We start from the raw sequence: 70475 nt of genomic DNA on the forward strand, positions 1-70475 counted from the left end.
GTAAGAGTCAAAATTGCTTTGTTTCTGGGCTGTTTTCAAAAACTTAGAACTCATGTATCAAAAAACTTTTTTTTTGTTTTTTTTGTTTTTTTAGTTTTGTCTTTTAAAATTTCTTAAATGGTAACTGTACCATTGTGAAACAAAATTTCAGTTCCCAGAAGTTTACCCTTTTACTAACTAAAATAAATGGATAATTACCAAGTGTTCAGCTGTAGCCATCACTAGAAAAGGATTTGGAACTAGACCGCATACGCAGGCCTTGGCAGGGCCGACCCACGGTGTCACGCCAGTGACACGCTGGTGTTGATACAGAAGAGGAGAGCTGCCCTCCCCGACCCTCCCCAGCCGCCCCCTGCGTGTGGACAGTGCCGGTTGAGAATGGCTGTGACGCTGCTCTGTCTCCTGCAGCTTGCTGCACCACTCTGCAGTTACTCCGTAACTGTACGGTTCTATCTGTTCTGGTTAAACACTCCCTGATGATGATGATGATATTCGTATATCTATATTATACACCTCAGAATATGTAGAGGGATTTCCCTTTACCTTAATTTTGTGGGCTTTCCAAAATTCAATATGACATTAACTTCATGGTGCTTTGGTGTAAGTTCACTATTTTTATAATGAACCCAAATCCAAAGACTTTTGTAGTGTATTTTAAAAGGGGAAACTTACCCAAATGTTTTGTTTCTACACCATTGTGTATATGTATGTGTGTGTATAAGCCAGTTAGTTTTTATGTCTATGTATATTTTATACATATAACACTTTATTTTTACATACAATTATGCTTTTATTATACAGATAATAAAGATGGGGGAAGGTTTCTGTTTTTTTCTTAATAGGTGAAGAAATCTTGAAGACCAGAAATTGGATCTTATTGAATTTTGGTGTGCTTTCTCTTTTTTCTTTTTTTTTTTTTCTTTTTCCTTTTTAAATTACATTGTTCGGCTACAGAAGATGGATTTTTAAAAATATATATATATTTAAATTTTAATCTCAAGTTCATCCTTAAATGAACTCTTTTTTTGTTTGTTTTTGTTTTTGTTTTTGAGGAGATAACTAACCCTAGTGTCTCCAGTCTGACAAAGGCTGTTTGAATGGACTTAATCTCCCAGTAGTTGGGAGATGTTTTAAAAACACATCCTGTGTTTCATTTGTGGAGGAGAGGTTTCCTTGGCAATGTGAGGAGGAAAATTCTTTGCCTCATTGTTATTAATTCATGGATTGAGTGTTGGTTCGACCTACAGGAGTAATAGATTGGAACTCAGTGAAGACACAGACGTGCCTGTTGAGAGCAACCAGCTAATGTAAGTGGGATCCTTTATCATTAAAAGAGTGGCTTGATTTTTGTTTTTTAATTTTTTTTCTTTTTTTTTTTTGGTGATTAGATGCATAATTTTCCTGGATCAGTAAAAAATTTAGAGGTGTTATCCATTTTTTTTTCTTGTGATTGTTTACAGGATTTTAGATTTTTCTCCTTCCTTTTAGGATTATATATGCATACTATTAAAAAGAGAACAGTATACCCAAGGTGCAGCCTCCCTGTAATTATGCCTCCAGTGAGACCCACACTGTCCAGCCGCCTGGCTCTGCCTCATCTCTGAGTGAAGACACATGTTCCGTTGTATTACAGATGTAGCAGAACTAAACCCAGCCTTGGGTGCTACTCAGTTTGTCACATTGCAGGCAGAAGGAGTTCCCTCTGCACTAACAACCTTCAGCACACATCTGTGTTGAACTCTGCTACCTCAGAACTAGTTCTTGGGTGTTAATTTGTATCTCTGTTATGTATTAAGCTATAAAAAGGTTGTACCATTTTTACTGAACATCTAGTGAGGTCTCTGGAATTGTGGAAGCTCTTGATGTGCCCCGTAAGTGAACAGTTGCCTTGGACCCTGTTGCTTATACATGTTTTGCTGTGTCAGTGTTTTTCATCTTACATATCCATCACTTTATTTCTGTGGTTATTTTGAGCATTGTTAGGATGGGAAAGATCTTCACTCTGTGCTCATGCGCTTTCTCCCAGTGCTTGGGTAATTGGAGACATGGCGTGTTCCTCTTCCTCCCACGGGCAGGGAGACTTGTCAGTGGGCTTTTGCCTTTCCCCTGAGTACAGTTGTGACTTTTGAGTCTGCCTTGTGAGTGAACCATTCTTTACAAGCCCTGCTTTTATTCCGCTTGAATCCTACTGATCTGTGTATTTCCCTGAAACTGGTTTTTGTGTTTGTGTGTGTGTGTTTCTGTACTTTTTAAAAAAATTTTTTTATTATACTTTTGACAATCTTTACATAGTTAATTAGGGTAAAAAGGTTCAAGGGCTATAGGGAAGTGGGTAAGACTATTATTTCCATATTGTTTCCTTCATGTATCTGAGGTAAAGAGGGGGATATTGAGGGAAAAGCCCCACCCAATTTTCCACCCACCCCAATTCCCGGATGTGGGGCATGCTCTGAGATACTTGCTCAAGTGGTTTTGATACTTCACCAGTTATGAATCGCTGCCAGTCTCGCCACTCCAAGCACAATGAGGTCATTGAAGAATCCACTGATTGACATAGTCCATCATAGAGTCTCCATGTGCCCCGTATTTCGCTGCCAACATATAGCTGAGGTGGTTGATTGACTTGTTCTGTCTTCTGTCCTTTCTTGGTTAGGGTTCTGAGTCCAGCATTTCGATTGGGGAGATCCCCCAAAAAACTTTGAGGTATTCCCCCTGAAACTGCTTTAATACTCTGATTTGTTTTTGTATCTGTCATCCAGGTCTTCCGTGCCTTAAGAACTTCGTGGGGTTTTTTTTGCTTTTGTTTCTAAATGTGTCTCTTAAATACTTTGTTTTCTTCCTGTGTTTTCTAGTTTTATTTTGAATGAGACTTATCATTTGAATGATGGCTATTGGTATAGTGGGTACTTACTGCTTTTTGTATATCTGTGTTTTTTTAGTTTAATTTTAATATTTATTACAAAGGTGGGAGGGTAAGAGACCCATGTGGGCCTCTAGTTCTGATTAGGATGTAGAGGTTGCATATGGGGAAGGTGAGTGAGATCAGTGCTGCTTCCTTTGTCCAGGGAGGAGAGGAGGCAAGGGAGGGGGGATGGGCTGCTTCTTGCTGTCACACTGTGCCCAGGGACGGATATAGCTGCTTGAGGATACAGTGGCCCACATTCCTACCTTTCCCTGGTTCTCCAGCTCCTAGCGGTGCACACCCTCCCCTGTGCGCTCATGGTGGCAGCAATGGCAATGGGGTGTGTATATACTTTAAAGCTTGCTAAAGTATATGAACATGTTAAAAGAATTTGTTCTGGGACCGATATTGTGGCTCAGCAAGTTAATCCAACCCTTTATTTATTTATCATATTCATTTAAGATTTATTTATTTATTGGAAAGTCAGATATACAGAGAGAAGGAGAGACAGAGAGGAAGATCTTCTGTCCGATGATTCACTCCCCAAGTGAGTGCAACGGCTGATGCTGTGCCAATCCCCGAAGCTAGGATCCAGCAACTTCTTCTGGGTCTCCCACACGGGTGCAGGGTCCCAAAGCTTTGGGCTGTCCTTGACTGCTTTCCCAGGCCACAAGCAGGGAGCTGGAAGGGAAGGGAAGTGGAGCTGTCGGGATTAGAACCTGCGCCTATATGGGATCCCGGGCGTGCAAGGCGAGGACCTAAGCCACTAGGCCACACCACTGGGCCCAAGTTAATCCAACCCTTGTGTGCTGGCATCCAACTTGCAGTACTAGGTGGTTAGTTCCTGAGTCCTATGCTTCCCATCCAGCTACCTGCTACTGTGCCTGAGAAAGCTATCTAAGGGAGACTGGATGAAAATTTTCGACTTTGGCCTGGCCCTTGGGCCATTGAAGAGTTGAACTAGTGGGTAGATGTCATTCTCTCTTTGTCATTCTGCATTTCAAATAGATAAGTCTTTAAATTTTTCCCCCCATTTTCTTAGTACTTTGATCGAATAAATGCAGTTACTCACCTTGGCTCCCTTGCTCTTTTCTTTTTTCCTTTCCCTTCTCCCTTTCTTCTTAATATTTATTTTTATTGTAAACGTAGATTTACAGAGAGAGGGAGAGACAGACAGATCCTCTGTCTAGTGGTTCACTCAAGTGGCCACAACGGCCAGAGCTGAGCACATGCAAAGCCAAGAGACAGGAACCTCTTCTGGGTCTCCCACACGGGTGCAGGGTCCCAAGGCTTTGGGCCGTCCTCGACTGCTTTCCCAGGCCACAAGCAGGGAGCTGGAAGGGAAGTGGAGCAGCTGGGACATTAACTGGCGCCCATATGGGATCTTGGTGCTTGTAAGAAGAGGATTTAACCGTTGAGCCATTCATTACACTGCACCCAGCCTCCTACTTTCAAATAACCGTTTTTGTTTAATAACATTTTTTTTCCTAGTGAAAGTTACAAAAACTCAATGTGTAAATTAATTCTATAAAGGAGCTTTTCTGTGGAGACATTAGTGAAAGGGTGCCCATCGTTATCTGCCTCACTCTGAGAAGGCTCTGCAAACTTCAGTTTGTGAATGAGTGTCCAGGTGGTGATGTCGCTCCCAGTGCAATGCCAGCATCCTGTATGAGTGTTGATTCAAATCCCAGCTGCTCTGTTTCCAATCCAGCTTCTTGCTAATGTGCCTCGGAGAGCAGTGAGGGTGGCTTAAGTACTTGGGACACTTGCCATCCCTGTGGAAGGCCTCAGAGGACTTCCTTGTTCCTGGTTTACCTGGCCCAGTGCTGGCATTCATGGCCTTTCAGGGAGTGAGCAAGTGGATGGAAGATCTCTTGTCTCCTGCTGTCTAACTCTGCCTTTTAAGTAAATCTTAAGGGGTCTGCATGGTGGTATATTGGACAAATCCTTTGTAGCAGCACCGTGCCATATGGGTGCTGGTCCCAGCTGTTCCACTTTTGATCCAACTCCAAGCTTAGGACCTGGGAAAGCAACAGAGGATGGCTGAAGTCCTTGGGCCCCTGCAACCTTGGGAGGAAGTGAGGGGCTGAAACAAGCTTCAGCTGTTGCAGCCATCTGCGAAATGAACCACAGTTGGAAAATCTCTTTGTAAATCTTTCTTTTAAATAAAAGTGTTCAAAAACCAATCTTGGAAAAAGAAAATAGTTGCTAAAGAATTGGTATTTGGTTGCCATTTCATAGCTACCTATCTATGTGGTTATCTTGTTGAAGGTCTTCCTGGAGCCAGTAGCAGTCTCATGTGTTTTTGGGATGTTGTTTTCAGGAGTGAGAGTCATCTCTAAGGCTTTTATTCCCTCTCATTCTCAGATTAATGCTTTTCCGTTTTGTGTATATGCCATGGTAATTATCTAGATATCCCTTAGAGACAGAATCATATGAATTGGTTTTTTGCATTGCCTTTTGGCATCCATTAGAATGAAGACTGCATTCCCTCAGTTCAAGGTCAAGGGAGCCTTATTTGTAGATCAGTGTGAGATGCATCCATGTCCCATGCTTAGCACCATGGCAGTAACCTTTGCTAACATTTTGGTGTATATTCTAGGTGTCTTCCCCTTGTTCTGCGAGCATTTACTGTTGTTGTGAACTTGAGCATTTCTTTTTTCTTTTTTTTTTTTTTTAAGATTTATTTATTTATTGGAAAGTCAGGTATACAGAGAGGGGGAGAGAGGAAGATCTTCTGTCCAATGATTCACTCCCCAAGTGAGCGACAACGGCTGATGCTATGCTGGTCCGAAGCCAGGATCCAGGAACTTTTTCTGGGTATCCCACACAGGTGCAGGGTCCCAAGGCCTTGGGCCATCCTCGACTGCTTTCCCAGGCCACAAGCAGGGAGCTGGATGGAAAGTGGAGCAGCTGGGATTAGAACCGGCACCCGTATGGGATCCCGGTGCGTTCAAGGCTAGGCCACACCTCCAGGCCCAACTTTAGCATTTCTAAAAGGAATGTGCAGCTCCTAATAAGATGAAATTGGGCATCTTTTCATGGGTGTTTTGTTTTCTTGTTGAGTTTTCAGGGTTCTTTGTATATTTTGCAGACTAATCCTTACCAAGCAAGTATTTTGTGAACACTTGTTCCCCTAGCCTGTGATTGGCTCCTATTCACGCTCGCGGTTGTGCTTTCACGGAGTTGGCATTTGCTGCCTCAGGGAAGTCCAACTCCCTGAGCACCAGTTTTTTTCAAGGATTTTGTTTTCAGTGTTGATTCTAAAAAGTCATCACCAATCCCGGGTCCCACCTAATCTCTTGTGTCAGAAGAATTTTACGGTTTTGCTTTTTTATTTAGATCTGTGACCCATTTTAACATTTGTGAAAAGCATAAAAAAAAAACCTTCTGAAAAACCTAGAAGCCTTTGTTTAGATTTATGGTTTTTGCTCTGCATGTGCAGTTATTCCAATACCATTTGTTGAATTTCTTTTCTCCTTTGTCAAAGATTACTTGATCATCTTTGTAATATGTTTAATTTCCTAGAGTTCCTATAGCATAGAATCATTTACTGGGTAGCTTAGGACAACAGAAATTTGTCATGTCACAGTTCTGGAAATCACCTTTCTGAAAATGCCAGAAGGGTCATGTTCCCTCTAAAACGTGGCAGGGGAAGTATCCTTTCTTGATTCTTCTAGTTTCTGGTGTTTGCTGGCAATTCCTAGACTTGCAGAAGTCCTGCTCCACGTACGTGGCTGTCTTACTGTGTGTCTTCAGACGTTGTCTTCCCTCTGGACACATCTGTCCCTTTCCATCCAAGTTTGAAGCATTTTCTCCTCTAATTTTAAAGACAGAGCGAGAGAGACAAAAACCTTTAATGTGCTGATTCACTTGCTAGATCCCTGTACCAGTCAGGGCTGGAACCCAGCAAAGCCAGGACTGCTAGAGTGGTGACAGGGACCCAAGAACTTGATCTGTCATCCGTGTCCTCGGGGGTGTGTTGGCAGGAAGTTGGAGTTGGTGGCAGAGGAGCCAGGACTTAAGCCACACAGTCCAGTGTAGAATGCAGGCGCTTCCAAAGGGATGCTCACAGTGTCACCCGGCTGGCTGTCATGTTTGCTAGGATGGTTGATTGGATCTGCAGCCACACATCTGACCTCTTCAGCAAGGCTGTTCTGGTCACATCCTTGGGATTCTCTATAGAATCTGCTTTTTCAGGTTTTTCTGAAGACGGAAAAGCTGAGAATTTTGCCAGTTTTCCACGTTGTGTCTCATTTTTGCTTAATAGTTCTTTCTTTAATGTGTCTCTTTCCTCTGGCATTTTTTTCTTGGAAGCAGGCTCTACCCATGACTCAGTTCCAAAGCTACTGTACATTTCTTGGGTTTTTTTCCCCCTAAAGCATTCACTTTTGGTACCCAATCCTGCTAAGCAGTCTCCAGTTTTTGAGGATGTTCTTTCGTTGCTACAGGCAAGAGCATAGTGAACTTAAATATTCGTAAGATTTGTATGGTAGGGTCAGTTTTAGAGATGGAATTGTGTTGAAACCATGAGTACGGGTTGAGGGGCAGGCTCTTTGTGCCTAGTGCAGGCTGACAGCTGGAGGCTGGTTCTCATCCTAGCATTCTCTTCTTCGGTGAGGAATTGCTAGTGAGAAGATGATGGATTTGCCGTGATCTCAGCTTATAGATCAGTGTTTCTGAAAGATAATCTTTTGGTGTATAAGTTTGTAGAATCCCATTCTGATTTCTGTCTGTGTTCTTGCTACTGTTTTTGCTTTTGTAGAAGGTTTTTTAGATAATTTTGAAGTGTGGGGACCAAGATATGGCAAGGACTAGACAGTTTTGGTTGTTTTGCTAAATTCCTGTTTCATGGAAGAAAACAGGAGACTGATCCTGCTTCTTGTTTGGGATTGGCATGCAGCTTTTGAGCCATCTTCATCTAAACGTGCTCGCTTTACAGATACTTCCAAAAGTACTTTATGAGTGGTCTATCCAGATAAGGACTTCTCACCTCATTATAAGGTCATACTTTTCAAAAAGCAGAAATGCTTATCTGAAAGCTTTTGAATTTTTTCATTTAGATTTTAAAAATCAGAAATGTAGATTGAGCATGTAGCTTGAATGAACAAATCTGTCTCAATAATGTAATGTGAGGTGAAGGTTGCTTGTTTCATTAGCAGTGTGTATTTTATGCTTAAGCAGTGATCACAAGCACCAGAGAACAGAAAAGAAAGGAAGACATGACATGACTTAACAAAAATGCTACCTTGTCAGGTGTGCTTACAAGACTGTTTATGGCAGAAAAACATTCGTGTAATTAAAATTTGATTCGGATGGGGAGGTTGGAAGATTTTTCTGCAATAATTTAATTCATTGTCTTCTCATTTTAGGATTTCATTTTACAGACGGTTTCTGTGAGTGACTTTTCATTCGGAAGAATAACCCCATTGTACGAGGACTTGGAGCTGGTCCTTGTTTGAGGAAGCCGTGGCTTGTTCAAGAAGCTGCTCGGGGTCTGAGGACTTACCCAGCATGCCCAATCAAGGAGAAGATTGCTATTTTTTTTTCTATTCTACATGTACCAAAGTAAGATTTGGCAACTGTGAATCAGTTTGTTTTTCCTACAGCTTCCTTAATAGAAAGGAATAAGATTTTGTTCTTTTTTTTTTTTTTCTTACTTCCTCGTATTCTATAAAAGTGAAAACATGGCATATAGTCAGCATGGGTGCCTTGCTTCCTATAGTTCACCTGTTTAAGCACTTAGGAAATTGGGGCACTTTCATCTCTCTTGCTAATTTTAATTTAATATAATTTTATTGAATTGGGTGAGTAGAGTAGTTAATGCATTGAATCTGGCCCCTCTGTTCCCCCAGATCTTTTCTTGCCAAGCGTATAAAGCCATCTTTCTGAATATGCTGTTGCGTCTTTTTTGCTTTTGTCTGCATCAGAGTTTCCCATTTGTCTACCTCTCTATTTAGACACATCTACTGTTTTTTGTTGTTGTTACACCTTTCTATTCTGTGGTTATTTTATAAAAATATCTTAAATCATCTTTCTGTGTCAGTTTTGATCAAAACTCTGATGCAATTTCATTTATCAGCACTTTGCACAACAGCATTTTGTTTCACGTATTGACGTGTAGGGTATTTAAGAGAGTGTAATTATTGTATGCTAATTATGCTTGTATTCTTATATAACTTATATTCATCTACTTGTTTAGTTTTTTTTCAAATGGCTACAGGAGCTGGGGCCAGACCAGTCTTGAGGCCTGGAGCCAAGGCACGCTATCCGGGTGTCTCCCTGTGGTGACAGGGATCCAAATCTGGGAGACATTACTAGGTTTCTGCGGGTGCGTTAGTGGCAAGCTGGCTAGGTGGCAGAGCATTGGGACCTGAACTGACACTCAGAGTGGGATGCCAGCCTTGCAGGCAGCGAGTCAGCAGCTTGACTTGCTTTTCTACAACACCCCCCCCCCCTCCGCCCTTCAGGTGTTCTTTAAAAATACATTTTATGAGTTTGCACCATTAGGGGAGTAAACCAGCAGAAAGGCGATTTCTTTCTGTCTCTTTCTTTCTCTCTGAGTAAGTAAAATAAATCTTTAAAAGAAGATAATTCCTGACACAGCTGCTAGTCTCACTCTTGCCTGTCTGTGGCATTGACGTTGTGTGAGCAGAGAGCTCTGACAAGAGGACGACGACTGTCGGAATGTGTCCCCATCAGCCTTCTCCCCTGTTGCCTGCCTTGCTCCTCACTAATTCAAGCTTTTCTAGATTCCAGGAAACCTGGGGACCTTTTCTGTTTCAGGACTGTATAGTTCTTTCTGACCTGAATGCACACTTTGTTTACAGGGTGATAGCTGCCCATTCCGTCACTGTGAGGCCGCGCTAGGAAATGAAACTGTTTGCACCTTATGGCAAGAAGGGCGCTGTTTTCGACAAGTATGCAGGTTTCGGCACATGGAGATTGATGTAGGTTTCATCTTGTGTCATAATGTAATATGATGAGTAGCCTGGGGTTATGGATGGCCAAGAAGAAGATGTAGGGCAAAAGTGATGCTTTGTTTTGTTATAGCATGTAAGTTGATTTTTTTTTAATGATACAGAGAAATTTCCTGTGTTATTAATGTGTAAGTTTAGGGAGCTTGAATTGTTAGCTTTTTTTTTTCTGGAAATTTTGGTGATATAGCTAAGGTTGAAAATGTTATATGTGAATGTGGGGGAATTTGCTTATTAAAAACTAAGCTCAAAAGTTGTAAACAGTGTAAAGTTTCTGAGTCACTAGGAAATAAATTATTGCCATTCTCTAACACCTCCAAACACTTCGAGAATTTCCTACAAATGAAGACTATACACAGTCATAAGACACCATCAAAATTAGGAAATGGTGGGTTTCCACCACCTCCGCATGACTGATACCGCCCTACCCTATGACAAAAGGAGCAAACTCAACAATAAGCAAAAATGATAAGAATATTAGAAATGAACACCGATACATTACCTCCATATAATCATCAGATCCCATTTAAGTTGGCAGGTTGACCCAGTCGTAGTAGACTGGGCTGTGAAAGCAGCAGGTCTGGATTGCAGTGCTGTGTCAGCTGGTCGTCGGATGCTCCAGGAGCCTTCAGCCGAGCACAGTTGCTCAGTCTGGCTGCCAATGGCCTTGGAATTTTTCTGGTAGTTACAGACCAGTTATTTTACCTGCTGAGACAACCACAGAGGGACTTAAAATTCAGTGAATGCATAGAGGGCTCATTTTGAAGTTAATGAAGTGAAAACTTGGGCAAAGATCAGTGCAGGACCAAGGAAAGTTGAAAGGAATGTTTGACAAGTTGTTCTTTCCACCTAGAAAACAACAGTAGCTATTCTGCCTATCTTTTGAATGTGATGCGGTATCTTTCATACTTTTAAAAAATGATATTAAGTATAGCAATACTTGATTCTCATTACTGAAGAATGTTCTGTTGTGTGAATGCAATTCAGTGTATTTATGTACTCTAGTGCTGATGTATGCTTGAATTGCTGTTAGAATTTTGGAACTATTTCTTGAAAACAGTATGCTCTTCTCTTTTACAGAAAAAACGTAGTGAAATTCCTTGTTATTGGGAAAACCAGCCATTGGGATGTCAGAAACTAAACTGTGCTTTCCATCACACCCGAGGACGTTATGTTGACGGCCTTTTCCTACCTCCAAGCAAAAGTGAGATTCGTTTGGAACTTTAGAAGAATGATGAGTGTTCACTGAAAACCTCTTGCTGTGCTTTGTACAGTCTTTTATACATATTGTTGTCTTTCTGTTCAGTGAGAGTAGTGTTAACTGCACTTCAGGGGTGGACTAGATCCCGTGAAGGTTAAGGGCTAGGATGTGGCCGTATATGCAAGGTTGTTTTTTTTGAAAGATTGACAGAAAGATCTTCCATCTGGTGGTTCACTCCCCAAGTGGCCACAATGGCCTGAGCTGAGCCAATGCGGAGCCAGGAGCTTCCTTCAGGTCTCCCACATGGATACTGGGTCCCAAGGCTTTTGGCCATCCTCCACTACTTTTCGAGGCCACAAGAGGAAAGTGGAGCAGCTGTGATACAAACCTGCCATATGATATCCCAGCGCATGCAAGGCAAGGACATTAGCCACAAGGCTACTCTGCCTGGCCCCAATGGTTTCTTAGATGGTGCTTCATTTAGATCACCACAGCTTAACTTCATTTCCCATTTTCCTGTGAGACCCTTAGGAGATTTTCAAGAGAAACTGTTTCTACAACCCAGAAGTTGGCAAATCCAGTCTTCTTCCTGTTTCACAAAAAAGATTTATTGGAATGCTCTGTTGCTTATTCATCTGTTTTTTGTTATTTTTGTTTTTGTTTTAGGGATGTTAGGGAAATTAAAAAAAAAAAATTGACAGATTTATGGAGAGAAGGAGAGAAGGAGAGAAAGGTCTTTCCACCTGCTGGTTCATTCCCCAGATGACTGCAACAGCCATTCCTAAGATACTGATGCTGATCTGGAACCAGGAGCTTCTTCCTGGTCTCCAGTGTGGGTTCAGGGTCCCAAGGACTTGGATCATCCTCTGCTGCTTTCCCAGGCCACAAGCAGGGAGCTGGAAGGGAACTGGAACAGCTAGGACATGAACCACCGTCCATATGGGATCCTGTTGCATGCAAGGCAAGGACTTTAGCCACTAGGGTATCGGGCCCAGCCCATCTGTGCTTTTTTTTAAGATTGATTTTGTTTGAAAGACAGAGTGATCATCAGAGAGATACAGAGACAGCACCCTTTCATCTACTGGCTCACTCCCCAGAGAGCTGCAAGAGCCACAGCTGGCCATGCCAAAGCCAGGAGACTAAAACTGTCAGAAGTCTCCCCGTGAGGGGCTGGGCCCAGATACCTGGGCGTTGTCCTGTGTTTTCTCAGGTGTGCTTATGAGAAGCTGGGTCAAAGGTGGAAAAGCTAGGACTCCAGCACTATGCTAAGGGATGCTGGTGTCACAGCAATGGCTTACTCCACTGTGCTGCAACACTGCTATCAACTGCCATCTTTTAAAAGCTATGTCTTTGCTAAGCATAAAACCTAAGATGAAATGTTTTGATTATGCAAATATATACTAAACATCTGGCCTGTGTTCATTCTGTTTTGAATGCTCACTTGGAGTCTCTCTGCACCATGAAGAGTGGTTAAAAGCACATTTCTAGGGCAGTATTGTGCAAGCCACGGCTGTGTCTGTGACACCAGCTTGCCATGTGAGCACCAAGTCGGTTTGAGTGAGTGCTGCACTCTGATCCAGCTCCTTGCTGATGGCGCCTAGAAAGCGATGGAGCCAACATCACCCACACGCTTCAGCTTCTGACTTGCCCAGCGCCCTCTTTTGGAGCCATTTGGGAAGTGAACCATTTGGGGTAGATTTCTCTGTCATTCTGCTTTTCATATAAATATGTCTTTTAAGGAAACCACGTGTTTTCCCTTTCCGAGAGCTTGAAACTGATAGCACGACACAGATGCCTTAGGGAAATGCAGGCCAGGGCTTTCTGAGTTGGGACTATAGTTTCTGTTGTTAACAGTGCTGGTTTTGTATGTTTAGCTGTTTTGCCCACTGTGCCTGAGTCTCCAGAAGAGGAAGTGAAGACTAGCCAGCTCACATCTCAGCAGAGCAAACTGCCCGTCCAGTCCAACCCATGCCCTCAGCTGCGGAGTGTTATGAAAGTAGAAAGTTCCGAAAACGTTCCTAGCCCCACACATCCCCCAGTTGTAATCAATGCTGCAGATGATGACGAAGATGATGATGGTAAGTGATAGTTGTTACTGCTCTAAGATTTGTATTTATTTGAAAAGCAGGGTTATAAGAGGAGAAGGACATTCCCGTCTGCTGGTTCACTCCCTAAATGGCTGCCACAGCTGTTCTGGACCAGTCCAAAGCTGGAAGCTGGGAGCTTCTTTCAGGTCTTCCACATAGGTGCCAGGGCCCAGACTTGGGCCACTTTTGCTGCGTTCACAGGCCTTAGCAGGGAGCTGAATCAGAAACCGGGCAGCCAGAACTTCACTTGGGGTCTGTATGGAATGCTGGCACCACAGACTGAGACGACGTGTGTTGTGCCATGGTGCCAACCAAAACTGATTTTTTTTTTAAGATTTATTTATTTATCTTTATTGGGAAGCCAGATTTACAGAGAAAATAAAGAGATCCTCCATTTGCTTTTTCATTATTTCCCAGTTGGCTGCAGTGACTGAATCAGAGCCGATTCAAAGTCAGTAACTTCTTCCGGGTCTCCCATGTGGGTGCAGGGTCTCAAGGCTTTGGGCCGTCTTCCCCTACCTTCCAGGCCCCAAGCTGGTAGCTGGAAGAAGAGTGGAGCAGCTGGGATATGAACCAGCACCCATATGAGATCCCGGCATGTTCAAGGCGAGGACTTTAGCCACCAGGCTACCATGCCAGGCCCCAAGTGATGTTTTTTTATAGCAAATGGATAGTCAGCTTTGCTGAATAGAATATTGAATTTCAGCTCTACACCCATGTTTAATTGCTGGTTTGTCTTAAATGTTGACCCAACAGATCAATATTCTGAGGAGGGTGAAGAAACCAAGACCCCCACCCTGCAGCCAATTCCTGAAGTCCACAATGGATTACGGGTGGCTTCTACCCGGAAACCCGGGGCCAGTTTAAAGCAAGGTAAGCAGGGGACTGTGCGCGTGCTGAATGTTTATATATACTTGAAAGTGTCCAAATTGTTTGAAGCTTAGTTCACAGTCACTAACAATTCCCTTCTCTCCCCCTGTGCTGCCTGCATTCGTAATTTGTTTTAGTTATTTATTGCAAACATACTTGAATGTCTGGTATATTCAGATAAAATGCTGTTGTTCTTTATTTAATTTTTATTTGGGCTTCTTAGGTGAATGTTTGAATTTTGGCATAAAAACTCTTGAGGAAATTAAATCAAAGAAAATGAAAGAGAAATCCAAGAAGCAAGGAGGTAAGTCTGCCTGAATTATGGCCAGGCCGATTGGTGCTGGGGAAGGTAGTGGGGGCTTTGGGAAACAGCAGCCAAGGAGAGCCCATGGGCCTCTGCGGAAAGCTCTCAGAAGTCTATCTTCTGAAGAGAACATTTGAAAGTTATTTTGCACTAAAATAAATTTACTTCTTAATTCAGATTCCCACAGAAGTTAGGAAGTCCTTGCATAGATTTTACTTTTTGAGGCTTGTTTGAAGTAAAGCTTGGCTTCCATGAAATCGTGGTTGATTTTTAAATTCTTTTTTTTTTTTTTTTTTTTAAAGATTTATTTTTATTATTTTTTATTGGAAAGGCGGATATACAGAGAGGAGAGACAGAGAGGAAGATCTTCCATCCGATGATTCACTCCCCAAGTGAGCCGCAACGGGCCGATACTATGCCGATCCGAAGCCAGGAGCCTCTTCCGGGTCTCCCACGCGGGTGCAGGGTCCCAAAGCTTTGGGCCGTCCTCAACTGCTTTCCCAGGCCACAGGCAGGGAGCTGGAAGGGAAGCGGGGCTGCCGGGATTAGAACCGGCGCCCATATGGGATCCCGGGCGTGCAAGGCGAGGACTTAACCACTTGCGCCACCGCGCTGGGCCCGATTTTTAAATTCTTTGCAGCCATGTTGCAGTTCCTACTTTGTCCTGGTTGAGCACATACGATAAGGGATCCGACAGAGGGCCTGTGAAGAACGCCTTCTAAAAGCCAGGATAAAGAGAGACTTTTTATCTTGTAATAGCAGAGTTCTTCTTCCAGTACTTTAAGGAAGCCTTATGGACCTTACCTCAACCTGGTTGATTTACATTTTCAGTCCTAAAAATTGTAAGAATGGCGTGAAATATGGGCTAGAAAAGGAAGCCAGCGATTGCTACTGAGACCCCTCTTGTTAAAGCTTGTTGGCCGGGACCTGGAGGAGGAAAGGCTTTCAGATGTGTCTGATAGCTAGTAAAGTGAGCCCATGAATCCTCAAAACAGGTTTACATTTTGTTCTTGAATCATACTCCTGGCTTCTGCAAGAACTGCTCCATTTCTGGTAGCCAGAGATAATACAGAAAGGCTGGTGGGCCTTTAATCATTAGTCTGTGTTGGATTTAAGTGGTCCCAGAAACAGATTCTGCATAAATTTTTCACTCTTTGGCTTATTTTATTCAGAAGGTTCTTCTGGAGTTTCCAGTGTTTTACTCCAACCTCAGCCCATTCCAGGTCCTGAAAAAGAGAATGTCCGGACCGTGGTGAGGACAGTGACTCTCTCCAGCAAACAAGGTAAGGGGTGGCTGGGTTAGGCTTTTGTATAACTGGGGAAAAAAATCTTTCTATGTGTGTGTGATGGATTTACAGAAAAACTAGCATGTTAAGTTTTAAGAATGAAAAGAATAATGAGTGTGTCTGACTTCACTGGTTTCAAGGATTGAGTTCCTTAGGCCAGCAGCCCTGTTTATGTGTATTTATTTACTATTTTTGCATGCCTATTGAGAATATTTTGACTTGCCATTAAGCATAAGGAACTGCAAGAAACCTTTTGTTAAAAATACGGAAATCTTTTCACTAATTTTAAATTAATCAGGAATTGCTACACAAGTAATTTTAACATGATCACATTTAAGTATTTATCCCATTGAAACAACAAAGAATCAGAAGAGGTTGCTTGTTAATGGGATGATAAAGAAAGTTACTGAGGGGATGGGTCTCAGGACATGGCATCTCATGCCTGGATCCCAGATGCCAGCCACCATGTGCACGTGGTGAGCTGTCCCCGGGCCTGCCTGGGCTCCAGGGGACACCCCTTTGGGGTGAGTACACCGAAGAGGGAGGTCTCTGTGACTGGGCAGGTCCAGGGCCCACCCACCCCCCATCATTGGGCGGTGAATGGGATTAGGGAGGGGTGCGACCTTGGGCCTGGGAGTTTAAACCTCCAGCAGTCTCCTGACTGCTGGGTCTCAGGACTGGGCGTCTCATACCTGGATCCCAGATGCCAGCCACCACATGCACGTGGTGAGCTGTCCCCAGGTGACCGGTGCACCATTTGGTACCATGCTCCACCTGCTGGCCGCCCGGCCGGAACCTCTGGAATTTTAGTTCTTTGAATCGCTGGTTAAGTTGCTCCAGATCAAACCCACTGTGTTTCTAGGACGTGAATCAATCCTAAAGATTCCCAATGACAGTAACTCTTCCTTTGAAGAGCTTGTAATCACTGAATAATGCTGACCACCAAATACCAGTCCATGCAAAAGCTGTGGCTCGGGTCTTGTCCAGCAGAATCATATCTTGCTACCTGACATGATGATGGATCAGGAGAAGGGTCACATTAAGCAGGGCCATTACATTAACTAGCTCTCAAGAACCATATCCGGGGGTAAATTCTATGGGGGATGTGTGGGCCCAGCCCTGTGGAAATTCTAAACCCACTGGTTAGCTCAAGAGTTGGGGACTAAGCTAGGTGTGACCAAGGAGCCTGCCATCAATCACAGGTAAAGGAACCCGCAACAGTCTGAACTGGTCAAGGCAGCAGCACCCAAATGTGCATCCTGAATAGGGTGTGGTGTGGGCCAGGCTGCAACGTTCACCAACTCATACAAGGCCAAATGGAAGGCCAGACTTCGCTGGAACCTGGCCTTAAAACCCAATGGCATGTATGAGAACTGGGTCTGGGAGTGGATTAAGTGGAGGAACCTGGGAAACTCCCTTGGTGAGTCATAGCTCCCGCTGGTGAACATGTGGTCCAGACCTGGGAGTCAGACAAGCTGGGAAAAGTAGCTCCAACAACTGCCTAATGTGTCAGTTGGTAATGGAACAGGGTGGACCAGGCAGGACTGAGCAAACCTTATCCCACAAGCGAAACTAGAGACCAGGATGGAGCACAGGTCATGCCGAGCTAGGCTGTTGCACCTACTGGTCTGCGTGAGCCAGGACCGCTAAGCCACAGTGTCTAAGGCAGAGGTCGGGACAGGTGAGGGGCTGAGCCAAGCTGAGTCAGAGCACCACTGGCGTGCGTGATCTATGGCTGGGAACAGGCCCGGTTGGGGAGCTAAGGGGACGACCTTAATTGGGTTGAGGCTCCCACCAAGGGGCGCATGAGCTGGAATTGGGGCTGCGTTCTAATCAGGAAACAGTTGTATCCCTTGGCACAAGTGTGGACTGGGATTGGATGCACTGAGCCAGGCCAGACTCGAACACCCTCTGGTGTTCTGGAGGACCAGGGTAGATGTGGGGTGGACTAGGCAAGGTCTCAACCCCTGCTGAACCATGTGTGAGCCATATGTGGGTATGGACAAGCCATGGCTGGGCTGAAACAACCAACAGCAAGAACCAGTTTGGGTTGAAGGCCATCAGGAAAAGCCACTGTTCCTGCTAGGACAGGAGGTGAACTGAGTAGGGCTGGCTCATGGACCCCCTGGTATGTGCAAAATCTGGCACTGGGAGAGGTTCTGATGGAGGAGCCTGGGCAACTCCTCTGGCAGGACATGGGCCCGACAGGTATGCACAAGAAACATGAAACAGCCCAGAACAGGCCATGGAAAGTTACCCACTGGCATACATTTGGCATGAGTCGGGAGCAGACCAGGCTGAATCAGTTCACGTCATCCACTGGCAAATCCGAGCACCAAAACAGTATGGGTCGAGCCAAGTTTGGTCGCAACAAAAACTAGTGCACATTACAGAATGCCAAGGTGAGGTTGCCTGTATCAGATGTGACCGCAGCACCCAACCAGCAAGCGTGAGAACCAGGAAGGGAGGGGGCGGAGCCAGCAGGGGGAATATAGGGGGTTTCCCTTTCTGGACGGCTACTCCCATTGGAAAGCTAGAGCTGGGATGGGGACAGACCAGACTAAGCAGGGCTACAACTCCTGGGCACCTCATGTGGACTAGATCAGGGAAAAGCCAGGCTGGGCTGATTGTTCCTACTGGTGCAGACTAAAATTAGAGTGGGTGAGGGTTCTTTGGGCTTAGCCACAGCATCAGCTGGCAGAAACTGGCACTGGGGGCTAGTTCTGTCAAGTCAAACCACAGAACCACTGGAGAGTGTATAATCCAGGAGTGGGAGAGGCCTGGGAGGGAAGTAGTGGGCTCCCTCTTGGGTTATCACTTCCACGGGAGAGCACGAAAAGTAGGACAGGAGCTGGGGTGTCTAGACAGACACCCAACAACATCCATGAGGGCTGCATAGTGGAGCTGGTTAGATGGAACAAAGCTTTAAGACTCATTGACATGTATGAGAGCTGAATGGGGTGTGGGACAGATTGGACTAGTCTGCTACACATACTGGCTAACAAGGGTAGGGGGCAGGCCTGGAGGGGGTTATTATGGGTCACTCCAACTAGGCTGCAGCTCCCACTGGTTTATGCAAGGGCCGAGTATGTGCTGGGCAGAACCAGGCTGGACTGCAACACCCATTGGTTCCAGTGGAAGTCGGGGCTGAAAACAGAACCAACCCAGCGATTGGAACCACCAGCTGATTGGGGCGATAGACTGTGCCGGGCCCTGTACTTGCTAGTACATACCAGAATCTGGTCTAAGAACACCTCAGACAAAGTTTCTTTGGAGATCTTCCCAATCAAAATACTGGACTCGAAACCCTAACCAAGAAAAGACAGAAGACAGAACAAGTCAATCAATCATCTGAGCTATTTGTTGGCAGCGAAATACGGGGCACATGGAGGCTCTATGATGGACTATGTCAATCAGTGGATTCTTCAAAGACCTCATAGTGCTTGGAGTGGCAAGATTGGCAGCAATTCATAACTGTTGAACTATCAAAACGACTTGAGCAAGAACCTCGGAGCATGCCCTACATCCAAGACCTGGGGAGGGTGGAAAATTGGGTGGGCCTTCTCCCTTAATACCCCCCTTTAAACATGAAGGAAACAATATGGAAATAATACTCTCACCCACTTTCCTACAGCCCTTGAACCTTTTTACCCTAATTAACTATGTAAAGATTGTCAAAAATATAATAAAAAAAAATTTTTTTTAAAGTTACTGGGGGAACTGGCGCAGTAGCTTAGCAGCGGAAGACCTCACCTTGCATGCGCCGGGCCTGCTTCCCATCCAGCTCCCTGCTTGTGACTTGGGAAAGCAGTCGAGGACGGCCCAAAGCCTTAGGACCCTGCACCCATGTGGGAGACGCAGAAGAGGCTCCTGGCTCCTGGATTCAGAATGGCTCAGCTCCAGCCATTGCGGCTGCTTGGGGAGTGAATCATCGGATGGGAAATCTTCCTCTCTGTACTGCGTTCGAGTAGTTTCATTAAAAGCCCAATTATGTGAAGGAAGTGTAACTGAGGATCTTGCCATTGGTTGGCTTAAAGTTTTGTTTTCTTGGGCTCAGTGTAGTAATGTAGTGGTTAAGGTCCTCGCCCTGAGCGTGCCAGGATCCCATATGGGCGTTGGTTCTAATCCTGGCGGCCCCACTTCCCATCCAGCTCTGCCTGGTAAATCATTGGACTGGAGATCTTTCTCTCTGTCTCCCTTCTCTCTGTATAAATTTTTTTTAAAAAAAAGTTTTGTCTTGCAATTGGCAACTGTGTTGCTTTTGTTGGCACCATGTTTAATGGTTCTTCACTGTGAGTCCTTGTTAAGACTGAGACCTAATTTTCTTTTCTTTTTTTTTTTTTTTTAAATAATCTTAGTTTATTAGGGTACAAAGGGTCAAGGGCTACAGGGTGAAAGTGGGCAATATCATTGTTTCCACACTAATATAATCATTTTGCCCTGTATCTGGGGTTAGGGGAGTAACAAAGGGAAAAGCCCCACCCTACCTCCCACCCATCCCCAATCCCCAACATGAGGCGCTCTCCAAGGGTCCTGCTCAGTTTTGATAGTTCATCAGTTCTGGATTGCTGCCAGTCTCACCATGCCAACCGCAATGGAACCTATTCAGAGTCCACTGGCTGACAGTCTCTTGATGGTTGGGGTTCCAAGATCAGCAGTTCAGTTGGAGAGATATCCAAAGAAGCTTCATCTGAGTTGATCCCAGATCTGATTCTTGCGTGAGTTTGCTAGTACAGACTCCAACACTGCTCGTCACACCAATCAGCTTACGCATATGCTGGTCGTTGTGATTGCTGGGTCCGTTCGGTTTCCAGCCCCGTCTTCCTTGTGAACCAACGGGTGTTGTAGTCCAGCTCGATTCTACCCACTTCATACTCGGTCTTCATGCAAACCAGTTGGAGCTGCAGCCTAGTTGGGGCGACTCCCCTAAACCCCTACCAGTTCTGCCCCCTACCCTGGTTCCCATGCTTGCCAGTATGCACCGCAGGCTTGTCCCAAGACTGAGACCTAATTTTCCATAGACTTCCTGTTGGGTTTATATTAAAATTAGAACATATTTTATATCTATATTAGTTGCTAAATGCAGGGAAATTAGTTAATGCTAGAGAAATTCTGTTTTTTTTTTTTATTTCAGGAGAAGAACCATTGGTCAGACTGAGTCTTACGGAGAGACTAGGGAAACGCAAATTCTCAGCAGGTGAGCTGGTTTGTGTCTTTGTGTTTTCTGCTGTTGTACATTAACGTGGTTCTGTCTATTCATACTGATCTGTCCTGCACACCTGGCTGAAAGCACGTACCAAATTTCCTGATTTTCTGTGTACATGATACTTTTTGTGAAGTTGTAGACAATTTTTAAGATTTGAAAGGCAGAGGTACAGACAGGGACAAAGATCTTCCATCTGTTGGTTCATTCTAAATGGTTGCAACAGTTGGGACTAGGTCAGGCCAAAGCCAGCAGCCAGGAACTCAGCCCAGTGTCCCCGGGGGGTGAAAGTGGAGCAGCTGGGTTCAAACCAGCACATGTCAGGTACTGGGGTCACAGGTGGCTGTTAGCCTGCTCAGTAAGAACACCAGCTCCGGGGAGCTTTAGAAATTTAAACTGTTTTAGTTAAATTTGATTATCATCATAGCCTTGTCCTTTTAGAAGGTACTAGATTTGGACCCAGCATATTAGCTAGAGGCTAAATCCTCACCTTGCAAGCTTGGGATCCCATATGAGTGCTGGTTTGTATCCTGGCTGCTCCACTTTCCGTCCTGCTCCTTGCTTGTGACCTGAAAAAGCAGTCAAGGACGGCCCAAATCTTTGGAATTTTGCACCCATGTGGGAGACCTGGAAGAAGCTCCTGGTTTCAGATCGGCTCAGCTCTGATTGATGCAGTCACTTGGGGAGTGAACCAGCAGATGGAAAATCTCTCTCTCTGTAAATCTGGCTTTCCAACAAAAGAAAATAAATAAATCCTTAAAAAGAAAATATACTAGGTTTAGGGGCCAGTGTTATGACGGAATAGTAAAGCCAGCATGCGCTAATTTGAGTCCTGGCTGCTTTGATTTGGATCTAGCTCCCAGCTAATGACCTGGGATAGCAGTGGATCATGTCCCAAATACTTGGGTCCCTGTCACCCTCATGGGAAACCCAGAAAAGCTCCTGGCTCCTAACTGACCAGGCCCAGTGCTGGCTATTGCAGCCTTCTGGGAGGTGAGCAAGTATAAGAAAGATTAATTTCTCCCTTTCTGTCCCTCCCTCCCCTCCTATTTCCCTCCCTCCCTCTTCCCTCTCTCCCTCCTCTCTTTCTTTCCCTTTCCCTTTCTCTAAGTGGGTTTTTTTTTTAAGTGTTTTAAAATACATTTTTTAAAGACACTGGGTTAGGGCCCGGCGGCATGGCCTAGCGGCTAAAGTCCTCATCTTGAACGTGCCAGGATCCTATATGGCGCCGGTTCTAATCCTGGCAGCTTCACTTCCCATCCAGCTCCCTGCCTGTGGCCTGGGAAAGCATTCAAGGACAGCCCAATGCTTTGGGACCCTGCACCCGTGTGGGAGACCCGGAAGAAGTTCCTGGATCCTGGTTTTGGGCCAGCATAGCATCGGCCGTTGCGCTCACTTGGGGAGTGAATCATTGGACGAAAGATTTTCCTCTCTGTCTCCTCTCTGTATATCTGACTTTCCAATAAATAAATAAATAAATTTTTTTTTAAAAGACACTAGGTTTAACAAGAATATCTCCTCTCTTTAGATAAGTATAAATATAAGCATTGGTTTCTTAGAAGCATAATGTTGCTTTATAAGTCTGTCTCAGAAAGGTTATTTTGGAAATCTTTTCTCACTTGCTAGATGCCTTCATAAATACTGTTTTAAATGTACTTAAATGATACCTGATTTCCATTTGTTTTCTTGACATTGTACTCAGTGCTCTAACTATAAAGCAGTTCTGACTGGTAACATTTCAACTTTTTGGATAGTTGCGAAATGTGAATGTATCATTGAATTGGTTATGCAGTTATTGTTGCAAAAAGATTTAAAACAACCCCCCCCCCAAAATCCATCAGAAACCTTTACTGATGAAGTTATACCTGCACGCGTGACATGGTACACTCCTGGTTGTGTGTTAGAGTGCTTTATTGCATTTTCACCAGACCTCAAAGCTGTAAGGGAGCGTGCGTATTAAGCTCAAATTCATTTGGGGTTTGAATAACTCTTCTAAGACTTACTAAGTTATCTTCAATTAGATGTGTTATTGATTGGATAGTCACTTCCAGAAAGAGAGCTTAGAGAGGCAGAAATGATGCTGTCTCACGTTTCTTTCCTAGGAAAATGCCACCTCCAATTTTTTTTTTTTAAAGATTCATTTATTTTTATTGCAAAGTCGGATATACAGAGAGGAGGAGAGACAGGAAGATCTTCTGTCCAGTGATTTCACTCCTCTAATGACCGCAGTGCAGTGGCTGGAGTTCAACTGATCTGAAGTCAAGAGCCAGGAGCTTCTTACGGGTCTCCCACGTGGTGCAGGGTCCCAAAGCATTGGGCCATCCTCGACTGCTTTCCCAGGCCACAAGCAGGGAGCTGGATAGGAAGTGGAGCAGACAGAATGTGGACTGGGATATGGGATATGGGATCCTGGCATGAGTAAGGCAAGGACTTTAGCCACTTGGCTACCGTGCTGGGCTCGCCACCTCCAATTTTAAGAGCAGCGTTTGATTATATCAGCGTGTGTTTGGAACACAAACTACCCAGGGCTCCAAAACTGAAAATTTTCAGTTTTAGTAAAACTGATTTTAAAGTTTTAAGCTTTAAAAAAAAAAAGGTCAACTATTTTAATGCTGTCATGTATGTATGTAAAGTATAAGTGAAGGTGGAAAATCATATCCTCTGAAGAATCTTTTCAAATGTTTAGCAAGACCCTGCAGATACTGTTGCAGTCAAGCCGCCCAAAACATGTTTTTTAAAACTGGCTTGTAAGTTGTGTTAAACTGTGTAACAACAGCATTAATACATGCTGGTCAGGAATCTTGATTTGTGTCTTGGTGGCTCATAAGAAGCAGAATCTTTGAGCACAGGAAAGAGTCTGTGTCCTTCAGAGTTTTAATATCACAGGGAAACTTGCAGTCTTGCACATTTTTTCTGTAGTCCCTATCACCCCAGTACATTTAATATGAATTGAGCAATTAACTGGGTCAGGTTTTAGGGACGTCCTTTGCTTACTGGTTGGTAACGGGGTGAGATTTGACAAGACCTAGTGGTATGTGAAAAACTGCACATTTCCAGTTGTGAGGTTCAGCCTCAACCTGTATTTATGATGTTTCAGCTCAGTCAGTTATTTAGCAAATTCTTATTTGTGTATTCTAGTTTTTCACCCCTTCCTGTGATTCCTCTTTTTAGAACATTTTTATTTCTTTTGGTGAACCAGCACTCCAGTGTCCTTGTACAGTGTCTGATTTGCTGGTGTTTCTTGGCCTTGTCCAAGTGGACTTGAAATCTTAAAACTAACTTCCTCCTATTTGTAGGTGGTGACAGTGGCCCTCCCTTAAAGCGTAGCCTTGCTCAGAGGCTGGGAAAGAGAATTGACGCTCCAGAAACAAATGCTGACAAAGCACCAAAGAGAGGTGGGTACTGCTCTCACAAAGTTTGTGAGAGTGTCCTGGACACTGTGTCTTGGAATGCTACCAGCTTGTCATTATTTTGTTCAAGTAAATTAGGTTATTCTGATATTTTTAAAATTCAGTAACACTTGAGTTGTTTTATTGAACGAGTTAAACAGTGTCACACTTCTCAGTAGCTTGTCGTATAATGGTAAGTGGGACTAGTCATAGAGACTAGCACCTCTAATGCGTGATGCTTAAGGAAGGACACCTAATGCTGGGGACAGGTTCATAGAGGAAGTGATGTTCGAACACTGAGACTTGTAATCTGAGTTAGAAATTAGCCCAGTGAGGTAGGAGGGGGGCGGAGAGAACGACCCCCATACAGGGACAGAGCTGAGAGGGCATGCTGCGCCCGGGGGTGGTGGGGACAGAATAGAGGCAAGATGGAAAGTGTGATCGGAGGAGGCACTGCCTCCAGCAGAGCTGCCAAGGCCTCACTGGAACGTGGGCTCACTTTATAGTGGTGACAAGGCTCAGGTTCGCACTTTGGAGCCGTTGGAGGGACAGAGGTTAGAAGGGGACAGCGTACTGGCCAGGATATGGATTATAGGCTGTAAAAATTACCCAGATTAAAAGTAGTGGCATAGATTTTTTTTTTATTGTTATTATTATTATTTTTGTTGTTGGAAAGGCAGATATACAGAGAGGAGGAAACACAGAGAGGAAGATCTTCCGTCCGATGATTCACTCCCTAAGTGAGCGCAATGGCCGATGCTATGCCGATCTGAAGCCAGGAGCCTCTTCCGGGTCTCCCATGTGGGTGCAGGGTCCCAAAGCTTTGGGCCGTCCTCGACTGCTTTCCCGGGCCACAGGCAGGGAGCTGGAAGGGAAGCGGGGCTGCCGGGATTAGAACCGGCGCCCATATGGGATCCCGGGCGTGCAAGGCGAGGACCTTAACCACTTGCGCCACCGCACCGGGCCCCATAGATTTTTTTTTTAAGATGTATTTATTTTTATTGGAAAGGCAGATTTAGAGAGAAGGAGAAACAGAAAGATCTGTTCCCGGGTTCACTCCTCAAGTGGCTGAAACACCAGAGCTGAAGCAATCCAAAGCCAGGGGCTGGAAGCTTCTTCCCAGTTTCCTACATGAGTGCAGGGCCAAGTATTTAGGCTCTCCCAGGCCCCAAGCAGGGAGCTGGATTGGAAGTGGGGTAGTTGGGTGTCAAAACAGTGATCATATGGGATCCTTGCACATGCAAGGTGAGGATTTAGCCACTGAGCCATCGCATCAGTCCCATGGTGTAAATTTTTGTATTAAAATTGATGTGGAAATATGCTGACGCTGTGCATGATTTCTAGTGGAAGGAACGGAGTCCAGGGTTGGCTGCCCGCCTCAACACCCAACAATGAGAAATTTTGCACTTTGCCTTTACCCTTGAGGGCTTTATTGTTTGCTAAATCCCCCCTGCCAATTATATTGACAGTTCTTAAAACTAAAGAGTGTTATTTCACATAGAGTTAGGGGAATAGAAACTTTGCCAGCAGCATTGTAGTAAATGGCTCCAGGAACTCTGTTGCCTCTGGCTTGTGTGAGCCTCTTCTGCGAGGAAGGCAAGGGTAAGGGCTTAGGGGCTCTTTTGATGTTACCACTGAGAGAGAAGTATAGTCTAATTTGTGAACTTTGAAAAGAGGTGGTTTATGTATTAAAAAAAAAATTTTTTTCAGTTTGTTTGTAAGAAATAGCTAGGCAGAGACAGAGACCTGCCCTCACAGCAGCTGGAGCCTGTGGGTCTCCCTGGGGACTACACACACCCTGCTCTAAGTGAAAGGCAACGGCAAGAGGGACAGAGAGAGCTTCCATCTGCTGCGTTGTGCTTTGTTGCATTCCACTGCCTTCCCAGGCGTACTAGCCAGAGTCTGAATAGGAAGCGAAGCAGCTGGACTCCAGCCAGCACCCTGATACAAGACGCCTTGTTATAAGCTGCGGCTTAGCATGCTGTGCCACAGCTCCTGTCTCAGCTTTTGGTTTCTTGAAATTCTTTCCACAGTACAAGTACCCAAGTCTCTCAAGGAGCGGTTAGGCACATTGGCTGGTCCAGACACTGAGGATGTGGCCGGTAAGTCCGAAGGCTTTCCTGAGAGGACTTCTCTCAACCCCCTGCACCCAGCGTTCACCCATCTGGGAGGGTTTTGTTGATTCTGCCCAGTGTTCAGTGAACTCAGAATTGAAAGACTTGCCTGCTTTCGATCTAGAAAACATGCCTTTCATTTCTTTAAGTGTATCCTGCTTACCTTTGCTTTTATTCTCTTAGAAATTCTTGAGGTGGGGCCCGGCGCGGTGGCGCAAGTGGTTAAAGGTCCTCGCCTTGCACGCCCGGGATCCCATATGGGCGCCGGTTCTAATCCCGGCAGCCCCGCTTCCCTTCCAGCTCCCTGCCTGTGGCCCGGGAAAGCAGTCGAGGACGGACCAAAGCTTTGGGAACCTGCACCCGCGTGGGAGACCCGGAAGAGGCTCCTGGCTTCGGATCGGCATAGTATCGGCCCGTTGCGCTCACTTGGGGAGTGAATCATCGGACGGAAGATCTTCCTCTCTGTCTCTCCTCTCTGTATATCCGCCTTTCCAATGAAAAAATAATAAAAATAAATCTTTAAAAAAAAGAAATTCTTGAGGTGTACACACCACGTCTTTATACTCATGCCTTTGTTGTTGGCCTCCACTCCAGAGAGCTTTGTTCTCTAGATGAGGAATGGACAGGTTATTTTTCAGTGGAGGATCAGGTATCTGCTGTCCACAGTGTCTGCTGCAGCTCCTCCTCTGCCGGGACAGCAGCCGTGAGCAGTTCAGAAATGAGTGAGGGTGGCTCTGTTTCTGCCAGCATTCACTTATAGGAAGGAGCAGCGGGGTCCGGATTTGCCCTATAGGCTGCAGTTGGCTTGTCCAGCCTTGTAGTTTTAGTGTTGAGTCCTTCATATGAGTTTATTTTTGATACTTCTATTTTCTAAGTACTGTTTGTTGCTTTTTGATTTCTCCTGTTTTCACAGACTGGTTTCAGACCTTTCTGCCGTCTCTAATTTTAGTCTTCCTTTTTTTTTTTTTTAAGATTTATTTTTATTATTTTTTTATTGGAAAGGTGGATATACAGAGAGGAGAGACAGAGAGGAAGAACTTCCGTCCGATGATTCACTCCCTAAGTGAGCACAACGGCCGATGCTATGCCGATCCGAAGCCAGGAACCTCTTCCGGGTTTCCCACGCGGGTGCAGGGTCCCAAAGCTTTGGTCCGTCCTCGACTGCTTTCCCGGGCCACAGGCAGGGAGCTGGAAGGGAAGTGGGGCTGCCAGGATTAGAACCGGCGCCCATATGGGATCCCGGGCATGCAAGGCGAGGACCTTAACCACTTGCGCCACCGCACTGGGCCCCAGTCTTCCTTTTAATGTTTTATTTTTATATATGATCTTTACTACTTAGTCTTTTTTTTTTTTTTTTTTGAGACTTTACTTACTTGAAAGGCAGAATTATAGAGCAAGAGGGAAAGATAAAGAGATCTTTCTTTTGCTGGTTCATTGCCAAAATAGCTGTATCAGTTGGTGGTGGACTGGGCCAAATCTAGGAGGCTGAACTTCATCTGGGTCTCCCCTGTAGGTGCAGGATCCCTGAGACTTGAGCCAGGTTCTGGTGCTTTCCCAGGCATATTAGCAGGGAAGTGGATTGCAAATGTAGTAGCTGGTACTTGAGCTGCTTTCCATATGGGGTGCCAGTGTCACAGGCAGCCATTTAACTTGAACTGCCTCTGTTTTGGCTATTTTTTAATGTTGTTTTTTTTTTTAATTGTAGTTTTAAGTACTTTCCATGGGTTTCCTCTGTGGTTTGGAAGACAGTTTCTCAAATAGATGCTCCCTGATGGGAGACATGATTTATTTCTGGACTGGTGCTGAGTGTGTGCTGAGAGTTGCTTGTGTGGATGACAGGCTGGGACACACACAGCTTGCCTTCAGAATAGAACCAACCGTTTTCCTCTTTTTGCTTAACTTTGGCTGGTCCCCATCTTTCTCTTCTGCTTGACATTTAGGCTCTTCTTGCCAGCATCTTCATGATGTGCTCTTTTGGGATGGCTTCTCTTCTTCTTAGGGAGTCCTCAGGAAAAGCTTCTGACCAGCTGGCTGGTCATCCAAGCACCCACTACTGACCCAGTTTGGCAATTTTTCTTGACCCTATTGGCAAGAGCAGTTCTCATCCCTACAGTTTTTTATTTTTTTGGGGGGGGGGGAGTCTATAAATTTAGGTATCTGCTTTTTGTTTTGTGTAGTTTGTTATTTGAAAAGCAGAGTGTGATGAGAGCTCTTCTACCTGCTGGATCACTCCCCTAGTTGCCTGCACAGCCAGGACTGAGCCTGGAACTCCATCCGGGTGTCCCTGTGTGTGCTGAGGAGCAGCCAGCACCACCCATCTGGCCCCAACTTGTGGGGTTTCTTTTTAATACTTATTATTAAGATGAAGTTGCACATCCATGTGGGCCTCTGATCAGGATGGACAGGGTTGGTTAGGAGGGGACGTGGGTGAGATAAATGTTTATTTTCCCTCCTGTGTGTGTTGGCGGGGGAGCACCACTCCCTCCTGTCATACTACATAAGTGCCCAGGGATGGAGATGGTCATCCAGTATTACCTTGAGGCCCCGACAGAGGGAAGAATGTTCTGAGGGTATTACTGGAGTGGTCCAGTTTGTGGTATTTTAATGTTTTATATGTCAGTTTGATGGAATTTTAGTAGGGGAAGAGAAACAAGGTCTCCATGCTGCTTATCATATTCATTTTGTGATTTTTAAGATTTATTTATTTTTTATTTTTATTACAAAGTCAGAGCTATAGAGAGGAGGAGAGACAGGAAGATCTTCCATACGATGATTCACTCCCCAAGTGAGTGCAATGGCCAGAGCTGCGCCGATCCAGAGCCAGGAGCTTCCTCCAGGTCTCCCATGTGGGTGCAGGATCCCAAAGCATTGGGCCGTCCTTGACTGCTTTCCCAGGCCACAAGCAGGGAGCTGGATGGGAAGTGGAGCTGTTGGGATTAGAACTGACACCCATATGGGATCCTGGCGCGATCAAGGCAAGAACCTTAGCTGCTAGGCCACTGTGCTGGGCCCTAACACCTTTTATTTAAAAACCTTCAAAAGTTAAAAAGTTACTGGCTGGAGCAAGCATGAGAGAACAGTGGGTTAAGGCACTGTTTGGGGTGTGTGCATCCCGCATCAGAGTACCTGGGCTCAGGTCCTTGTGTCCTGCCTGTGTGTGCTCTGGCTACCTTCAGTACTTTGTCCCCTGCCACCCACCTGGGAGACCTCCTGGCTTCCACCTGGCCCAGGCTCATCTGTTGGGCTGTTTGAGGAGTGAACTACTGGATGGAAGATCTTTTTCCCTCTACTTCCCACAGTTTTTAAAAAGAAAATTGCAAAAAGCAACAAAAAAAAATTTTTTTAACATCTAGGTAGTCAAACAGATCAGCACTTTTTTTTTCCCTCTTGAGAGTTTTTCTGGGGCCTGGCAGTGTGGCCTAGTGGCTTAGGTCCTCACCTTAAACTCGCTGGTTCTAATCCCGGCAGCTCCACTTCCCATCCAGCTCCCTGCTTGTGGCCTGGGAAAGCAGTAGAGGACGGCCCAATGCTTTAGGACCCTTCACCTGTGTGGGAGACCTGGAGGAAGAAGTTCCTGGCTCCTGGCTTCAGATCAGCGCAGCTCTGGCCGTTGTCCTCACTTGGGGAGTGAATCATCGGATGGGAGATCTTCCTCTCTGTCTCTCCGCCTCTCTGTACATCTGACTTTGTAATAAAAATAAATAAATCTTAAAAAAAAATTTCCTGTAGTTGCCATGACCAGAAACATGCAGTGATCTAAAATTGAGATCCAAATTCATTCTTCAGTTTGTCATTTTAATAGCCTATTTACATGATTCATTTATGGAGTGATGTGACCCAAGAATAGGAAAATGATAAGAGATGAGTTTCAAGTCAGATGACATGGTTTTCTCCTGTGAAAACAGAAAGAGTTAATAAAGTTGGTGAAATCCACGTGAAGACATTAGAAGAAATTCTTCTTGAAAGAGCCAATCAGAAACGCGGAGAATTGCAAACCAAACTCAAGTCGGAAGGATCGTGCAGAGCTGATGATTCTGCTTCAGGAGCAAGGAGCTCCTCCACTATTCGGATTAAAACCTTCTCAGAGGTCCTGGCGGAAAAAAAACACCGGCAGCAGGAGACAGACAAACAGAAAAGCAGAAAGGATACCGCTTGCATCAAGTTGAAGACTGATACTGAAAGTAAAAAAGCCGTGGTTCTGCCTCCCGGAGTGGCCAGCAGAGAACCGGCGGAGGAGCCTGCAGGTAGAGCCAAGTCGATGCAGGAGGTGCACATTAAGACGCTGGAGGAGATTAAGCTGGAGAAGGCCCTGAGGGTGCAGCAGAGTACCAAGAGCAGTGCCAGCACCCAGCCACAACCCGAGGCCACCCCGGGAACCCGGCGGCTGCTGCGGATCGCCAAGAGGACAGGTGAGGAGAGCTGCCCAGATAGAGTGCAGCTCGCCACGTGCGCTTTGTAGGAGTTCTTGAAGCTAATTTGCAAACCAGTGGACTGAGTGTGGTTAAGCTGCTTTATTGTAACACCATCCTTTGAGCCTTTGGTGTTCTTCTGTGCATTTTGCAACTCTGTGAGGATCAACATGTATCCAGTTCTCTTTGTCTTATATAATTGTTTTCATTAAGAAAAGTTTTGTTGAACTTCTTTGTCATGATGTTGTAGCCTAAAGGAAATGACAGCTGATGATGTATTCAATGTAAATACAGGTACGAAGGAAGAGAGGAAACTTCAGGAAGGAAGTGAAGTTGCTTCCCAAAGGAATATTAATAGAACAGAGCCTAAGGAGGTGAGTTTGGTTAACTGTATGCTGTTGTTTCTGGCGACCAGAGGCCAGGTGGAGAATGAACAGACGCCTCCATTGTGTTGTGCAACTCTGATGTAACCACCATTGGCTGGGGTGTTATTTCGCTTCAGAGTTCTGAGTTCAGCCCTCCACTCCAGCTCCTGACTCCAGCTTCTGCTGAAGCAAACCTCGGGAGGCAGCAGTGAGGGCACTGGCCGCTGCAGGGCAGACCTGGCTTCAGCCCCCTGATGTCGTGAGCAATGGGAGAGGTAGCAATGGGAGCAGGTGTGATCACCGGGCTTGCCATCTCTCTCTCTGTGTCCCTTTCAAGTAATTAGAGTGGAAAACAATTATTATTTCTACCTTCCACACAACATCCTGTTATATGAATATATATTTTTCTGGACATTAAGGTTGTGTTTGGGGTTTTTTGAGGGTGGTTGTTCACTTTTTGGTCTCATTTTATTTGAAAACAAAGATAAATGGAGAGGAATTTTCATTTACTGGTTCACTATCCAAAAGTCTATTACAGCCAGGGCTGACCCAGGCTGAAGCCAGAAACCTAGAACTTGGTTTTTGGTCTCCATGTAAGTGTCTTAAATAATTATGCCATCACTGCTGCCTCTTGGATTGCATGTCAGCAGGAGACTGGCTCGGAAGCAGAGCAGCTTGGACTTGAACCAGACATTGTAATATGGGATGTGCATGTCATAAGTGATAGCCTGGTTGCTATACACACACACACACATAAACACACACCCTTGGGCATTAAAGTTTTATAAAAATTTATGCAATGAGAAATATCTTAGTGTAAATTTGTGTCTAAATTTTTAGGAGTTATTACTATTTGTGTTAGAGTTGTGGTTGTCTAGCCTGTCAAACCTGTCCTAGTATTGGTCCACACAGATTTAATTCTAGTCGTTAATGTTAGTATAATTTCCATTAACATTAAATAACAGTCCCCTTAGATTCTGGGTCATGTCTGACTTTTCGGGCCAGCTTGGGCTTGATGACTGTAGTCGTTGGGGGTGGGCCTGTGGTAGTGGTTGCATTACTGCTTGGGGTGGTCACATCTATATCAGAGGCCCTGGGTGCAAGTGCTAGCTACTTTAGTAACATTCCAACTTCCTGCTGCTGTACTCCTTGGAAAGTAGCAGATGATGGCTTAAGGAGTTGGGTTCCTTCCACCCCACGGGCTGCTGTTGCGTTGGCAGTGAACCAGCATGTGGAGTATCTGTATACAGCTGTTTCTCCTTCTCTTTGTCCCTCCATTGATAAAATAAAATGAAAGGAAATAGGCTGTTTGCTGTAGGAAAATTTTTAATTTTGTCCTGTGAAATTTGCCCACAGGCTTCAGATGAAGCCATAGGAGTTGACAGCACTACAATTCAAGACAAGAGATGTGAACGCAACAAAGAAAAGCATGCACAGGAGCAGCAGGAGAAGGGAGCGTCCCAGAGGGAGAAGTCTGTCTTGACGCAGATTCAGGGAGTGGCCTCCGGCAACACACCAGGAGTGGAGCCACCGGAGCTCCCTTCTGTACCAGGTGATCCTCAGCACCTGACCAAGCGACTTCCCACGAAAGTCCAGAAGATGGAGGTGGAAGCCTTAGGGACCGGGGACTCAATCCTGAATGTGAAATGTGCAGCACAGACCTTGGAAAAAAGGGGGAAAGGTGGGTATTCGTGTGTGTTTCTCCTTGCTATAAGATATAAAAATTGCCAAGTTTATACAAAAGCAGAACTTAGATGGGTTCCTTTCTTGATTTAGAATTGCAGCTCTAAAAGTTTTAAGACTTTCTGTGACAAATCTCCCCTGTGGGTTAGAGGTAGAAAATACCAGAGAGAAGAAACCCAGTAACAATGAATGAAGAGCCACTGGGAACGTGTGTGTACCCACTCCTGTCATCGGGTTATCTGCGGATTGTTTTCAGTCTATGTGATTCTGTTCTGTTTTCATTTTGTTTGTAGTATTTCTGATGGGATTTTAATATCTTGAGTGACTTTCTGTGTAAAAGAGAGTATTATAACTAATGTTTTCTGTCCTTTGTAGTTAAACCCAAGGTGAACGTGAAGCCGTCTGTGGTTAAAATTGCTTCTCCCTCCAAGTTGGCTCCAAAACGCAAGGCCTCGGAGATGTACCCTGCTGTGGTGGCTGTGAAGCCCCTCAGCTCCAGCAGCGGCCTGGAGGAGAGCCCAGCCAAGAAAGCAGCAGTGGTAAGGAGAGGCCCCACGGCAGGCCCGACTCTGTTTTCAGACTCACTTTTATTAATTAATTTGAAAGGCAGAGTTACAGAGACCTTCCATCTACTGGTTCACTCTCAAATTCCGCAGCAGCCTGGGGCCAGTCTAGGCCGCAGTCAGCAGCCAGAAACACCCATCTCTGTCTCCCACTCATGTGGCAAGGGCCAGATATTGGGGCCATCACCCATGGGCTTCCCAGGCGCGTCAGCAGCCAGGACTTGAACTGGCACTCCAGTATGGAATGTTAGCATCAAAAGCGATGATTTTAAGTCACTGTGCCGCAGCCCAGCCTCTCAACCTTTTATTATTGATTCTCAGAGTTCCAGGCTGAAAGAATAATATCCAGAGTGGGCATTGCCGTGTCCTGGGAACAACAGGTGATTGACAGCTTGAACTGGGTCCTGACCACTCACTTGGGTGTTAACCTGGATGGAGTTCCTGGTTCCTAGGTTTGATCTGGTCCAGCCCCAACTATGAGCATTTGGGGAGTTAACCAGCTTGTAAAAGATACCTCTTTCTCTGGCTCTACCTTTCAAATAAAAAATAAACTTTAAGAACAAACAGCCATGATTTTAAGAAAACAATGTGTTGAAATGAAAAAGTTGACCTCACTAAATTCACTTCACACTTCTTTCTGCAGGCTGTCGTCCCACTCCTCTCGGAGGAAAAGTCAGTCGCTGTGCCTGAGACAGAAAAGCCTGGAGACAGGTAACACACTGTACTTCTTACCCAGACTGTCTAGAGAGTAATGCCAACGAACAGCTTTTGAATGTGTGCGGTTGCACTGTAACTAAATCTGCTGGACTTCCAAATGATTGCCAGAATGCAGAGCATTAAGGTCTTAGATTTCTTTTCTTATGTTATTGTGCATGTTTTGCCTGTGTTATCTAAAAGGTGCTTGAATTCTATTTTATTTTGTGAAAACACTTGGTTCCGGATCAGCCGAAGGACTTTGTGCATGTGTCCTCAGAAGCAGCCACATACTCCCTCCTGTGTGTCGCTGAGGCCGGGGCTTCACTCATCCGCAGAAAAGGAGATGTTTTCTCAGAATCTGTGTCCTTTTCCTTACAGTCTTGCGCTGCCTCCAGCTCAGGCCTCCTCAGAGCCCCCACCCCCAGAAGGATCTGGTCCCTCCTCGTCCCAAGGGGCCACAAAAACTCGCCGGCTCAGCTCTGCCTCAGCAGGGAAGCCCCCGCTGTCTGTGGAGGATGATTTTGAGAAACTAATATGGGAGATTTCCGGAGGCAAATTGGAGGCAGAGATCGACCTGGACCCGGGGAAGGATGAAGATGACCTTCTTCTTGAGCTGTCAGAAATGATCGACAGCTGAAAGCGGCAGAGAACACTTTGCAAAAACTCACCAATCAACTGGACTTCACCTTATCTATTACAACATTTACCAGAAATGATTATTTCTTTAGTCTAGAATTTGCCCCAAATCAGAAGTATACCTCTGAATTACCTGTATGTGTCCTGGATTCCTTGGGGTCAGATTTTTAAAAGTCCCTCAATAACTGTTTTGTCCACTTGATGCCATTGTCAGGCATCTTTGAGAACAAGTTCTGCCCTACGCTACGCTCCGCAGCAGGAGACTGAGTGGGAGATCCATGCAGAAGGGTGCAGAGAAACCTAGAGACTCCTTGAGGTGTTCATCAGCTCCGGCTGTTTGGCCCTTTGTTGTATCCTTTCTTTGTGTATCATCGTGATGTACTTGATGTTACCTGATTTTGACATGGATGAGGACAGCTGCTACTTTTAAGGACCAAATCACATGCCACCACTAAACAAACCCACACAGTCTGTGTTAAAGTGTGTCTTTTTAAAGGTGTTTGGAGATTCCAGCAAGCTTTAAAGAGGGTGGAGCAACTCCAGACGCCCTGTGACAGAGACACAGCTCTGTGGGCCTGGTGCCGCCGCTGCCCTACGCCTCTGAAGAGCAATAGCTAACCTATTATTATTATTATTATTACTATTATTATTATTACTGTAATTTTTTAAGGCTTAAAAGTGCCTCGGGGGTCCCCTGAAACTAATTTTCTATTTCTGGGGTGCCCTGGATTCTTTGTAAGGGACGGTGATGTGTTAGAGGAACTATTAGTGTGGACACTGTCCCTTCCCTTTAATACTTGCCTCTTCCTGGCACTGAATTGTCACAGGGACAACAATTGGTTAACTTTTTTTTTTATTTCTAACTTTCCCAGCAAACTCTTCTTGCCCAGTATTTATTTGGTGCCCTTTAACCAGCTGAGAGAAAGAAAGCAGTGAGCGTCCCCAAGCTGCCCGTACTTGTGGATCGTGGCGGTGCGCGGGGCTGTGCTCCAGCAGGGATGACGAGACGCTCCGCGGGTGTATTGGATGCCTGCCAGTTCCTTCGTGTCTGGAGTGGATTTTCTTTTCTTGCTGTTCGTCTCCTTCATTTCACCTCAAGGTTTAGACTTGTGAATGAACATGTGTGATGGGAATAATAGTCTGGAAGGAAACATATTGTATATAATTGGAAGGAGGAGGAAGAGGACGTGTCCATTTTGCTGTTTTGCTCTAGGTGGCCAGTTTGGTTTCTCAGAGGGAAATCTGACCCACCTGTCGTGTTGGCTCCTAAGGAACTGCTGTTGTAAGCGGCTCATCGAGAGTTGAACTTCCTATGGCCATGTTGGAAATTTGGTAAAGGAAGAAAGCCACAGGACTGCCCATTCAGTCTTGGGCAGAGCTGGATGATTCGGCACAAGGAAAAGTGACTTGAAACTTGTGTATAGAAACACCTCTGCCAGTCCATCCTCAGCTTACTGAATGTTGTATGATAGCCCTTCTCCAAAGCAGAGGTGGAATGTTCTGGTTTCACCGCCACTTGTTTGCTCATTTGATTTTGGAATCAGCTTATAGATTCCATGTTCTTTTTTTTTTTTTTTGTATATAACCTCTTTACATTAAAAAAATAATTTTGTTTCATATTTAAAGTCCTTGTATTCATCAACAATTCATGTTATGCATTATTTGAACTATTTGCCATTACAGATCCTATGTGTTTTGAATAAAACTGGTGTAGGAAAGTCTTGGTGTTGTGTGTCACTGTAGCCTTGGGTCCACATTGACAAGAGCCCGGTCAGACTGTTGTTGGCCTGCTGCTGAGTGACATCATTTGGCTTTAGCAACCTTTCACAAGAATGTATTGCCAGTCTTAGCCAGAAGTATGGTCAGTTAAAGGCTGCTATTTGCATATTACATGTGACACTGAGACTTAGTCATTAATTATTGTAGCTGAAGTATTGCCATAGATTAAGGGGAAGCGGGGGGCCAGCAGCATGGTGTAGCAGGTAACATGCATCACTGGCATCTGCTAAAGACACTGGTTCAACTCTGGCTGCTCCACTTCCCATCTGACTCCCTGCTAATGCACCCAGGAAAGCAGTAGACGAAGACCTAAGTGTGTTGGAAACCCAAAAGAGACTCCTAGCTCCTGCCTTTAGACTGACCCAGCTCTGGCCATTGAGGCCATTTGGGGAGTGAACCAGCAGATAGAAGATCTAACTCCGACTTCTGAATTTTTTAAAAAATGAACCTTTTAAACAAAGGATATGAACATGATCTTAGGGACAACATGGTAGCACAATAGGTTGAGCTGCACTTGAGATCTGCATCCATGCCATAGTGCCAGTTCAAGTCCCAACTCCTTCACACTTAAAAATCCAGCTTCCTGCCACCCGTGTAGGTGACCTGGAGGAATTACCCCCACGTTTGCCTGGTTGAGCCTGACTATTGTTGGCATTTCACAACTAAATCATCAATTCCCATTCTGTGTTTTTTTCCAGAGTTTTTATTTTGTTTTTTAATTATTTATTTGAATGTCACCATTACAGTTGGGAGAAACAAGATCTTGTATCCGCTGGTGTATTCCACAAGAACTGGGGTGGGGCCAGTGTGGAACCTGGAACCATGAATGCCGTCGGGTTTCCCATAGATGTGGCAGGGTCCCAAGTAGTTGTGGCATCATCTTCTGCCCTGCTAAGCAAATGAACAGGGAGTTGGAACAGAGGCAATTAGCCAGGATCTGAACGTGTTCCATGCGGGATACCAGCATGACAGTGGATAGTTTAACTTTCTATACCACAATGCCAGTCCCAGAAGTGATCTTAGATTCAGCAGATGAGTTTTTAAGCATAAAACTGCAGAGGGGCAGGATTTTTTTCAGTATTTATTAGTTACCAAAGAGCATTTTTCCTATTGGTATGAAATTAGCCCCAACAAATTGACTGTTTCACAAAAAGCTAAACAAAACATATATATGTTTTGATAATGGTTTTAAATTTCTTTATAATGGTTTTACATTTTAACTGCAAGAAAGGGGACAAATGTTGCAATTTGGTTAAAGCAAGAAACATGAAGATGGCTTTGCAGTTGATGTGTTTGTCCCCGTTCTGACATGGACCGTAACTCCAGCTCCCCAGTGGTCATCGTGTCCCATCATGTAGTGAGTTTCCACCTTAGCCTATCTGGAACTAGAGGTGAGACTGGTATGTAATTCTAGTTCTAAGGTTGGATTTAAGTTCTGTACACCTTGTCTGTTTGCCAAGATAATTCTGTTGCCCAGATAATTCTGTTGTTGAAAACTACTTGATTGTAAGGACAGCTTTATGGAATAGCCAGTGCGAGCTGCCACCACCAGCATCCCTCAGTGTCACAGCTGCTCTGTCAAGTAGGCTTCCTGCCACTGGCCTGAAAACAGCAGTGGAAGACACGCAGTGGAGGATGCTTGGCTCCAACAACACACATAGCAAACCTGGAAGATGCTCCAGGCTCCTGGCTTCAGTGTGTCGCAGCCCTAGCTGTTGGGGCCGTTTGGGTAGTGAACCAGCAGATAAAAGATTCTCCTTCCCCACCACCTTTCCCTTTTCTTTCTTCCTTCCTCTTTTCCTTTCTGTCCCCTCTTCCCCTTTCTCTGAGTAAGTCACCTTTTAAATAAATAAATCTTTAGGGCCTGGTGTAGTAGCTCAGTTGGCTAATCCTCCCTTCAAGCACCAGGATCCCATGAGCTCCAGTTCATGTCTTGGCTGCTCCGCTTCCCATCCAGCTCCCTGCCTGTGGCCTGGGAAAGCAGTGGAGGACGGCCCAAAGCCTTGGGACCCTGCACCCGTGTGGGAGACCCGGAAGAAGCTCCTGGCTTTGGATTGGCTCAGCTCTGGTGTTGTAGCCACTTAGGGTGTGAAGCAGTGGATGGAAAGTCTTTCTGTCTCCTCTTGTAAAGCTGGCTTTCCAAAAAGAAATACAAATACATCTTTCAAAAAATAAATTAAAATTTTTTAATAGATTGCAGTATTTTTTGGCAGTTAAGAATCAAGAAATGCATGATAACACTAATTTTTTTCTTGATTGTTTCTATTTGAGTGAGACATCCATCTACTGTTCACTCCCCGGTACCTACAATAGCCAGGGCTGGAACGAGCCAAAGCCGTGAGCCTTGAATTAAACCTGAGTCACATGTGGGTGAGAGACCCAAGTACCTTAGCCATCACCTGATCCCTCCCAGGGTGTGCATTCAGGAAGCTAGAATGGGAAGCAGAGCAGAGCTGGGACTAACCCCGGCACTCCGATAAGGAACTGGGATGTCCTGAGCAGAATCTTAAACCTATGCTAAGCTCCACCTCTAACTATTTAAATATTTAATTTATACAAAGAGAAATCTCCCATCTGCTGACTTCCTCCTCAGGAACCCTAGTTATTGCAACCATCACATGGTGTCTCCCAGGACATACTTAGCAGGAAGTCAGAATCAGAAGCGAAGTATGGGTTCAAAAACAGCTGCCCACAGGGGCTGCAGGCATCGTAAGGGGCAGCTTCATTAGCACAGTGTGCCCCACCCAAAGTAACTTTTAAACTGCTAACAAACGTTACTGAGTATTTACAATGTATCTCTTACTTTTGTTTCCAAATTTTCTTATTCTTCTTCCTGGGGGTAAGGTGGGGGTGGGTGGCCAAGCGAATAAAGGAAGAAGCTGCACCCTGCCTCCCAACCGCCTCCATACCCTGGGGAAGGGGAACAGCCACCTGACTGTCATTCCAAGGTCCCTGATGTGGAGTATGCTGCGAGGGTTCTGCCCAAGTGGTTTTGCTAATTCTGAAATGCTGTCAGTCTCATCCATCCAAGGATAAGGAAATCCAAGGTCCGTTGGCTGACATAATCCACCTCCATTCACTCAGACACTTACTGTCAATGTTTGGCTGGGGTAGTTAACCAATTTGCTCTGCCATCTCTCCTCTGCTATGGTACCAGATGTCTTTGCAGGCCCCAGTAGACTGCCATACCCTTCATGTGCATCTGGCCATGCCATCCACTGCTCCATCTTTTACACTGAGAAGGCCGAGTTCTGACACATGCACTCTATGGTCAGTCCACCAATCCTGCAATTCTCCCCATGCTTGGTGTTCTGAGTCCAGCAGTTCAGTTGAGGGGATTCCAGAAACCTCATCTGAAGTGATCCCAGATTTGAATTATGTGTGTTTACCAATATGTGGGCCGGCTCAGTCCATCCCCCACATCAGCCTACCCACACACCAGTAGTTGCAGTTGCTGGGCCTGTGCTGTCTCCCTATCTCTTACATAAAGCAATAGATGTTGCCCAACCAACCCAACCCTGTGCACCACACATTTCCTCCCTCACATGTACCAGCAGGAACTGCGGCCCAGTCGGAATGACACCCAACGACCCCCACCAGGCCCGCCCCCAGTCCTGGTCCTGTGCTTGCCAATACGTGCAATAGACTGGTCCAAACTGCCCCATATCCCGTTTAGCTCTTGTATATGCCAGTGGGCATTGAAGCCTAGCTCAAACCAATCAACCCCACTATCCAGCCCACAGTCATGCCAGTGGGTGCCACCAGCTGTCCATCCAGGTCCTGCCCAAGCCCTGGTTCTCATGCTCACCAGTGGGAGTTTAAAGCCCATCCGAGGTGCCCAACTTTTCCGCACTGGGCCCACTCCCTGTCCCATATCTCACACTCACCAGGTGATTCTGCAGTCCAGTTTGACAGGCCTTGCGTCCAGTCCTAGCACTTGCCAGCTAATGCTGTGACAAAGCCCAGCCAGCCTGTACTTACTCTGGCTCATGCATGCAAGGCAGAGGATTGGTCTGTACCGTGGTGCAGGTCCCTAGAGTGTATCTTTAATTCACATACCCTATTGACCACCACTTCCTGTACTACATTGATAGATCATTGCTAATAAAATAAAAAATTACCAAAAGTTAAGGGAAAAAAATTCATTGCTTTATTTCCTACCAGTGTTTCAATGACAGTGTGAAAAAGTGTGCTCTAGTGCCATTAGTTTTAATTAATTCAACTTTTCAAGAGTTCTTTTTTTTTTTTCCAAAAGTTCTTGGGGGAAAAAAATCATGAAGTTGCTCATGTTAGACATTGGAGTCCCTTAAAAATGATCAGCAAACTGCAATTTGTTTTGAATTTGCAAAATGATATTAAGAGCATGAACACAACAAAAGTACTGGATCTTCACCATGTTCTACTCATTGAACATAAAATTAGCTAGAATAAGCAATATCAGACCTGGTGTGGAAGCCTAGCAGTTAAAGTCCTCACCTTGCAAGTGTGTGCAAGAATCCCATATGGGCCAGTTGTAGTCACAACAGCCTTGCTTCTCATCCAGCTCCCTGCTTGTGGCCTGGGAGAGCAGTCAAGGACGACCCAAAGCCTTGGGACCCCGCAGCTGCATGGCAGACCCGGAGGAAGCTCCAGGCTCCTGGCGTCAGATCAGCTCCAGTCATTGTGTTCGCTTGGGGAGTGAACCATAAGATGGAAGATCTTCCTGTCTCTTCCTCTCTGTATATCTAACTTTCCAAAAATAAATGAATAAGTAAATCATTTTAAAAAGAAAGAAAGAAGCAATATTCATAAATAGAGCAGCAGTCCAAGTTTTATTTATTTATTTATTGAAAGGTTTTTATTATGTATTATTTATGAATGTGAGGAGATGGGAGCTCTCTCAGTCTGTCAGTCTGCTTTTCAACAAACAAATGAGGGTGGTGCTTGCACTGGGGCACAGATGTCAAGCTAGCACTGCTTGCTGCACCAGCGTCCCATATCCTGGCTGCTCCACTTCCCATTCAACTTACTGCTGTTTTGCTTGGGACAGCAAAGGAGGATGGCTCACCCACGTGAAAAAGACCTGTGTGGCGTCCCAGGCTCCTGGTTCAGCCTAGCCCAGCGAGGGAAAATTCCCTCCCCCATCCCTTCAAATAAATAAATTTTTAAAAAGGAAGAATCCCTATTCTTAGGCATGCCTGTACTTCATCTGAGATCTGCCCTGCTGGCTCCACTGCGTTACTCTGAGACTCTCAAGCATATCATTGCTGTTGTCTCTCTACCTATCTTAACCATTGCAATTCAGACACGGAAAAGATAGAAAAACCTTCAAAATTGAATCATGGTAAGTGTTACATGACAGTTTGCTATAATCTAACTAATTTTGTTTCCTGTCTTGGGATTTTAAACAATGATACAATGATTATTGTATATATCCCGGATAGTCTGGGGAGCATAGAGGGGTTTAGTGATTAACACCAGTGTTTATTGTTTATTTTACCAGTGGAATGGGGGGGAATGTATATTGGTATAGTTCTCATGTTGTAGTCAACGGAGTCAGGCATCTTCGTGTTTAAAAGACTGCCTGTTCCCTTTGCTACCAATGGATTAATCATACCCAATACCAACATGTCAGGTTTAAAATGACTGCAGACTCTTTAACATAGTAGCTCCCATCTACCAATGCTGGGACTGGCCATGGCATCCTAGGGATGGCATCCTAGGGGCTGAGCCCCGTGTATCAGAAAGCATATCACCCTGCCAGAGACAAGGATCCTTGGTTGGGCTCCAAACTGTCCTGCTATGCAGACACAGGCCAAGGCTTTAGCTCTCCAGGAGCAGACATGCTGCTGCCCAGCTCAGAGCAGGCTCCAACACTTGACCTACGAAAGCATGAGTTATGACCAAATGATTTTTGGGTTAGACGTGGAAATATTTCTTACACAGTAGAGTGCCGGAGTCCAGCTCCAGCTGAGTTCAGAACTCGCGAAGGGTGCGTGGATGAGGCGCAAAGAAAGAAAGAGACGGACCACTAGGACTTCATGATCATAATGGACAATGCACAAAAGCTGTCCGCTTTATTTATACAAAATCTGTCAAACTCTGGCTCAGACATTTTACGTCATGGTCAAGTGGGTGTTTCTAAAGATAACTCTGCCATTTGTTTCACCTAAGGCTAGGATGTTATTTACCTGGTGCCTGGCACCTGGCGCCTGGCTAGGAAAAGGTTCTCAATAGATGGTGCATATCAATCACTAACACATTCCTACCACAATTACTCTACAGCTAGGTCTTGAGACAGTCAAGGAAGGAAGGGCTTCACAGGAGGGACCTAAAAGATCAAAGAAAGAGGGAAAGAATAGATTCCCACTACACCTGAAGACAGAACTCCCTTGATTAGCATAGGATCAAAAGGGGAGTTAGCACCCTTAATTAGCATATTGCCACAGGATGCAGCCCTAACAGCAATAACAGCTTCTAAGCTCCCATTGATATTTAACAGTAACTCCGCAGAGGCAGACAATGCCTAAATAGATTACAGAAATCTCAATGGGGTTGTCCAGTGTCCATGCAAAGGGAGGCAGAGCTGCATTCAGGTGTTGTAGAGACATCCACCGGGCCTTGCCACACAGCGGGAAGTTCCTTGCGGCCTTGCCTGCAATAGAACGATACTCTTCACACCTTCCTGTCTTCCACACCCATCACTCAGACCCCAGCAGTAGAGAATCAGAACACCATTTTGGTCACATATTAGTAAAATCAGCCATTTTATCTGACATGGTACAAACTTTTTTTTTTCTAGCTCTTTTCACTTTATATAGGATGGTCGCTTTTTACCATTTAAAACTAACAATTTTTTTTGGTCAATATTCTCTTCTAAAATCAACTAGAGCATACAGTTGAGGTAAAGACACAATTTTTAGGAAAAACAGAGATGACAGAACTAGAACTAAGCTCCATAAAACACGAAACCTGTGTGATGACCACAAGCCGGACCTTGGCGTGGGCACAGGGACCAAGCTGCTCTGCTCCTGGGCCAGCTTCCTGCTCCTGCGGCTGGCAGGCAGCAGAGACCTGGGCGGAGCTCCGGCTGCTGGTTCCAGCCTGCCCATCTCCAGCTGTTACAGCACTTCTCCCTCCCTGTTGGCCCCTGCCTCTGTCTTGTTCTCTCTGTCTCTCTGTTCTTCAGTAATTTTTTAAAAAGATCTATTTATTTATTTTTGTTGGAAAGACAGATATACAGAGAGGAGGAAAGAGAGGAAGATCTTCCGTCTGATGATTCACTCCTCAAGCGGCTGCAACAGCTGGAGCTGTGCCAATCTGAAGCCAGGACTAGGAGCTTCTTCCAGGTCTCCCATGTCGGGGAAGGGCCGACCTTGACTGCATTGGGCCATCCTTGACTGCTTTCCCAGGCCACAAGCAGGGAGCCTGATGGGAAGCGGAGCTGGATAGGATTAAAACTGGTGCCCATATGGGATTCTGGCGTGTTCAAGGAGAGGACTTTAACCACTATGCTATCACGCAGGGCCCGATAATATTTTTTTTTATAAGGGGTGTGATTTTATGTAATAGTTAAGATGTTATTGGGTCAATACAGTATAAACCTCTACTTCCAATCAAACATAGAGTTCCAATGGAACTGTTGGATATATCTTGACAACAGGATGCTAGACTGTCTGGCATTGTCTGTACCAGCAATGTCAGACTGATGGACTTAGGACTGTTTATGAAGGACTATGCTAACGGTGGCAATCTGGGGAGGGGGTAGGGAAATCCCAGACCCGATGGAATTGTACCATAAAATTCAAAATTAAAAAATAAATAAATAAAAGAAAGAAATGTTACTGGGACGGCCAGCACGGTAGCCTAGATCTTCCTCTCTGTCTTTCCTCCTCTCTGTATGTCTGAGTTTGCATTAAAAATAAAATAAATCTTTTAAAAATAATAATAAGTTAGTGGGTTGATTTGTGGTACACGGAGTTATGCTGCCCTGTGTGACACCCAGGTCCCCTCTCAGAATGCCAAGATCAGGATCAGCTCCAGTGGGACCCAGGCTCCTTCCAATGTGCATGGGGCGCAGTGGATGATAGTTCAAGTCCTGGGCTGCTGGCTCCCACCTGGGAGACCCAGAGAGTGCTTGGCTTCTGCCTGGCCTATCCCTGGCTACTGCAGCCATTGTAGGTGTGAATCAGTAGATGGAAGATATCTCTCTATGCCTGTAATACATTTTTAAAAATCATTGCAAAAATAAGGGAATTACATAGCACTTGTGATGATTTACATTAATCAAAGGATTGGTTATAAGTAATTCACAGAAATTCAAGAATTGTGACTATAATAAACATGAAAATGCAAATACAAATAGTTAAGCATCTGAGACGGAATGGAAATGCCAAATAAGAACAATTTTCTTATTGTTTATTCAAAGGAGCTTGCACTGTGAGCTCCATCCTTGATTTCCAAATGGATGGCAGAGACCCAAGCGCTTTGGCCATCCCCTGTACCTTTCCCAGAAAAGGCCATTCAAAATATAGACTTGCTTGCGACCGAAGGTCCTGGGCGCCTTCTCCGATCGACCTCCAGGTGGCGCCGCAGGACCGGCCCCGGTTCCCCGGCGCGTTCCTCCTTGGAGGCTCCGGACCACCGAGAAAAAGCCATTTGCTGGCTAGAGAGGCATGACCCAGGCACGGCCGCGGGGCCGTCTCGCACTTCCGCCTCCGGCTCTGAGTTCCGGAAGTCGCTTGCGCGGGAGCCGAGTGCGTCCGGTGTGGTCTTTGTGAGATTCCGACATGGCGTACCGGGGCCAGGGCCAGAAAGTGCAGAAGGTGATGGTGCAGCCCATCGTATCCTACCGCGGGCGAAGCCCCGAGGCTGGAGGGCGCGGGCCGGGCGGGGGGACGGGGGCGTCCCTGCGCTGGGCGGGCTCGGGTGGGCCGTGCGTGTCTCCGTGTGCTCCTTAACCGCTCTGCTGCAGAACCTCATCTTCAGATACCTGCAAAATGTACGTAAGTCGTTGGCGGGTGTCGTCCCCTAGGCGCCGGGAGGTGGAAGAGGTGTCCGGCAGGCAGGATGGGGTGACCCGGCCCTGCACGTGGCTCTGATTTCTGCCTCCGGATCCCGGGGAAACACGCGAAAGAGATCCCCGCCAGTGTAGACCGCGTCCTAAGCCTGGGAGATGGGTACCCCGTGGGGAAGCTTCAGAGATCGCGAACCCCGACAGTGTAGACCACATCCTAAGCCCGGGAGTTGGGTACCCCGTGGGGAAGCTTCAGAGGTCGCTTTCCGAACCCCGGGCTGGTGGTGGGCGGGAGTGAACGCAGGGAAGTCAGCGGCAGGTGGTTTGAGGCCACGTTGAAAAGCGTTGATTCGCTGTGTGGCACTCAATGCAGAACCTGGAGAAAGCCGTGTTTGGGAACAGGGCCTGGCAGGTAACGATGCGCTTGATCTGGGATTTTGGCTGTCCCGGGTTTAACCTCTGGAAGCAGTAACACGGTGTGAGTTTCAAGAGCGGAGGGAGATCTGGGGGCCTGGGGTGCCTCAGCACAGGGTCGGCCTGACCAGGCATGGGGACCGTCCTGAGGTGTTGGCCGCTTAGCTGCAGCTTCGCCCATGTTCGCTAGAGCCCCGCTTTTGGGGCGTGGTGAGTGGGTCGTGTGGTGTTAACGTTCTGTTCCGTGATCGTTTCAGAGGTCTCGCATTCAGGTGTGGCTGTATGAGCAGGTGAACATGCGGATAGAGGGCTGCATCATTGTGAGTACCCAGTGGCTCCCGGGGAGTGACAGCCACGGCCCAAGCCAGGCAAAGGTTTTCAGGGCCCACTGTGAGGTTTTCTCGTTGTTTCCGTTGATGAGGGTTAAATCAGGAAGAAAACCGAGCTTTATGATCATTTAAGTAATACTGGAGTCTTCTGCGGGGCTGGAGGGATAGGAATTAGTGCTGTATTCATCCTGGTTTAGGTGACACCTGAGTAAAGCTGGGGGGGCCCTAGTTCGCCTCCCAGGAGAGCAGTGAGCTGGAGAGGTGAAGTGTGCCTGGCACTGCAGTCAGAGCACATTTGCTGGGAAGAGCATGGACAGCCTGAGGTGACCCTGTGCACCCCTCACGTCTTGGCTTATGAAGGGTCCGGAGGGGAGCGTGGCTACCCTGTCTAACGAGTCCTGCATCCAAACAGGGAAGCACGAGTTGGGGCTACTTTCTGGGCTTGTTTTCCAGGAAGGGGAATGGGATTTCTCGTCCTGGGACTTCTGCACGTGCATACAATGGCTGGGCTGTGATTTCACCTGAAAGTGACTGTCAGCTGATATATTTTAGGGCTTTGATGAATACATGAACCTCGTATTAGATGATGCAGAAGAGATTCATTCTAAAACAAAATCAAGGAAACAACTGGGTAAGTTCTTGGCATTTTTATGGAGTTCTAGAACTGTGTATTTGCCTGCAGGATTGAATGAACTCCAGCTGTGTGTGTTTAAGTGTGTGTGCGCTGGAGAAGTTGTGAGAAGGGCAGGACACCCTGCCCCTTGCCTTTTTTTTTTCTTGTCCCTTACTTCTTATTTAACCATGTCATTTCCCCATTTCTTCACCCCAATAGCTCTGGGGATCGTAAATCTGATGGGAAGGACAAACATAGGGCTGAGCAGTTAGGCCACTGGTTGGGGCACGTGCATCCTACGTTGGCATTCCTGGATGCGGGTTCTAGCTTCCTGCTGCTGGGCATCTGTGAGGCAGCAGTGTGAGTTTCCAGCTGCTGGCTCTGGCCTGGCCCAGGCCCTGCTGCTGCAGGCGTTTGAAGAGTGAACAGTAGACAGGAGCGCTCTGCCTCTTTCTGCCTCTGAAGTAAATAAGTAAATAAAAATTGCTATCAGGAGAAATATATGCTTTGAAATATGATGGTCAGAATGTCTTTATTTTACTCTAAAAAGTGTTCGGAACCATTGGCCACCTGCTTTTTAAAAAAGTGGAACAAATATACATTTATGGGATACATTTGTAAGTTTGTTCTGAAAGAATCAGAGAGAAGAATATCTTCGATCCCCTGATTGATTCCCAAGATGGCCACATGGCTGTGACTGGACAAGCCTGGAACAGTCAGCAGCCCCATCCCAGTCTCCCAGTGTGGCCAGGGGGAGCCCAACCACCTGGGCTGGCCACTGCTCTCCCAGGGCATTAGCAGGGAGCCTAATTGGAAGTGGAGCACTGGGACTTGAACTAGCGCCCACATGGGCTACTGATGTTGCAGTTGGAGGTTTTGTTTCACAGCTACTGCCTGATACACTGTAGTTTCAGCATGGGTATACAGAATATGCTGGTCGGGTCGAGGTAATTGGCATTTCCATCTCTTCTTAAAATTTCTTTATTTATTCAAAAGGTAGGCAGACAGATCTTCTGTCTGCTCATTCCCTCTGCAGCTGCTCACAACAGCCAAAGGCAAGGCCAGGCTGAAGCCAGGGGCCCAGGATTTGATCTGAGTCTCCTGCGTGAGTGGCAGGTGCCCAGGTATTTGGACCATCTTGTGCTGCTTTCCCAGGCACATTAACAGGAAGCTGTGGGTCACAACTGGAGCAGCCAGACTAGAAGCAGTGCCCATACGGGATGCAGGCATCCTGGGCCACAGCATAACTAGCTCACTGTGCCACAATGCCACCCCCTAACATTTATTTTATTTATTTATTTATTTATTTATTTTTAAAGATTTATTTATTGGAAAGTCAGATATACAGAGAGGAGGAGAGACAGAGAGGAAGATCTTCCATCCGATGATTCACTCCCCAAACAACCCCAACGGCCAGAGCTGCGCTGATCCGAAGCCGGGAACCAGGAACCTCTTCCGGGTCTTCCACATGGGTGCAGGGTCCCAAGGCTTTAGGCCGTCCTCGACTGCTTTCCCAGGCCACAAGCAGGGAGCTGGAAGGGAAGTAGAGTGGACAGGATCAGGATTGGTGCCCATATGGTATTCCAGTGCATGCAAGGCAAGACCTTAGCTACTAGGTTACGGTGCCAGTAACTACTTTTTTTTGAAATGACTTTGGTTTACTTTTATTTGAAAAACAGGATTGTATGGAGAAGGAGAGACAGACTTCCATTCAGTGATTCCCTCTGCACATGGCCTCAGTGGTTTGTAGCCAGAACTTTCTTCTGGGTCTCCCACATGGATGCAGGTGCCCCAGAACTTGGGCCATCCTCGGCTGATTTCCTGGAACATTGACAGGGAGTTGGGTTGGAAGTGGAGCCGGGTGGGACTCAAACTGGGGCCCATTGGGGATGCCTCCACAGCAGACAAGCTAAACTCGCTGCACCACAGCTCCGGCCTCAGCATCTGCTTTAATTCCATGCTGTAGTGACTGGAAAGAAACACAGGTATTTCTGGTCACGCAATTAATATTTGTGGGGAACTAGCTTGGTCTCATTCCCTTTAAAATGGGATGGCTGTGTGGGGTGATACGTGTCTGTGTAGTAGTTAGGGGAACCTCTCTTCTGTGCCAGCTGCCATCAGTGTGAGTTCTCTTGGGGACTGGCCCTGTGGCATAGTGGATCAAGGCACTGCCTACTTAGTGGTATCCCATTTTGGAGTGCTGGTTTTGAGTTCCAGCTACTCTGTTCCAATCTGGCTTTGTTCCCGGGTGCTTACGAAGACAGCCAAAGGCCTGCTTGGACGCCACTCACACCTGTGAGAAACCAGGGTATCCATGGGCCCGGCGCGGTGGCGCAGTGGTTAAGGTCCTCGCCTTGCACGCCCGGGATCCCATATGGGTGCCGGTCCTAATCCCAGCAGCCCCGCTTCCCATCCAGCTCCCCGCCTGTGGCCCGGGAAAGCAGTCGAGGACGGCCCAAAGCTTTGGGACCCTGCGCCCGCTTGGGAGACCCAGAAGAGGCTCCTGGCTTCGGATTGGCATAGCATCGGCCGTTGTGCTCACTTGGGGAGTGAATCATTGGACGGAAGATCTTCCTCTCTGTATATCCGCCTTTCCAGTAAAAATAAAATAAATCTTAAAAAAAAAAACACGAGGGTATCCAGAGCTGACTGCTGAGGCCATTGGGGTCGGAACCAGTAGATGGAACACACCTCTCGTTTCCTCTGTCTGTCACTCTCACTGCTTTCACAAAATGTTTGAGTTCTGTTTTCTGCACCTCTTTTGCAGCATTTGCTGCTTTTTTTGTCTTTTTGATAGCAGCCATTCTAACCTCACACCTTCCTTAAAACACTGTGTTCTCAGTGGATGAGAGATCCTTTCTGTAACTGTGTTTGCTCTGTGATACAAGAGCTTCCATTTTCATCTTTGCTTTTTCTTATTAAGATTGATTTCTTTATTTAAATTTTTTTCTCCCTCCTCTATTTGAAAAAGGCAGAATTAGAGAGAGAGAGAGATCTTCCCTTCACTTGTTCACTCCCCAAATGTTTGCAGTGGCTAAAGCTGAGTTAGGATGAAGCCAAGTGCCCAAAGCTGCTTCCAGGTCTCCTGTGTGGGTGCAGGATCCCAAGTCCTTGAGCCATCTCTCGCTGCTTTCCCAGGCCGTTAGTGAGGAGCTGCATCAGAAGTAGAACAGCCAGCCAGGTGTGTGAAGCTGGTCACAGCACTGGCCCCTCTGGTTATCCCCATTGAGACTTGTACATGTTCTTCAGCATTCAGGCACTGGCTGGCCGAGTTGCTCCAGGCCCTCCTGACAGTATTGTTTTCCTGATCACTCAGGGACAGCTGGAATCACCGTCTGTACATTAACTTCCAAAACTATGTCCAGCCATTTCAGAGCAGTCCCTTAAATCTACTCGTAGTTTCTACATGAAAAAGTCTCAAGTTTGTCAGAGTCGGCCTACAGAAATTAAACTTGTTTCCTACTCAATTCTTTTTTTTTAATTGGAAAGACAGATTTACAGAGAGAAGGAGAGACAGAAAGATCTTCTGTCCACTGGTTCACTCCTCAAGTGGCCGCAACTGCTGAAACTGAGCAGATATGAAGCCAGGAGTCAAGAGCTCTCTCTGGGTTCCCCATGTGGGTGCAGGGTCCGAAGGCTTTGGGCCTCCTTGACTGCTTTTCCCAGGCCATAAACAGGGAGCTGGATGGGAAGCGGGGCTGCTGGGACTAGAACCAGTGCCTATATGGGATCCCAGCGTGTGCAAGGCAAGGATTTATCCATTGAGCCATCATGCCAGGCCTGTTCCCACTCAGTTCTTAGAGTCAATTCTCAAGTTGCTCTGCAGGCTTCTATCATTTGAGAAGACTAGTGTTATCATCCAACTTAGGGGCTGACATCACATCACAGTGGGTGCTGCTTGGGACACTGGCCTTGCTTGAAGTGCCAGGGTTTGAGTCCCAGCTGCTCTACTTCCCAGCTGGCTCTCTGCTGATACACTAGAGAAATGCCCAAGCATTTGATCCCTGTCACCCATGTGGGGTACCTGAATGGCGTAATCCTAGCCTCATCCTGGCCTGTCTGCTCCTGCTGAGGCCGTTTGGGGGAGTGAACCAGTAGATGGACGATCTCTTGATGTCTCCCTCTCACCTGTGTTTCTGATTGTCTTACTCTGCGGAGTTCTGTGTGACAGCCTGATCCCTCCTCCTGCGTGTCCTACACCGTTGTCTGCTGCGTTTTTCTGTGCTCAGTTCTTTGAATCTGTACACTTGTCTCACCATGACTTGCTGTGTATGCTCTTTTGTGTCTTTAGGACTCAGGTGAAAAGTACTTCCTCATTCCAACTCTAGTATATGTGCTGCCAAAGCAAGCACGAAAATTACTTCTTCTAAGGCACCTGGGCTGAGTTTGGTTTTGCTTGGGGCAGGGTATCGTGTGTTCTCTGAGTCTGGTAAAGCCTTCATTAGTGGCATTATTTTATTACTGGCTCACAGTTGACCAGATTCCCCGTAAGTGCCTGAGTCTTGTCCTAACTCAGAACCTGACAAATGATAGAAACACGGAAGTACTCAAATAAGGAATGCAGTTTCTTAACCCGGTTAGTGCAGTCCTGGTGACGTAATGGTTTTACCTACAGACACCAAGTGACTTCTGACAGGCCATTGCCATGACATTAATTTGGCATTTTGTCTTTGTTCATTGCTGGGTTCACAGTTCACTGAATCCTCATTAGTGGAGCTCAGGTTTCTCTGCCAGACCTTGAGAATTTTCTTGAATCTCTACTGAATACATGGAAAGTAGATCCTGAGAAGTGTTCCTCTTTAAGCTCGTTTTAAGGAAACTTATTTTTAAAGGTTTTTGTCCTGACAAAAGATGGGCAAGCCAATCTTCTTGAGGTCATATTATTTGTAAATAATTTGCCAAGTGTTAAATTCCTGTGGTAGTGTCTGTCCAGTGGAACACACTCATAGCGCCTGTAGAAGCCCAGGAAAGTCATTTTCATCACTGAAGGTTGATCAGCAGTTCTAAAATGTTTGCCAGTGTCCTGAGATGTTTATGGATATTTCTCAGAAAGGAAAATTTCTTCTCAAATAAGTTTAGGTAGTACTAGGTGAAGGGCCAGGCTTGTGGTACAGAGGGTCAAACCACCACTCAGATTGCTGGCTTCCCAAATCGGAGTACTGGTTTGAATCCTGGCAGCTGTGTTTCCAGTCTGGTTCCCGCCACTACACAGGGGCTAGTTGGAGTTCTGGGCTCCTGACTTGGGCCTTTCTCAATCCTGATCTTTATAGCCATGATCAATATACTTTTTAAAGTACTGGGTAAAATTTAAACATTTGGGTTTTGAAAGTTAGTATTTTTAAACAAGCCAGGAATTCAAAGAATGGGATTATAATATGCTACATTTCCCAGACTTGACATTTCAACTCATTTCTAAGCATTTACCGATCCAATATTGGTAAATGTGAGGTTAGGCCCAGTCAGTTGAGTTAGTCTATAGAAATGGTACTTCTGTCAGTTGCTGGAAGTTCATCGGTGCTAATGGGGCTCGAGGGCCTTTCAGTGTATGGACATATGCTTTCACTGGAAGAAGCATTTTCAAAATATTGTCGAACAGCTGTATGCAAACTCTGCGGCTGCCCGATGATTGGTAGGAGCGTAGAACTGCTAACAGTTTTTGTTTTTGTTTTTGTTTTTTTGCAGGTCGGATCATGCTAAAAGGAGATAATATTACTTTGCTACAAAGTGTCTCCAACTAGAAATGATGAATGAAGTGAGAAATTGTTGAGAGGGCAGTGCTGTGTTTTTGTTTGTTAGGTGTCCTTTTATTGGGAATATAATTCTGAAAAACTTGTTCATAATGTTCTGATTTATATTAAAAATTTTACACTGTTGCTTTCTGTCCTGTGGTCAGAGAAAGTTTCCTGTTTGCTGTTAGTGTTTGCTTTTAAATTGCTGGGGGCAGCAGCTTGCTGCTCTGAGTGTGGACTAATAGGAGCCTGAGGCCGAGTGGGACATTGGGAAGGTAAGCTTCCAGTATTGGATGGCAGACGGGAAGGGCAAGGGTTACTGTATTCGTGGGCGCTTTCCTCATGCTGGTGCTGGTTGCTGAGACATGGGGAGCTTAACCATACGATTGGGAATGGCCCAGTATGCTCTCCATGAGATTGGGAATGGCCCAGTATGTTCTCCATGAGATTGGGAGTGGCCCAGTATGTTCTCCATATCATGGAGTCTCGGTGAGATCTCTGTGAGTTTTGTCAGTTTAATTAGAAGGTCTTTTGTTTTTTGTTTTTTATTTTGTTTTGTTTTTTTAATGTCTCTTTTGCCACAGAGATGTTTACTTGAGAAGTAGCTATTGGTTCACTCCCCCAGTTTGCGCGACAGTCAGGCTAGGCTGTGTGGAAACACAGTCCATGAGAGTCCCTGTGATGGATGCCAGAGCCCTTTGTGTCCTGCCTCGTGTAGGAGCAGGAAGCTGGGATTGGGAGCAGAGCCAGGACTTAAAGCCATGCACTCTGCTGTGCGATTCAGGTGTCCCCATGTGGCTTCATTACCATGACACCAAATTGTCTCCCTGGGAATGGGAGTACTTGAGCACAGGCAAAGAGTGAAGTGTCTGGAGCAGCAAAGAGTGAAATGTCTTGGTGACACTGGGCATCTGAGAAGGAGCACAGTGGAAATGATAGTCTTGCAGAAATACACCTCTTACTGTTAAGGATTTTGCTTCTGTCACAGTGATTGAGTTTCATTAAGTGGACAGACCTCCCTTCTACCTGTATTTTAGAGACTCTTAAGAGTTATTAAACATCTGCTGTTAGATGCAAAGTTGAATAAATACAATGAAACAAAATGGGAAGCATAGCTTTAATGCTGTGTGCTGTTTGGATCTTGAAAGGTGGCGTCAGTGGTGGGTGAGGAAGGACAGGAATTCCAGCTTCCGCTCTTCTGCTTGGCATATAAGGGAGATGGAAACTTCGTTAAACTGAGTAAAGCAAACTCCAGCACAGAGAGCCTGTGTGAATGAGTGTCGGGGTCCGGCCTGGAGCTTTGCAGTCCAGCTGGAGTCCTCTGTTCCTGGGCCTTTTCGGTGAAGACAGCTTCAGTTCTCTGCACGCGTTTGAGTCTGAGATTCTTGAATGCAGCCACATCATGCAGAGATCCTGGTGAGCAGGAGAGGGCGTCACAGCCCACGAGCACTTCCACCCTGCTGCTGGGAAGACTCCCTGCAGCTTGCTTGGCGCGCCAGTAGCTGGGAAGAAGGATAAAAGCCGGAGCGCAGTCATCCTGAAGGAAGCCTGCCGGCTGCCTTTTCCATTTCCCTGTGCGTCCCTCCCGACCCAGCTGCCCTCTCTGCCTGCTGGGCTTGCCTCTGAATGGATCAAGACATGGAAGTTTCTATTTTTGACAGCAAACGATGGTAGTGAGAAATGAGGACCAGCGAACTTACAAATGAGCTCTGAGCTTAGGAATCTCTGCCTTCCTGCTTTGTTGGAGCCTGCGGTGTTTTTTTCAAGTTGCAGTTTTCCATAATCCATCGATCCTTTTCTTGTAACCGTGGTTTGTGTTGGAGGAGGCGTTGCTGTCTGCCTCATTAAGGCTCTAATACGTGCAGCTGGAAGGCTCTTGCAGCCCTGGGTGTGTGAGCAGTTATTTCTGTGGAATGGCTGTTGGTGTCTGAGGGGGTCTTGCACACCGCACTTTAACTTTCTTGAAGAGGGGTAGGAGGACTAAAGAACCGGGCTCTGAAAGAAAAGAGAGCTGACTGGGCCTCCTGCAGGAAGGGAGAAAGAACAAAGCTGAGGAGTACCAGGATTTTGTTTGGCAGTGGCACACCTTGGATCACATTTGTCATCAGTTCCAGAATTAAGGAGGGCTAACTTGAATCAGGAAGTCCTGGGTAAGACTTACAGACAGCACCCGTGTGTCCTGGATTTATTTGTTTTTATTGAAAAGATAGATTTACAGAGAGGAGGAGAGACCAAGAGAAAGATCTTCCATTGATTCACTCCTCAAGTGACCTCAGCGGCTGGAGCTGTGCCGGTCCGAAGCCAGGAGCCCAGACCTATTCCAGGTCTCCCACATGAGTGCAGGTCTCGCATCATCTTAATCATTGTTAAGTGCAGCTTGGAGAGTTGAGTGTATTCATGTTGTACAACCAATCTTGTAAGACTAAAACTCTATCCTGTTAAACACTGCATTCACCTCTGACAACCATGGTGCTGCTTTCTGTGATTGAAATGGAATTGTAAAATGCTTATGTGTGAGAGAGGCTTGGGTACATTTTAGCATGATGCCCTTAGGGCTTGTCAGTGTAAAATATGTCAGCACTCCCTTCCTCTATGAGCTCCCATTTGCACGTTCACCACCAAGTGCCCTCAGTAACAGACTGGGTCAGCCCAAAGCTGGGAATAAGGAACCTGATTTCCCCTTTGGGTAACGGGGCGCCAAGTATCTGACCTGTTGCTGCCTCCCTGAGTATCAGCACAGCTGAGTCTCAAGTCCTGGTGCTATAATACAGATGCAGCTGATGTCTTTTTTTTTTTTTTTCTTTATTTTTGACAATCTTTATGTAGTTGATTGGGACACAAATGGTCAAGGGCTACAGGAAAGTGGGTAAGACTATTGTTTCTACATTATTGCTTTTTTTTTTCTCTGTATCTTGGGTAAAGGGGGAGATAAAGAAGCCCCACCCAGCCTCCCACCCATCCAAGGTCCCTGATGGGGCATGCTCTGAGGGTCCTGCTCAATTGGTTTTGATAATTCAGCAGTTATGAATTGCTGCCAATTTTGCCATTCCAAGCACGATGAAATTGCTGCACAATCCACTGATTGACATAGTCCACCTTGGAGTCTCTGTTTGCCCAGATTTTCACTGCCAATACATGGCTGGGGGTAGTTGGTTGAGTTGTTCTGTCCTCTGCTGTGGTACCAGGTGTCCTCTGCAGGTTCCGATAGACTGCCATATCTTCCATGTGCATCTGAATATGCTGTCCACTGAATGCAGCTGATGTCTTAATCAGGCTAAACAGCTGTCCCAAGACACTGAATTTTGGTGTCCATTTTTTTCTATAAGTGGGAAGTTTCTACAGGCCAGCCTCTACCTGATATGCTAGCATTCCATGTGGGTACCGGTCACAGTCCTGGCTGCTCCATTTCCAATCCAGGTTTTTGGAAGGCCCAAGAGTAGCTCCTAGCTGCTCTCTTTGGCCCGCCCAACTCCAACAGTTGTGACCATTTGGGGAGCAGGTTAGCAGATAGAAGAGCTCTCTGTATCCTTACTGTGTAACTGCCTTTCAAATAAAAATAAATCTTTTTATATATGCTTATTAACATGGACAGTTTCTAATTATATAAAGAATACAGTGATGATTTTTGAATGCAGTGTATGATCTTATTCATTGCATATATCTAATCAAAGTTGCTTCAGAAAGTTCATAGAAGAGTGGAATTAAAAGATAAATTTGGGTCCAGTGTGATGGCCTAGTGGCTAAAACTTTGCCTTGCACATGCCCGGGATCCCTATGGGTACCAGTTTGTGTTCCAGCTGCTCCACTTCCCATCCAGCTCCCTGCTTGTGGCCTGGGAAAGCAGTCGAGGACGGCCCAAAGCTTTGGGAACCTGCACTCACGTGGGAGACATGGAGGAAGTTCCTGGCTCCTGGCTTCGGATTGGCACAGCACCGGCCGTTGTGGTCACTTGGGGAGTGAATCATCGGATGGAAGCTCTTCCTCTCTCTTTCGTCCTCGCTGTATATCTGACTTTCCAATAATAATAATAATTAATAAATCTTTTAAAAATTTATTTTTCTGGACTGCCTCATTTTTTTAAGGTGAGAGCATTCAAAAGGTCTAAATTTTGAATAGACAGTGCACTACTGTGTCCATAATGCTGTGCAATCTCTCGTCAGTGCTTGCATTTTGGTGCTGTAGGTTAAGCCAGCGTCCGTATGAGCGCAGGTTAATGCCTGGCCCCTCCCTGCTGACCCAGCCAGTGGGGCAGTGAAGGATGGCCCGGGTGCTTCAGCCCTCCTCTGGCCTGCACCAGCTGGGATGTGGCCATCTTGGGGCTGAACTAGCAGATTGAAGGAACCCGTCCCCCCACCCCTCTCTGTCTCTGTCTCTCTGCAAGTCTGACCTTTCAAAGAAATGACAAACCTTTGGAAGTGGTGGGGGGACAAGAGGGGCCAGTCTTGTGATTTTAACTTTGAAGCTGTTGCCTGCAATGCCAATGTTAGAGGTGGGTGCCAATTCAAGTGCTGGCTGCTCCACTTCCACTCCTGCTCCCTGCCCATGCACCTGGGAAAGCAGATGATGACCAAAACACACACTCAGACCCCTGCCACCGTGTGTGTGAGACCAGAAGCTCCCAAATTCCTGGCTTTGTCCTGGCTCAACCCCTAGCTATTGTAACCATTTTAGGATGTAACTACCTTTCAAATGTTCAAATAAAAATGCATCTTACTGAGATTTATATTTTACCCTTTGACCATCATCTCCCCATTCCTTTGTTTTTTGTTTGTTTTTGGGTTTTTTTTTTTGTTTTTAAGATTTATTTTATTTTTAGTAGAAAGGCAGACGTGGAGGAGGAGGAGAGACAGAGAAGAAGATCTTCATTCCAATGATTCACTCCCCAAGTGACCACAGTGGCTAGTGCTGCACTGATCCTTGACTGCTTTCCCAGGCCACAGGCAGGGAGTTGGATGGGAAGTGGAGCCGCGGGGACTAGAACCAGCGCCCATATGGGATCCCGGTGCATTCAAGGCAAGGGCTTTAGCCACTAGGCCACCGTGCTGCACCTTCTGTTTGTTATTTTTTTTTTAAGCTTCATTATTTGTGAATGACAGAAATTGCAGGATTGCAGCTTATTTATTTATTTATTTATTTATTTATTTATTTGAGAGGATTACACAGAGAGAGGGAGATGGAGTGATCTTAGCTCCCCAGGTGGTGACAATGACCAGGGCTGGGCCAGACCTGAGCCGGGAGACTGGAGCATCCTCCAAATCTCCTAGGTGAGTGCGTGGTCCTCCTACCCAGACACATTGGCAAGGAGCTGGAGCAGTATCGGGGCAGCAAGGTCTCAAGCCATGGCCAAAATGGGATATTGGTGTCCCAGACCTTAGCCCTGGTGTCAAATGCCGGCCTCCGGACAGATTTTCTGTACATTAGTTCACTCCCAAAATGTTCACAACAGCTAGTACCAGGCTAGGCCAAAGTTGGGCCTCCCCCGACAGTGGGAAGGACCCGAGTACTTAAGCCGTTAGCTGCTGTCTTCTCAAACACATTAGTGAAACCTAGATGAGCGCTGGAACCAGGGCTGTGCCAAGAGGCGCTTCACCTGCCACGCCGTAGCTCCTCCCCACTCCTCAATCCCTGTTAGCACCTGCTGCTCTCTGATGATTTCAGTTTTAGATTTGCACACATAAGTGAAAAAAGTGCTTTTTGTTTTTCTCTGCTTACAATTTACATTTTTTTTTTCTTTTTCTAAAATTTATTGAGAAGCACATTGATAGAGAACTTTTCATCCATCTGCTGGTTCCATCCCCAAATGGCTGCAGTGGTTGTGGCTGGGCCAGGCTGAAGCCGGAGCTTCAGGTCTCCTTAGGGGGGTGGCAAGGGCCCAAACATTTGGACTGACTTTGGCTGCCTTCCCAGGCTGATTGCTGGATCATGAGCAGCAGTCAGGACTCCAGCTGTTGCTCACGTGGGATGCTGGTGCTGCAGATGGTGGAAGTGGCTTAACCCACTGCACCACGACACCAGCGCAGGGTTTTGTGTTTTAAGGCTAAATATTATCGTATTTTTATGCCACGTTTTCTTTCTCTCTTTGTTTTTTTAAAGATTTGTTTATTTTCATTGGAAAGGCAGATTTACAGAGAAAAGGAGAGACAGAGAGGCCGATCTTCCATCTATTTATTTATTGACACCCCAAGTGGCTGTAACAGCCGGAGCTGAGCTGATCCGAAGCCAGGAGCTTCCTCCGGGTCTCCCATGCAGATGTGGGGTCCCTCGGGCCGTCCTCAACTGCTTTCCCAGGCTACAAATAGGGAGCTGGGTGGGAAGCAAGGTCACTAGAACACAAACCAGCACCCATATGGGATCCTGGCACCTGCAAGGTGAGGACTTCAGCTGCTAGGCTACCATGCCAGGCCCCACTTTCTTTTAAGATTTTATTTATTTGGGGCCTGGCACCATGGCCTAGTGGCCTAAGGTGCTCGCCTTGAACGCACTGGGATCCCATATGGGCACAGGTTCTAATCTCGGTGGCTCCACTTCCCATCTAGCTCCCTGCTTGTGGCCTGGGAAAGCAGAAGAGGACAGCCCAAAGCCTTGGAACCCTGTACCCGCATGGGAGACCCGGAAAAGGTTCCTGGCTTCGGATCGGTGTAACACCAGCTGTTGCACTCACTTGGAGAGTGAGTCATTGGATGGAAGATCTTCCTCTCTGTCTCTCCTCCTCTCTGTATATCTGGCTTTGTAATAAAAAAAAATAATAAATCTTAAAAAAAAAAGGATTTTATTTATTTGAATGGCAGATTTACAAAGAGAGGGAGAGACACGATCTTGCATTCACTATCTCCCTAAATGTAGTGCGTGGCACTGAGCCAGACCTAAGGCAGGAGCTCCTGCGTCTCCAGGCGGGGGCTTGGGCCATCCTCTGCTGCTTTCCCATGTACACCTGCAGAAAACTGGATCAAACGTGGTGCAGCTGGGACCCATATGGGAGGCCAGTATGCAGGCTCTGACTTTATGCACTATGTCACCATACCATCCCTTAAATTTTTTTTTATCATTAAGTTTTTAATATATTTGTTTCAAAGGTAGGCAGGCAACTCTCATCTGCTGGTCCACTGCCCACATCCTTGTGGCAGCCCGGGCTAAGCAAGTTGAAGCTGGGAGCCTGGAACTCCAGCCAGGTCCCCCATGCTCCCACGAGGTTGGCAGGGACATGGTTGGTTACTGGAACCAGCAGTTGCTGTCTGTCAGGGTGCGTGTTAGTGGGAAGCAGAAATCAGGCACAGAGCAGGACTCGAAGCAGAGGTGCTCTGATCATGAGCTGCAGGTGGCATCTTAGCTATTGTGGCTTCCAAGGAGTGTCATTTTCAGTAATAACTGTATTAATTTACATTGTGCCACGATGTGCAAGGGTTCCCTGCGTCCAGGTCACCAGCAGTTCCACACTGCATTGTTGGTAGCAGCTTGCCGGATGGATTTGACACTGTATCTCATGGGAATTTAGGCGGTTTTTGTTTGTTTGTTTTATTTGAAAGCAGAGTGACAAAGTGTTCTTCCATTGCTGTTTCATTCCCCAAGTGACCGCAGTGGTCATCGCTGAGCCTGAAGGCGGAAGTCAAGCGATCCTTCCTCCTGTGTGGGTAGCAGGGCGCCTGGGGCGCTTGGTCCTGTCTTTCCAGGTGCGGCCGCAGGAAGCTGGTTTGTAAGGAAAGTAGCAGGGAGGCAAGCCAGCTGCTCTGCTGCATCAACCGCCTCTGGGGATTTTATGTTTGTTTTAAAGATTTATTTTTATTGGACAATCAGATATACAGAGGAGGAGAGAGAGAGGAAGATCTTCTGTCTGCTGATTTACTCCCTAAGTGGCCATAATAGCTGGAGCTGAACCAATCTGAAATCAGGAGCCAAGAGCCTCCTCCGGGTCTCCCCCCACGGGTGCGAGGTCCCAAAGCTTTGGGCTGTCCCCAGCTGCTTTCCCAGGCCACAAGCAGGGAGCTGGATGGGAAGCAGAACAGCCAGGATTAGAACTGGTGCGCATATGGGATTCTGGCGCGTGTGAGGTGAGGACTTTAGCCGCTAGGCTACCATGTTGGGCTCTATCTGTGTGTTTTTAATGAAAGTTATCAGTACATTAGATTCTCAGGGTCACAGCAAATGCATGGCAGTCACTGCAAAACAATTCTGATCAAGTCACATGTTAATGTGATACAAAGAACAAACTCAGTGTAGTCACAGGTAACAATTATACAACTAGCTTATAGATCCTCCTTCCCAGGTATTTTTATTTATTTATTTATTTTTTAAAGATTTATTTTTATTATTGTTTTATTGGAAAGGCGGATATACAGAGAGGAGAGACAGAGAGGAAGATCTTCCGTCCGATGATTCACTCCCCAAGTGAGCGCATTGGCTGACGCTATGCCGATCCGAAGCCAGGAGCCTCTTCCGGGTCTCCCACATGGGTGCAGGGTTCCAAAGCTTTGGGCCGTCCTCGACTGCTTTCCCAGGCCACAGGCAGGGAGCTGGAAGGGAAGCGGGGCTGCTGGGATTAGAACCTGTGCCCATATGGGATCCCGGGCGTGCAAGGCGAGGACCTTTAACCACTTGCGCCACCGCGCCGGGCCCCCAGGTATTTTTATTTTAAGCAATTTATTTTTCAATTTGTTATTTTATTTGAAAGGTAGATTTACAGAGAGGAGAGAGAGAAAAAGATCTATGCAGTGGTTCACACCCAAATGGCTGCAGTCTGAAGCCGGGAACCAGGAGCTTCTTCAGGGTTTCCTGCAGGTGAAGGGCCCCAAGGCTTTGGGCCATCATTGACTGCTCTCCCAGGACACAAGCAGGGAGCTGGATGGGAAGTGGGGCTGCCGGGATTAGAACTGGCGACCATATCGGATGCCAGTGCATTCAAGGCGAGGACTTTAGCTGCTAGGTTAACGCCCCGGGCCCTAACATTGCCTTTCAAATAAACAACAAAAAAATTTGTTGCCATTATAAGTAGAATTGTTCTCTTGGTTTCTCTGAGTTGTTAGTGTGTAAAAATGGTACACTAGTTTTGGTGTTGGTTATGTATCCTGCAACTGTATGGAACTGATTATTAGCACTAGTAGTGCACTAGCACTAGATGGTTCCTTTGGAGTGTTTGTCGCATATAAGAACATGTTATCAGCCAACGGGGCAGTTTCATTCTTTCCTTTTCTTGCCTGATTGTGCTGGCCAGCACCTGCAGGAGAAGTGGTGAGAGCCAGCGGCCTTGTCTGGTTGCACATCTGAGGGACTGTCACTGCTATGGCAGCACGGTGGGAGGAGCTGTGTGCTTCCCAGTGTGCAGCAGCACAAATTCCTCTCATACCTCCGTCATTGAGGCTTGTTTATTTTCCATGAAAGGATGTGGGATTTTTGTTGAATGTCTTCTCTCTTCCTAATGGGATGACCGGCCCGCAGGTTTTGATGATATTTTCTATTAATGAAATGGAGCATGTTTGTTGATTCATGTATGTCAGACTGTCCTTGTGTCCCAGGGATAAATCAATAGCTTGTGCTTATGCTGATTCTCTTTGTAAGTGTTGCTGGAGGAGATTTAGTGGAGCAGTAGAAGCTGCAGCGGGAGACCCCATCGCGTTTCTGAGTGCCGGCGTGCACGTTCTGGCTCCACTCGGATGCTGCTGATGCCCGTTCTCGTGTACCAGGTGATGGCTCGAGTACTTGGGTTCCTGCCACCTGTGTGGGGGACGTGGTTGGAGTTCCCAGCTCCTAGCCTAGTCCTGGCCTGGCCCTGACTGTTGTAACCGTTTGACGAGTAAACCAGTGCTTGGAAGATTTACAATGAATGGAGGTCTTTCTGCTGTTCAAATATAATGAAAATCACGCTTGTAACTTTAACATTTTTTTTTTATCTGCTTGAAAGGCAGAGTTAGGAGGTTTGTCTGCTGGTCATTCCCCAGATAGCTGCAGCAGCTGGGGCTGAGTGAGGCTAAAGCCAGGAGCCTGCAGCGCCAAAGCTTGGAACCATCCTTGCTACTTTTCGCAGGAGCATTGTAAAAAGATAGATCTTCATCCACTGGTTTACTCCTCAAATTGCTGCAATGGCTAGGACTGGGCTGATCCGAAGCCAGAATTAAGGAGCTTCCTCGTGATCTCCTACGTGGGTGCAGAGGCCCAAGGACTTGGGTCATCCTCCATTGCTTTCTCAGGCACATTAGCAGGGAACTGGGTCAGAAAAGAACATCCAGGAGATGAACAGGTGCCTATATGGGATGCTAATGCCACAGGTAGAGGCTTAACTGGCTGTGTCACAACATGTGTCCCATGACACATGATTCTTTAACGAAGCCCAGGTTTAACAGCTGCAGAAAATGTATTTGGGAGAAGGTGTTGGACGATCCCAGCAAGTTGTGTGTCACTCTTGTGAGTTGCAGTTGTGTATGAAAAGGTCCACATTACCCGTATAACAGACCTTCAGGGATGGAATACTACGAAATAATTTACTTTGAGAATGTTTTGAAAACAGATCAAGATGATAGGCCTGCTGTTAGCTAACAGCGGATTAATCTGGGCTGTGGCTCCCTGAGGGAATACTTGATCTTCTACTTAGGGAACATGATGAGCTGTGGTTTTCTTGGCGTGTCCTGCGTGACTTCCTGGGGATGCAGAAGCTGCAGCAGGGCCACCATGGGTCCCCCAGCAGCTTCCGCCACACTCCAAACCCAGCTGAGACCGCACTTCCAGCTGCGGCTCTGTTGGGAGCAGCACAGAGCAAGTAGTGGTCAGGCCAAGGTCAGTGTTGATCTGACCCAAGTGCGTCCATGCTGTGGAGACAGGCATGAGATGGGACTGCTTGGAATTCCTTTTACTGTATTTCATAAATTGTAGTGTGCTGTGTTTCAATTTTCTTGTTATCTCTGGAGATTTTTACATTTCTCTTCCATTTTTTTTAAAGATTTATTTTCATTTTTATTGCAAAGTCAGATATACAGAGAGGAGGAGAGACAGAGAGGAAGACCCTTGGTCCCATGAGTCACTCCCCAAGTGACCACAACAGCCGGTGTTGTGCCAATCTGAAGCCAGGAACTTCCTCCTTATCTCCCACGTGGGTGCAGGGTCCCAGGCTTTGGTCCGTCCTCAACTGCTTTCCCAGGCCACAAGCAGGGAGCTAGATGGGAAGTGGAGCTGCTGGGACTAGAACCGGCACCCATATGGGATCCTGGCACTTTCAAGGTGAGGACTTTATCCACTAGGCTACTGTGCTCGGCCCTTCTCTCATTTTTTTATAGCCCTGTTGGTTACTTAGGAGATGCTTTTTCATTTCTGTGTGTTCTGAATTTTCTGAAATCTCTTTTACCGATTTCTAGGTTCATACCATGTGGTACGAGATCCTTGATAGGATATTGTTATTAAATCTGCCAAGGCCCATTTTGTGATGTGTATGTGATGTTAGGAGAGTGTTTCTGATGGCCTGAGGTAGGATGTTGTTGTTGGGTAGGATGGCTTGTGTGTCTATTTTAATTCCACACATTCTATAGTGTAGTTCGGTGTCTCTGAATTAATTTTCCCCAGGTCATTTGTCTATTGCTGAAAGTGAAGCACTGAATTGCAGCCCTTATGCTGATTACAGTTGGTCCCTTCAGACCCCCTGCTACCTATTTTCAAGTCTCTGTATGTTCTTAGAAAAGGAGGTCGGTCTCCTGTAGGCAGCATGCAAGGGCACTCCAGCGAGCTGGAGCACGTTTGGCCCAGCAGTTAGGATGCCCTTATCCCTAAGATGTTGGGTTCTCGAGTTCAATACTTGGCTTTCTTCCTGATTTCTACGGATGACTCAACTAATTATGTTTCCCACTCGTGGGAGACGTGGGTTGAGGTCCCTGCTCCTGGCTTTGGCCCAGGTCATTGTGGACAGCTGGGAAGGAAGGAGACAAGCGGATGGAAGCCCACTCTTACAAGTGCGTATGTTCTGCCGCTGAATAAATGACCAACCACTAGGCAGTAGTTTTAATGAAGCTAGCAGGCTCATTGTGAGACTAGTGTGAAATGAATGCCAACATACTAACAATGCCGGAACAGAAAAAAACCTGTTTTTAATTAACTTTGTGGGACCAATGGCTTCATCAACCCTGAAGCTGCTCTACAACTGAGCATGTTACATGAAATTGTAATTGTCCCTAGTGCTTAGCCAGTTTTGACTGTATTTTCTGTCACTTACCTACTAAATTATTACGAACTGGAAGTGTCAGTCCTGGGCCCTCTGTCTTCACTGCCTCTTAATCCTAGAAGGGGCTCCGGTGTTCTTTGGTGAGTTGTTCAGTGTTGAAGATTTGTGAAGTTGGTCATGAAAGCGGTCATCCGTGGCTACCTGGGGGAATGCAGTGAGGAGGCTGGTTGTACTCGGTGTAAGGAACATTGCTAGCGCTGTAACATTGTTACATGGCCGCCTCCTGAGACAGATGATCATTCCATGCCCGTAGAAACTTAAGTCTCCGGAGTGTTAACAGATTGACTTGGACCCCCTAGTGCCATCCCGAGTTAGAGATGTTTTGCTGGGCTTGGAAATTGCAGAGGGGAACTGAGAATAAACAACAACAACAACAAAAATGCCTCTTCCTGATGAACAGTATTGCTTAAGCCCCTTCTCAATCCTGTACATGACAAGGGACTGTCTGTCTGGGAGAGGACTTACTTTTTACCAGTGTGAAAAGTGAAAAGCTGTTTTATTTTTATTTTGTGTATATGCTTTCATATTTTTAGTCATTCTTTTCCCTTTTACTGATTTTATGTTTAGTTGTTCTTAATTTTGAAGGTTTGAGATATATATTGATAGAGCCTTTATTTTATACCTTCTGATTTTGAATTATGTGGTACATTTCGTATAGGCTGGGATTCCCCTGCAAACTCCCACCACTTTCCCGACAGATTTTCCCCATTTTACTACAATGGTATAGTCCTTCATAAGGAATCATAATTCTATCAGTCTCTTATTTAAGTGTACCCCGACATTGCTGGTACAGACAGTGTTAGACAGTCCAGCATCCCACTGTCTACATATGTCCAACAGTTTCATTGGGAATCCATCTTCCATCTGAAAGCAGGGATGCATGTTCCATTATTCCCCCATATCTGTTTATGACAGACCCCAGTACTCCATCACTATACATTTCCATAACTGAGAAGCCATGAAACAAGATGAACAACTGGTATGGGTTAGAACAGCCATAACATCAACAATAAATTACAGCACCATGAAAAAACGCATCACTGAGTAACCAACACATGAATGACAAAAAGGAAACACAAAAGTCTCTTGGGAAAAATGATGCCCCCATGCAATCCATGAGCCAGTGATGAATTTGACAAAAGAAAAGAAATTACTTGGAATAAACAAAACTGAAATAAACATCAAAACAATGGGTTACAGCCAAACAAACAAAAAACAGTATATATCTGATTATTGAAGTTACACTTTCCATGTTGATTTCCTTGTATAAGAGAGAATATATGGTATTTGTTCTTTTGTGATTGACTCATTTCACTGAGCATAATGGTCTCTACTTGGGACCACCTGGTTGTAAACAGTATAATTTAATTCTTAATAGGTGAATAATATTCCATGGAGTAGATATACCACAGATTCTTTAACCACTCTTCTTTGGACGCACATCTGGAGTGTTTCCATGTCTTTGCTATCGCAGATTGTGCTGCTGCAAATGTAGGGTTACAGGTCCCCTTCTCGTATGTGGATTTCACTTCTGTTGGGTATATTGCTAGAAGCAGGATGGCTGGGTCATATGGCAGGTTTATTTGTAATTCTCTAAGCACTCTCCATACTGCTTTCCACAGTGGTTGTACTAGCCTACACTCCCACCAGCAGTGAAGGACAGTGCCTTTCTCCCCACATCCACGCCAGCAGGTGTTGTAGTTAGGTGGTACCTCAACGTGGTTTTCCTTTGTATCTCTCTAATGGCTGGGGAGCCTGAGCATCTTTTCATATGTCTGGTAGCCATTTGAATCTGTTCTTTTGAAAAATGTCTGTTCATTTCATTTGCCCATTTTGTTACTTGTTTTTTCTGACCCTGCATTTCTGAAGGTCTTTGTAAATCTGCATATTATTCCCCTATCACTTGTATAGTGTGCAAAAATTTTCTCCCATTCTGCTGGTTACTTCTTAAATTTGTTAATTGTTTCCTTTGCTGTACAGAAGCTTTATAGTTTGATGGAATCCCATTTGTTCATTTTGGCTTTGATTGCCTTTGCTTTTGGTGTATTTTCTAAGAAGACTTTCCCTGTTCCTATATCTTGGAGTGTGTTTCCTATATTTTCCTTTAATAGTTTGGTGGTTTCTGGGTGTAGATTTAGGTCCTTTATTCATTTAAAGCTAGTTTTCGTATAATGTGACATGTGTTGGTCTTGCTTCTTAATTTTGCAAGCTGCTTTTCAGTTGTCCCAACATCATTTGTTGAATAGACCAGGATTTTTCCCTGGATTGTTTTCAGTTTTCTTGTCAAAGATTAGTTGAGTATACATGTGTGGGCTTCCTTCCAGTGTTCTATTCTGTTCCACCGATCATCTTAGTTTCTGTACCAGTGCCAGACTGTTTTGATAACCACTGCTCTATAGTATGTCTTGAGGTCTGGAATTGTGATTCTTCCAGCTTGATTTCTATTTTTCAGGATAGCTTTAGCTATTCGTGGTCTTTTGTGATTCCAGATGAACTTTTGTATCATCTTTTCTATTTCTGAGAAGAATGTTGTTGGGATTTTGCTTGAGATTGTATGGAATCTGTATATTGTTTTTGGTAATATGGTCATTTTGATCATGTTGATCCTGCCAATCCAGGACCATGGTAAGATTCTCCATTTTTCAAGGTCTTCTTCTATTTGCTTTTAAAATGTTTTATAGTTTCGTCATAGAGGTCTTTCATATATTTAGTTAGCTTAGATATTTAAGATTCCTATCCTCTGTTTTAAAGAGGACTGTACTTACAATTTCTTTCTCATTCATGGAATTATTTGTGTACACTAGTGCCATCGATTTGTGTTCATTAATTTTGTATCCTGCTACTCTGCCAAAGTCTCTTTTGAGTTCCAATAATCTCTTGACTGAGTCTTTTGGTTCTTCCATGCAGAGAATCATGTCGTCTGCAAATAAAGATAATTTCAATTCCTCATTTTCAATTTGTATTCCTTTAATTGCTTTTTCTTGCCTAATAGCTTTGGCAAGGACTTCCAATACTATATTGAAGAGTAGTAGTGACAGTGGACATCCCTGTCTAGTTCCAGATTTTAGTGGAAAGGCTTCCAATCTTTCCCCATTTAGTATGATGCTGGCATTGGGTTTTTCATAAATTGCTTTGATTGTGTTGTAGAATGTTCCTTCTATGCCTATTTTGCTTAGGGTTTTCAGCATGAAGTGGTGTTAGATTTTATCAAATGTCCTTTTTATAAAGATATATTTATTTTTATTGCAAAGTCATATATACAGAGAGGAGGAGAGACAGAGAGGAAGATCTTCCGTCTGATGATTCCACTCCCCAAGTGACCACAATGGCCAGTGCTGCACCAATCCGAAGCCAGGAGCCAGGAACTTCTTCCGGGTCTCTCACGTGGGTGCAGGGCCCCAAGGCTTTGGGCCATCCTCACCTGCTTTCCCATGCTACAAGCAGGGAGCTGGATGGGAAGTGGAGCTGCTGGGACTAGAACTGGCACCGATATGGGATTCCGGCACATGTAAGGTGAAGACTTAGCTGCTAGGCCACCGTGCCGGGCCTTATCAAATGCCTTTTCTGCATCTATTGAGAGGATCATATGATTTTTATTTTTCGATTTACTGATGTGATGTATCACATTTATTGATATGCGGATGTTGAACCATCTCTGCATGCCTGGGATGAATCCCACCTGATCTGGGTGAATGATCTGCCTGACGTTCTGTTGGATTCTGTTGGCTAGTATTTTGTTGAGGATCTTTGCATCTATGTTCATCGAGGATATTGGTCTGTAGTTCTCTTTTTCTTTTGTTTCTCTATCTGGCTTTGGCATTAAGGTGATATTAGCCTCTCTTTCTGTTGTTTGAATAAGCTTGTATAGGATTGGGTAAGTTCCTTTTGAAACGCTTGGTAGAATTCAGCAGTGAAGCCATCTGGTCCAAGACTTTTCTTGGTTGGGAGGGCTTTAATTACTGATTCATTGTCAGTGCATGTTATTGATCTGTTTAAATTGTTAATTGCTTCTTGATTTAACTTTGGTGAATTGTATGTGTCCAAAAATCTATCCATCTCCTCTAGGTCTTCTGATTTGTTCACATGTAGTTGCTTGTAATAGTTCCTGATGAATCTTTGTATTTCTGAGGTATCTGTTGTTATATTTCCTTTCTTGTCTCTTATGTTATTGATGTGTATTTTCTCCCTCCTTTTTTTGATTAGTTGGGCTAGTGGGGAGTCTGTTTTGTTGGTTTTCTCAAAGGACCAGCTCTTTGATTCATTGAACCTATGTACCATTCTCTTGGTCTCTATTTGGTTTATTTTCTCCCGTATTTTGATGATTTCCTTTTTCCTACTAATTTCTTTTTTCCTATTAATCTTAGAAAAAAAAAAACCCACTGCCAATAGCTCAGTGTTACTGCATATTTGTGTATCATGTTGGAAATTGTCCCACATTGTCTATTTTTTGAATTTTTAAAAATGTTAAGAACTTTTGGGTTGGAAATAATTCACTACTTTAGAAGAGGCCTTTGGTTATTTTTGCCAGCTGGGCCTCGTTGTTGAACCCTTCCCACATGTCAGCTTCCCGACCCCTCTTGGCAGAAACCTGGCAGCTGCGTCCATTTGTGCGCGGGCGGTCCTGCCTTCCTGGCTGGAGTTCAGGGTCAGGGAGTTCGCAGCAGGAAGGGCTGAAGGGAAGGTCATGCAGGGCATTTCCTCTTCTCTTATTGTTAGTTTCCTTCAGATAGCTAAAGCAAAGCAAAGGCTCATTCTGCTCCAGTTTTCATAGCTTATTTCCACCCTGGGGTGTTCCCTTTTCTCCTGAGTCTATTGTTAAAGAGGTTTATCGTGACACTGGGGGATGTTCAAACTGTCATCCATGATCTTGCTTCTTGCACTCTCCATTTCCTGCTGTCCTCCACACTGTGTATCAGACGCCGCTAAGTTGACAAGCATGACTGATGAAGCAGTTACATAGTTTTTGCTTTGTTGCAATTGTTAAGTTAGGCCACAGTGAACATCTTTGTGCATCTCTTGTATTTCAGGTGCAAAAATCCACCTGTGGATTTAGAACTGTAAGCGTTTTATACTTCATATTGTATATTGTGAAAGAAAAGTAGAAAAGGAAATTCGGAACGCCTATACTTGAGGCCTACAACCTGTCACTTTGGAACGCAGGGTTGGGCGGTGTTCTCTGTGCGTGTGGGTGGCTCAGGGACCATGCAGAGTACTCAAGGTGCTGTTGGATAAGGGCTTGGGCTGAGCAGCATGGTGGATGCTGTGGATCTGATGCGTTGCTATCCTCATTCACAAAGCTGGGCTTTGGTTTGGAACAACCTGGGCATGGTGGGCACCTGCTATTTTGGTTATACATGAATGAAACTTAAATACAGACCAAGGGGACGGTGTGGTGATACAACAGGTTAAGCCACTGCCTGAAATGGCAACATCCCACAGGAGCATGGAAAGCAGTCCTGGCTGCTAAACGTCAATCCCACTCCCTGTTAATACACGTGGGAAAACAACAGAAGATGGAACAAGGAACCCTGCACCCAAATGAGAGACCAGGATGGAATTCCAGACCCTGCTGTGGCGGTCATTTGGGGACTAAGGACATTGGACAGCTGAGGCTCAAACTGGGTTCCTAAAAGGGAATGCTGGTGTTGCAAGCTACAGCTCAGCCCACAGTGCCACAATGTCAATGCACTGTATTAAATTTTTTATAAGGGTAAGCATGATGATTGAGGAAACAATAA

At 45.7% G+C, this 70475-nt stretch overlaps 2 protein-coding genes across 3 annotated transcripts; both read left to right on the top strand.

Moving 5' to 3' along the window:
• Window positions 1-8387: 8387 nt before the first annotated feature.
• ZC3H11A (zinc finger CCCH-type containing 11A) lies at window positions 8388-36403 on the top strand. 2 transcript variants are annotated; one of them, XM_040985485.1, is made up of 16 exons: window positions 8388-8470; window positions 9733-9852; window positions 10960-11083; window positions 12955-13158; window positions 13924-14040; window positions 14261-14341; window positions 15514-15624; window positions 20762-20824; window positions 24127-24225; window positions 26253-26321; window positions 30239-30742; window positions 31037-31116; window positions 32464-32788; window positions 33166-33329; window positions 33997-34064; window positions 34428-36403. In XM_040985485.1, exons 1-16 carry the CDS (start codon window positions 8417-8419, stop codon window positions 34684-34686), a joined length of 2442 nt encoding a protein of 813 aa, XP_040841419.1. In that variant the 5' UTR covers window positions 8388-8416; the 3' UTR covers window positions 34687-36403. The 2 variants fall into 2 exon arrangements, with proteins under 2 accessions (XP_040841419.1, XP_040841420.1); XM_040985486.1 differs by lacking the exon at window positions 26253-26321 and having other exon boundaries at window positions 20765-20824.
• Window positions 36404-45159: 8756 nt separating this feature from the next.
• SNRPE (small nuclear ribonucleoprotein polypeptide E) lies at window positions 45160-52689 on the top strand. The gene is made up of 5 exons (XM_040985488.1): window positions 45160-45286; window positions 45418-45444; window positions 46131-46193; window positions 46755-46833; window positions 52498-52689. Exons 1-5 carry the CDS (start codon window positions 45233-45235, stop codon window positions 52551-52553), a joined length of 279 nt encoding a protein of 92 aa, XP_040841422.1. The 5' UTR covers window positions 45160-45232; the 3' UTR covers window positions 52554-52689.
• Window positions 52690-70475: the final 17786 nt, after the last annotated feature.

The sequence above is a fragment of the Ochotona curzoniae genome, unplaced genomic scaffold (assembly GCF_017591425.1).
Source record: "Ochotona curzoniae isolate NIBS_2020 unplaced genomic scaffold, NIBS_Ocur_1.0 contig_430, whole genome shotgun sequence".
NCBI classification, from domain to species: Eukaryota; Metazoa; Chordata; class Mammalia; order Lagomorpha; family Ochotonidae; genus Ochotona; species Ochotona curzoniae.

Bases quoted from the DNA above. Each gene is read 5' to 3' on its own strand.
- ZC3H11A (XM_040985485.1), top strand. From the start codon at position 8,417: ATGCCCAATCAAGGAGAAGATTGCTATTTTTTTTTCTATTCTACATGT. The intron at 14,342-15,513 runs GTAAGTCTGCCT...TATTTTATTCAG, and splicing joins GAAATCCAAGAAGCAAGGAG to AAGGTTCTTCTGGAGTTTCC. The intron at 20,825-24,126 runs GTGAGCTGGTTT...TCCTATTTGTAG, and splicing joins GAAACGCAAATTCTCAGCAG to GTGGTGACAGTGGCCCTCCC.
- SNRPE (XM_040985488.1), top strand. From the start codon at position 45,233: ATGGCGTACCGGGGCCAGGGCCAGAAAGTGCAGAAGGTGATGGTGCAG. The intron at 45,287-45,417 runs GTATCCTACCGC...GCTCTGCTGCAG, and splicing joins AGGTGATGGTGCAGCCCATC to AACCTCATCTTCAGATACCT. The intron at 46,834-52,497 runs GTAAGTTCTTGG...GTTTTTTTGCAG, and splicing joins AAAATCAAGGAAACAACTGG to GTCGGATCATGCTAAAAGGA.